The sequence below is a fragment of the Halichoeres trimaculatus genome, unplaced genomic scaffold (assembly GCF_033239565.1).
Source record: "Halichoeres trimaculatus isolate MK-OKI-2021-1 unplaced genomic scaffold, fHalTri1.1 fHalTri1_scaffold_3, whole genome shotgun sequence".
NCBI lineage: Eukaryota > Metazoa > Chordata > Actinopteri > Labriformes > Labridae > Halichoeres > Halichoeres trimaculatus.
In genome coordinates, this window is record NW_027437181.1 from 37,514,032 (window position 1) to 37,575,650 (window position 61,619).

Below are 61,619 nucleotides of genomic sequence, written 5' to 3' on the forward strand. Positions count from 1 at the left end.
AATCATTTAGAAAAGAGAAATACATTTTATTTGCAACACTATAAAAGCTATTTAGTTTCAGCTTTCCCACTTTATAAACATACTTTTTTCCCCGGGTTTTCTTTGTGCAACATTTCAATCTTCTCCACATGATGGACAGAATGTAAGTGTGTGCTTTCCGCAGATGAAGGTCTTGAATTTAAGACGAGGTTAAAACGTTTCAACTTTTCTTGTACTCTTGGGAAAGACAGAACTGGCATCTATTCCATTAATATATATATATATATATATATATATATATATATATATACACATATACACACACACACACACATATATATATATATATATATATATATATATATATATAGTCCTCATATAATCAAATGTGCATTGAATACAGACAATAAGTCATATTGTTAATTTGAATTTTATTTCAGCAAGTAACAATGATAATCGCTATCATCTGCTTTGTCTGTATCTGATTCACAAGTGGTTTTACACAGGGGAAAGAAAGTGCTCCACACTCTGCTCTCAGCAAATCAACAGCTTAGAGAGAGGGCTCAGCAGGAAGTGTCAGGAGGCAGCAAACCATTCACAACCTTTACATCATGGAGACTCAACATGGCAACTCACGAGCAATCCTGAGGGACTGTTCCAACCTGTTTAATAAAGGTGACCTGTGAGGACAGCACCACCAAGCACCTGCTCACTGACTGCACCTGGACAGAGTCAGACACTGGAAATTAGTTATAGAGAGTTAAACCAGGTCACACCTGAGCATACACACACATGCTGCACTTCTGAACATCAATCTGCTGAAGATTAGTCCAAAAATAAACCAACACATGAGATAAGGGCTGACAGACACGCCTGGTGGTAATCAAAAGAAGCATTCCTGAAGAATGACAGGATGGGGAAGTAGGACTTTTGAAAAATAGGAAACCTGTTTTCATTTTTACATTTCTGATACTATGGGGTTTCTTTGATCTCTGCTGGCACAGCAGGAGAATTGAGGATCATGCAAACTGCTGCACAGAGATATGTGCTTCCATTTCTCTGGACTCCTCCCTCCTGCAGAGCAGCTCTGACTCAGGGCTAGAAACACCACCACAACGCTTTGTATACTTTATACATTTGATTAATATGTTCACATCTTCATACAGAGAGATGTGAATAAGCGAGGGGTGAGGACTTGTGAATACAACTAAAAAGAGAACAATTCTATAGACATTAAAATAATACAGGTTAAAGACAGATTGGTCAGATAGGATTCATAAAGGAATGGTGCCTGAAGCTTGCCGCTTTGCAAAGTGCAGTATTGCTGGCACACTTCTCAAATTGTAACATCTCCAAGCTACTTCAAAAACAGCTGTGTTGCATGAGATGGTGACGAGGACATGAGTGAATTCTTTAAGCTCTCTTTGACACTTATTTTTATTTCTGGCCTACAGCGATATACTCATAACACCAGGCGAATAGTTTTAAAGGACCAGGCCCTCGTAGGCAGGGCCCTCAGATTCAGGGGACTCTCTCTGCAGGCGGAGATGCTCCAGTGTGTTGTGGAAGTGTTTGTTGATCTGCTCTGTTTCTTCGCTGGCTTCCAGATTGGGCAGATCTTCCCTGATCTTCTGGATCAGCTGGTTTAATACCTGGACCGTCACCTGGATTGACAAGGAAAGAAGAAAGTATCAGACTATTAATTCAGCAGTTTGGATCAGACAAAAAGTCCAGTGTGGGAACATTTATGAGCTACATGAAATAATCTTTCTGTCACTAACTGCAGTTAAGTGACAAGATTTCTATGTAGTTTCTCATCTTGGTCTCTTACCGCATCGTTTTCTCGCTCGTAGAAGCAGACATATCTGTTGAGGATTTCGATGAACAGCTGGACCTGCAGCGACGGGTCCATGCACTGGTTTGCTATCTTCAGGGCTTTCTTTAGACACTCCATCACCCGCTTCCCATCACGGATCTGTGGATGGAGCCAAACAGGTATTCTGATGAGGTGATTGGGTGTGACCTGGTCAATCATGAGTGTGTTCATCTCACTTTGATGTAAACCGTGTCTTCCGTTGTGACCCTGCATTAACTGAGCCTCACCTCTTCACCATTTTTGTCAGTGCTGCGTCCTGACCAGAAGAGGTGAGCACAGATACTGACAGCTCGGCACTGGTCAGGTTTCTTCAGCAGCTTGGAGGCAGCCAGTGCGCACTGAGTCCTCAGAGGCTCGTGGTTCTCCTCACTGAAACATCGCATCCGCTCAAAGGTTCCGATTATTAGAGTGATGGCTGCCAGCTGGGCTTTGGAGTCACTGATCTCATCCTCATACAGCGAGAAGGCCTGTGAGGGGGACAAAACAGGACTTTTCATTCAAGAGCTGCTGATCTGAGAGAAATGCTTTCCTGAACCAAAGACAGTTCTACCATCAGAACTGTCACAGGCGTGTACGCCACCTGCAGCCTTGATGGCTTTGCTGCTTGTGCTATGTTGCTTTACTGCAATCTGCTGGTCAAACCACTGAACTACAGCCACCCCAAAATGTTTGGTAGCAGACAAGGTTATAATAGTTAACTAACGAAAACTAAAAAGGAAAACTAAAATTTTAAATACATTGCAGTTAACTCAAACTAATAAAAACTAGAAAAGAAAACAAAAACGATAAGTAAACTAAAACTGTATCTTGTGTTCACAAAACTAACTGAAACTAACCAAAATGATAGACAAAATTCCCTTAGTTATAGTTTTTGACAATATTAATAGCCTTTAGGATTTAAATTAATCCAACACATTTTCCCAACCAATTTTAGACAGTTTTCGGCAGTTGTCAGAGCCGTACGGCACCATCATAGCAACATACTGGGACGTGCTTGTTTACTGCACTGACTGGCTGTGCTCTGCGCTGCGACGAAACATGGTGGAGCAATGAATCAGAGCATCTGTAATAGTTTAATTTCATGTGAATCTTATTTTATTGTTACAGAGTCCAAGTTTCTAATTATTAAAGCTCATATTATATTGTTTTATATAATTTATGTTTATACTATTTTTATTTAATTCATGTTCACATTTTTTTTATATAATTTATGTTTATATTTTATATCAAGTTTATATTATTTTTATGTGTTTAAGGCAGCAGCCAACATTTCAGTATCAGCATTGACTGAGCAGTGAGCACTATGTTGAACTGGAAAATGAACTGTATGACAAAATATTTACTCTGACTTTTTTGAATCCTGCACCTGGTTAATAAGGTGTGAAAAACTAAAACTAAACTGAAACTAAACTGAAACTAAACTGAAACTAAACTGAAACTAAGCCTTGTTGCAAAAATTAAACTAATAAAACTAGAAAAATAAAAACTAGAATGCCCGCTCCAAAACTAATTAAAACTAAACTGTAATGAAAGAAAAATGTCAAAACTAATTAAAACTAAACTATAATGACAAATCCAAAACTATTTTAACCTTGGTAGCAGACCCATCCATCCAGACCCTGGAACTCTCACACACCTTCAAGTCCTTCAGATGTTGGACAGCGTACCTGTGACATGAACTCATAAGCTACAGTCTCATGATTCTCAAAGCCAATCTCTCCTGCAGCCAGCGCCCCTTGCAGGAAGAGTCGGAGGGGCAGCTCAGCCAGCTCAGCCTTGATAAGTGCACTTATGGTCTGGTGGGCAAAGGAGAAGATCTTCTGGCACTTTTTCTCCCACTTGTCATCCTGAAAAGAGAGACATGTAGACTAGTGTCAGGTGGGATGGACAAAAGTTTCAGAGGCAGCATTCAATTCAAGTAGGAAACAACATGTCCACGCACCAATGAGGAGTTCTCTTTGTATCTGAAGGCCAGCTGGTAGGCTGCAAACACCAGAGGAGGGAGTGTGTAGCGAATTCTTTGGTTTCCACCTGCACCAAAATGTTTCCTGGCTGTGTTCAAAATCTGCAAAGGAACCAAGTTTAAGTTCAACAAACACAATCAGAGACAACCACACACAGTTTGGGAAAAGGGTCTTTTTCTCCAGCCTACAGCTGATCTTTACTGATCTAAAGAAGACCCACTGAAGCCTGAAGGTCCACATGATCACAGGTACATAAAGCTAAGCAGGAACAGTGTAAGAGCAGTGTATTTCAGCAACAAAAGACTCATGTGTTTGCTTTCTTGAAGGATGAAGAGAGGGGACCCACAAGGTACTGTTGATCGGGATCCTCAGAGTGGAGCAGGTGGATGAACCGGCCCACGAGGCTCTGCTCCTCAGCAAAATCCTCAGGGTCAGGATCATCAGCTGGTTGGTCCGGCTGGTCTTGAATCAGTGTGGAAACCAGGTTCAGGATGGCGTCCACCTAGAGCAAGCAGGAGGGAGTGTAGTTCAAAGTGGATTCACTAACTTTGGAAGTTAAACCTCATCTTTAGTGATATCCTCAGAGAGTCACACTCAGCACCAAAAGAGTGACACAGTCCACTTTCACATCATGGGAATATGGTTTCCTGTTTACTCTGAGGACCGACGAACACCACAGGTCATCAGAACTTAAGTATTTGGAATTTATTGCACCGTAGAGGACTAAATTTAAAGCTGTACTACAGTACCCCTGTAAAGAGGGCAGGCTTGGGAGAAGACGCACTCTGTGTACGACTCCTATGAGACAAATCTTTGCCTGGATCAGCTGGGAGTGTTCACTCTGATGATAGACACGGTGCCACTGTTTATATAATGGAAGACCTGACTTCACCTACCTGCTCCTGGGCCACAATGGTGGTGTTGTAGTCCAGCGTGTTGCTCAGCACATAGCAGCTCATACTTTTACGTGATTCATAGTCAAAGTACTCAAAGAGTGGTGGGAAGTGTTTGAGCTGCAGCACTGTCAGGATGTTGTTGTAGGTATCTACAGGGATCTTCAGCAGCCGGGTAAGCTCCTTTGACACAGCACTGCTGGTTGCTATGCTGCAGAATGGAACACAAAGAGAAAAGTCAAAAAGTGAGAAAAGTGTCAGAGTTTGAAATCAATTAAGGACTGTTTGTCACCTAAAAGTTGAAAAGTTTTTCCTTCAAGTACGATACGATACGATACGATACGATACGATACGATACGACACGGCACGGTACGGTACGGTACGGTACGGTACGGTACGGTACAGTACGGTACGATACGGTACGATACGATACGATACGATACGATACGATATGATATGATATGATGCGATACGATGCGATACGATACGATACGATACGATACGATACGATACGATACGATACTACAATACGATACGGTAAGATACGTTACGATAATACAATACGATACGGTAAGATACAATATGATGCGATGATATGATACAATACGATACGATAATACAATACGGTACGGTACGATACGATACGATAATACGATACGATATGATACGATAATACGGTACGGTACAGTACGATACGATATGATACACTTTATTGTCCCTCTTGGGAACTTTGTTTTGGACTCGCCTGCTGCTTACAAGTCTCCACAAGTACAAATGTGACATGAAGATGGTGGTGTGGTTATTTATCTCACTCCTCACTCTCTTTGAAATCTAACACTTGCTGTTACCCCAATTAGCTGTCCCTCTTCTGTGAATCATTGAGACTAAATGCTGACTTTAACCTGAATGAGTGACACTTCTTAAAGGGGAATTACTGGCTCTCACACACTGCCCTCTTAGTTGGCATATTAACGCATCGTCTTTGAGGAGGGTGAGGGCTAATAGTGGAGCAAAGTCATTCTGCCTCTGATCCCCCCTCAAAGGTACTAATGGAGTTGGAAAAGGGAAAGAGAGTGATGATATAAGGGGTCAGAGTCTATGCATGTGATGTTACCAGTGAAACAGCAATATACAGTTTTTACAGTTCCACAGTTTCATTTAGTAGATGCTTTGATGTCAAAAGCAACGAACAACACAAGCAAGAATTTAGACAGAAGGGAAAACCCTAGTTAGCGTGACAAAGTGCTGCAAGTTATTAGGCTACAGGTGCTGCCATTAAGTGCAAGAAGACTTTTTTTTCCTATCGAGAATAATGTGTCCATAACTAGCCACAATTACTCGCTGCAACAATATGGTTCAACCTTTAATAACATTTAATGATCAATGCTGAATATTCCCTAAGAGCTGGGTCTGAGACCTTCTGACTCATTCTACCCCCAACAACAAAGAAGAGAAGGGTCAGATTGAGTGCTTAAGTGTTCCCACGAACATATGAGTTTTCAGACATCTCTTAAAAGTAGAAAGGGACTCTGCGAATTCCTTTCTACATCTACCTGAAAGGCAGGCAGGGAAGAAGTAATTGATTTTAAGAAGAAGACAGAGGTTGTTGTTGTTGATGAAGAAGAGTATATTTTGTTGTTCTACACAAAAGAATAAGAGTATTTTCTGATGGAGAATCACAAACATACATCACATGAGTGTAAATCATTAGATTTTGGTCCAAAAACATTAGAGAGAAATGAAGGAAACCGGAGGAGACAGAGACTGAAAAGAGAGTGAACATGGGTGTACAATTTCCAAGCTGGGAGTCATCAATGAAAAAGTTGGGTCTGAAGGACGACGCTGAAGTTGGCTACTTTCTGCTCCACAAGTGCTTGTAACGTACTGTTGAAAAACATTTCCGTAAACCTATGGGTTGTAAAGGCCATTGTTTAAGGTTTATGGTATGGTCTAATAAATGTAAGTGTTTCTATGTTTGAGAGTTTTCTTTTCTCTCTGACAGTCAGAGATGGATTTGGTTCGGTTCAGTATGGTTTGGCACGGTTCGGTAAAGTTAAGCCTGATCCCATTTGTGTTTCCACAGCAAACTGTGCCCTCTTGTGGTAGGCGGTGTGTAAGCCAGATGCCAAAAGCCACAGCTGCTAAATAATAGCGTGACGCCGTAGCAGTGCAACACAGTTTACCCTGCTAATAAATCCAACTCGTCTGGGTTAGTTGGGGATCTGTCCCGGGATAAGTCAAAAGATGCCAAAGAAATACCTCAAAAAGTGTGCCGTACCGGGACAAACAGAACTGGACTGCTTGGTGGAAACGCGGCTTAACATTACTTGTGAATTATAGAGGACTGGGAAGTTTTTTCATAAACCATTCCATCCCTATTGTTTGTGCAGCTGAGTTTATGGATGTCTCTTTCAGAACCAAACGTTTCTGAGTGTTTATTTCCTGTGTTACCTGCAACCCTCTTTGTCTGCACTCAGCCAAAGAACAGCTTCATGCTCAGGCCCTTGTCAGGGGAAAAATACCCCAAAATGTGAGAGCAGAAGTGCCCACCTCCCCTCCAGCGTGAGTGTGTCAGGACTTACTGTTCCAAGTTGAGCTTGTTGAATATCTCCACAGTGCCCTCCAGAACTTTATCCACGTAGTCCACACGGTCCGGGTAGCATTTCATGGCCAGATTGATGAGCGAGACCTGCAGAGAGACCACGTCCTCCGAGGGCATGTCCTGACGAGACTGAGACAGGAAGTAGAGTGAGACAACATCTCGCAGCCAGCACAACAAACCATAACTTAATGTCTGCACAGGGAGGAGACACGACCCCCAGCCCCAGTAAAACCATACACAGCCAGTGGAGCGAAACTTTTGGATTTCACTCCTACACTCTGTCCTATCAGCACTTCTCATGGTTCCTCCAACAATCCACAACTTAACAAAGACCCCATCACACCAGACCGCAGCACAGGGTGGGCCATATGTTTCCATACATTCATTTTATGATGGAAAAATGCTTTTATTCATGTGCTCTACATGATAACCATTGTTCCACATATGAATGTGTTTCCTCTCATTCACTAGGACAACACAGAGAGAGGAGGATCCTCCAGCTGCTCTGTTAGCCTGAAGGTGTGCAGTTTCTGTTTTCTCTTGGCTGCTTTGAAGATCGGTACATGGGACAAGTGGTGTGTCAGTGCCAGTATAAAAAAAATCAGACTTCCAGAAAGACAGTTACCGCGCTCCCAATAAAGACAGGCCTCTATTTTTCAAAAGGCCTAGACAAGCATTTACAAAAGTAACTGGAAAAAGGTCAACACAGGATCTCAAAAGAAGCTGAAATCACATGATCTGGTGCACATCTAATGCTGCTTACCTGGATGACAGTGGCCACTTGCTGAGAGAAGATGTCAAACAGTTTGATTTCAGCTGGGATTCCTGGGCCGTCCTCTCGGTGAGCAAAGAGAGCCAGTCTGAAAACAAATCAGCTGTTAGCCCTCTGTACCTGACGCAGAAAGACTCCAGCAGGCTCTGCAGGCCTGAGGGGCCTCATTTCCTCCTGCTTTTTCAGCGTGACTGAAAAACACACACTTACGCACCTGGTCACCTAATTTTACAGCTCTCAGAGGTAGGAAAAGACAGAAGCTCTCTGCAGTGTTTCTAATGAGATCTACATCAGCACACACTGAGAAGAAGCCTCCCTTCACTGAGTCCCCTGGTTTTGTCACCTGACTCTTACATGTACTAAGATCCAGATCATTCAGTGATGGTAATGTACATTAAACATTAGTTTTACCGCTGACCCTGTTTGTTCACAGCGTGCCCAATCATACCTGTCAATGAGGGCGATGATGATGTTCTTCACGTTGACATGTTGGTGGAGCTCAGCACAGGATCGCAGGAAAGGGTTCAGGGTCTGAAGGTGGAACTCATCTGGGAAAACCTGAAAAAACACATCCAGGTAGGTGAGGAGTGTGACACTGGTCTCATACCTGAAGAGAATTCACAGTCTCTCACACCTGGACATTTATCCTCCACCATGGCACATACAGACATAGAGACAAAAAGAGCTACAGCTGCATCGATCTCAGCCATCGTCATTAGAATGTTGTCGTCTGATGTCATCTTCAGGTAAGCTGACACTAGTTTGATACACAGGAAGCTTCACTTATCAAAAATGACACGGTACCACCTACTGAAGCAGAGTGAGAAGTTCTCGGCCTGAAGCCCCGTTCTCTTTTCTGCATATATACACAGACAGGACCAGATGCCCCTCTGTGGCTTTACGATCCAGCTATGACCTTAGACTGCTGTGCACAAGTAAATGTACTGATCCATTCCACCTGAGTGAACGTCCCCTCACATGAGTGAAGTAAAGGTTAAAGATTAGAGTTAAGTAGGAGAGAGTTAGGATACATGAGGCTGTCCTGTGAGGCAGACTCAGACTTTTGCCTACCTGAATGATGCACTCCATCAAATACTCCTGAGCAAGAGAGTCTCTGCAGTTCACCACCTGCTCCAACACTCCAGGAAGAACGATCTGTGGAAAAGAGAGAAATAAAACGTGTTAATTTCAACGAATTCATCAGACTGATACATTGGGCGTAGAGGTGGGCAGTATACCGGTTTCATCACTGTCACTGGTATCATATGTTGCCAATTTTGCTATACCGTAATTACCGCAGTAAAGCACTGTTACACCAACAATTAAGTACAAGTAGTGGTTAATTTAATTTCATTTTATTTCACACAGTTTGAACCCTGCAGCTTAAACAACGGCACGGCTAAATTACAGATATTTACAGTCTACCGAGCTTCATACCCTAGTAGCATTAAAACTAGGGCTGCAACTAATGATTATTTTTAAAGTCGACTAATCTTTCGATTATTTTTTCAATTAGTCAATTAATCATGGTTATTTTGTGTTCAACCTAATTGAGCCTTTAAAATGTGCAGACCTTTATAATTCAACCTGTGTGTTGCATTTTCACTGCTTTTACCCAGAGTTAGGTTTTCGCCTCTGATTGGTCAGCCCTGTGTCATGTTTGTTTGTTTGTCTTTATTTCATTCATGATGACATAAACAAATGAAAGAAGAAAAAAAAACAAAAATCTCAAAATGAATGAAGCAGGTAACAGAGAAATGAAGTTGTTGTACGCAGTGTTGGACAGACCGCTAATTAGTGACTTTGGGCTTGTTTTCTAATGTTTATTTGCCTATAGGGGCTTGCTTTTCTCTCTGTACGATCCCGCCTGACTCTCTCCCAGCTCTCCATGACAACGCGTTTAGTTTCGTTTCTATACATGCGCTATTTCGCTCATGCGCACTCTGCCCCTCCTCCTCCCCGCTGAGTGTTACCAGTGCAGTGTGAGCTTCAGACTGAGAGCCCTTCAGATAAATGTCCTCTCTTTTCAAAAGTTAGGGGAGTTTGACTCAGATCCTGAAAAACTGTCTGTAACATAGAGTGAAGGAGACTCTCTGAATCACTTTATCAGACGCTAAACTCTGGGAGCTGTCAGTCTGTCCAAGCCAGAGATGCAGAGCCTCCGTCAGCGCACAGTGCTCTCTGGGAGTGGAGATTTTTCCTCATCAATATTCCTCACGTATGAACTTAGTGATCTTTTCCCATAAAAGTATCCAATAACACAGCACCTCATGCTGTGAACTGAAGTTACAAATTAATATTACCCCCTGGTATTTGATTTCACCAAGTGACAATGACAATGAAAACAATATTACGACGCAATGACTATTAAAATTTGCGTTGAGGAATTTCTATTGTTGACTTAGTCGAAAATGTCAACTAATCGTTGCAGCCCTAATCAAAATCAATAAATTTCTTGATTGTTTTCGTTATCAATAAAATGCGTGCCAACAAAAATACGAGTTTTGCCGAGCCATGACGAAGTTTAGGCATAAATAGCCGGCCTGCTCCGGTGCGTCCGGAGGGAGTGGTCGCTGTTATGTCAGCAGATGTTTCTGCTGATGGGAAAGGCACATCAAGTGTTGTGCTAGTTTTTTATGAGTTTGTTTTCACTTTTTTGACCAATAAACATGTAGCTGAAAATTGCCTTTGATAGACTCTTGTTCTGAGGATGAAGCCTGAGTGCTGTCTGTTGGGACAGGTTATTGCTTTTACTCCTTGTGGGTGATGATGATAAATATCTTGAAACAGCATTAATTGATTTAGGAATCCTACCTTGGATTGATAACACTGTAGACCGAGCAGCTGCCTCTAAAGTTTTTTTTTTTTTTGGTGGTTCAGGCCCCAAGTCTCAACTCTCTGTTCTTCTTCTCCAGTCAAAGTCACTGATCTGTCTGTATCTCTGTGTATGTCTGTTGTCAGTCTGTTGGGGTGGCTCAGTGGTAGAGTAGTCGCCACTCGATCAGAAGCTCAGGGGTTCGATTGCAGCTCCTGCAGGCATATGCCGAAGTGTCCTTGAGCAAGACACTGAACCCCTTATTGCTCCCACTGTTGGTCAGTGGTGTGTGAATGGGTGTGATTGTATTAGATAAAAACTGATGGTTTCCATGGGAAATACACCATCAGTGATTGAATGTGGTGTGTACGGGTAAATGGGACTAAGAGTTTATGCTTTGAGTGGTCTGAGAGACTAGAACAGCGCTGTATAGTAAGTACCAGTCCATTTACCATTTGTCCAAAAAAACACATCAGTGAAATGTTCTGTCTCATGCTACAGATGTCTGTTTTATAGCAGCAGTAAAGGAATAAAAGCTCAGAAATTTGAAGTGCTTAGACAACCTTGCAGGCTTTAGAAAACACACTGAACATAAATTCAGGAAAACTCACAGAACAAAAAACTAGTAATGTGAGTTTTTACAAATTTATCGGCTTCCAAAATGTTATTAGTTAATTGCGCACCCTTTTTAAATAACATGCAAAAAGTCTTTTTTTTTCTGTAAATATTCTGCCTTCCTCAGATCCAGTTTGCTCACCAGTATAGTTCACTCTAAGCTTGAAATGGGATAAGTTTCTCTTCTCCAAAAGCACATTGTGTGCAAAGGACTTTTTCTAACCCAGTATTAGACATTTTTCAACTGCTAGGTTCACTTACAACACAGAACAGAGTCAGAATCATGTTTTGAAAAGACTTCACTTTTTCACAAATTGGCAAACTGCAATTTAACACCGTTCAAGGAAAAATACCGTTACATAAATTTTGGGTCATATCACCCACCCCTAATTCGACAGTGTGTATGTTTACATCTCACAGACCTCATCACTTTCTCCATTCTTCTCACCTGTTGTGGACCACACAGCAATGACCGGAGCATGTGGGCAGAGCGCAAGCAAATTTTGAAAAGAGCACAGAGCGGGATTTTCTTTTCTTTTTTTTTTTACCAAGGGTGGGAAGGCGGAGCAGGGTGCTGTCCTACTCCAGTTTCTCAAAACTAGACCCAGAGAAGTGGCCACTTAATGAATCTCAATGAAGAAATCAGATCGTTTACCTGTATCACCGTGACTGACGTATCTAAACAGACATAGCGCGCACACACACACACACCTGTTTATACTTCTCCACATTGACGCCCTCCAGCTGACTGAGGCGAACCAGGTTGGTGCCCACCAGAATCCTCAGCTCCTGACGCTCCTTCTCTCTCTTCTCTCGGTCCCGGCTGTGACCCTGATGCTGCATTCGGACCCATAACTTGTTCATCTCTGCAAAGTTGAGGAGGACGAAGTCGATGGAGTCGTTGATATCACCGGTCATCTCCTCTGTTCCCCTTTGAGTGGAGGAAAAAGAGAAGACCAGGGTTCACATCAGAACATCAAACATGTAGTGGAGTTAAGAGACACCGAGGCAGACATTGTGTTAGTGTGTGAGAGAGATTAAGACAACTTAAAACTTTCCTCAGGCAAACAGCCATGCGTGTCGAGAGTTTGGGAGACAGAAAAAGTAAAATGTTTTTTTTTTAATGCGAGCCTGGCCTTCGCTCCAGAAATCTACCTGGAAGTCAGGTAGAGAACAGGAGAGGGGGCAGTTGTTGTTTTTACAGTAGGAGAAGAAGACAGCTATGTTATTGCTTGTTACTGTTGTTGAAGAATAAGACGAAGAAGAAGACAATGGTCTAATAAATGAAAGTGTTTCTATGTTTGAATGTTTTCTTTACTCTCTGACAGTCAGAGGTGGATTGGTGCTTTATTGTTGAATGCTAGCTCTGTCAAACAGAACATGAGCTATCAGAGGTTTATGTGGCTGTCATGGAGCTTTCTGCCTGTTGTTTCTCCAGCTATGAGACATGTCTCACGGCATCAACGGCCATCAACATGACGTTCAAAGTAAATTATGCCATCTTCAGGATCCCATTTGATCTGCAAAGGCTGAAAGTCACTGAGTGATGGAATGTCACAGATGGGCTCATTCTAAAATCTAAACACTTGAAGTCGCGAGAATTCCAATTTTTGCACACTGCACCTTTAATGTTCACGTCAGAGCTGTGTGTTCAGCGAAAGGAGGGAATATATGTGTTGTTAGCTTAAACACATAAAGCATTAAGAGAGCTTGAGATCTTAATGCCCTCTGAACTGCTGAGTAAGACACCCCCCCCCCCAAAATAAATAAATAAATAAATAAATAAATAAATAAATAAAATAAATAAATAAATAAATACATTTTTTTTAAAAGTGAAATTTGTGATTCAGTCAAGAGACTTTTTGAACCAGGTTGTAAATATGTTAATTTCTGCAGTGAAAACAGCTTTAATTTTTTGGCTTGGTATGTATGTGACTCTCGGGACTTCTGGAGCCAGCCTCAGGCAGAAACAGCAGATTATAGCACTTCCACATTGTCCCATTTTCTTAGACCGGAAGTTGCTGCTAGGCTACCACTGAGTATCAGTAAGAGCTCTCACTCTGGCTGCTCTCCATCATCTGGCAGGATGTTGCGGGTGCACTGCAGCAGGTAGTTTCTGAGGAACAGGCCCCTGAGAGGATGCTGTACACCACGACACATCTCAACAAGGTCCTTCAGGATGTCTTTACGAGACTGAGGAAAGGAGCGAACGTACACCACGCCCACTGTGATCAGCAGATAGCTGCAGAGAAAAGAGACATGAAAGAGTTTATATTATTACATCTGTCCTAAACAACCAAGAGGAGGATTATCTCTGTACTGTTGAGTTCAAATGTTGTAGCTATCCAAAGATCCATTATGAAAAGTGAGAGGCTTCACTGAAGCCCAGGATGATGTGGGTATAACCTAACATAGAGGGGGTCGAGTGCCAGCAGGAAGAAAGGATGATGGTGACTGGTTGATGTAAACCAGAGCCAGGACTCAATATTGATATTTCAGTGAACCATGGCCCTGACATGTTAAATTACAGACCTTTCTCTGCTTGACTGGCAGGACATAGCTAACCAGGATTTACTAACATTACACATTACAGACATGTCTTAGAGCACCGGGCTGTCAGCTGCGCTAAATATAGACAGCTAGTTGAACTACCTACAAACTGACAGTGTTTACTTGTTGTCACATTAGCCTACAGATACACTGCAGCACCGGGCTGACATATAGCCAGCTGCTACAACGTTTGCTTGATGTCACGTTTCAAACAGTAAAGCTACGTAACTGTACTGATAAATATCTCGACGCGTTGTATCCAGTAAAAAATTTGCTTGAACAAAGAAAATTTGTTTTGATCTGATCTCCATTTAATTCCAAAACAAACACAAGCCCGCGTTGCGGTCTGCCAGCGCCGCAATCACTAATGGCTGAGCGCAGCTGTTTCGCTACAAGTCTATTTCTCCCGGAGTGCACCGCAGAAACACGTCTCGATCTGCAGGGCAGATCATACGAAACAGGACATCAGGCACAAGAGCGATCAGAATATCCAGTCATTTTAATATAAAACACCATGTTCTGACTCCCGATCTAAAATCTCATCCTTGTTTATCAAAACTAATGTCTCTGGCACATGGCCAGAAGTCATTAGCAGGTAAGATCCCAATGAAATCTGAGCTTTTGGACAAGGAAGGGTTTATCGTTTTCTTTTATTGACAAAGTGCATGTGTGTGTGTGTGTGTTGTAAGTGGTTGAAACTCACAGTCTGGGAATAATGTTTCCTGCATACTGGACCAGCTCGTACAGATCTGCCACCTTGCGCCCTTTAGCAAACTCATCAGTCAGGTAAACTTCCAGGTAGTGGAGTTCATCAGAGATAGCCATGTCTGACCCACTGTTAGGGACTGAAAACACACCTGAACTTAACCACTCACACACATTCATTTCTCTACTGCATGTTGATGGACAGCAGCTCCTGTCCTCAGCTCTGTTCAGGCTCAGTGCTGCAAACATTCCTTCAAAGCTCAAATACTCGGAACCTTAAACCATGTCATGAATGTGCATGAAAACCCTGAGTGAGACTCTGGAGAGAAAGTCTTGATAATTAACCTGATATTCTTTTCTGTGTGTCTGGGTTTATTGTTCATTTCCAAACTGAACACAGTTTTCAAAGAGTGAGATCAGCACAGTTTTATCTGTAAGTGAGCTTCAAAGCAGGTCTGATGCCAGTGTTTCTCAGAGGTAACTCCTTACGTTTCACTTCAGCTTCTCAGGAGGTAGTTGGGGACAGTGGGGCAGCTGTGGCTCTTATTCTGAAATGTAGGGGCTCAGTTCCTTCCCCTGGTTGTCCGATTATCAAGAGCACATGTCCTCAGGAAAGACACTGAACCCTAGATTTCTACAGAGTTAGCAGTGCCTAAATGTGTATGGAAGGTCTCATCGGTGGTGGATGCAGAGCCAGCTTTGAGACATGCTTTGGTTAATACTGTCTGGAAATGTTCAGGTTACCTAAGGCAGCAGCTGAACTGGCTGAAGCCTGATCCTGAGTAAAAAAATGTGCAGGTCGAAGTGCACAACTGTTTGCTTTTAGCATTCACAGGCTCAAATTGTTTCTTCAACAATAGTCTGACACAGCAGCAGTTTTCCTTTGGCTGGATGGATAAGCTCGTGTGTTATTGAGTTCTGATCACAGTGTTTCTAACTCCACTGTTCTGCAAGGTGTTGGTGAAGTCTGGTGAGTTCAGAGGGGAGCTCCAAAAATAGTTAAATCATAATGATACAAATATACCACACTTACCGCATCAGTGCTGTCTCATATGTGAGAAAATAAAAAGGATACAGAGCTCATAGTAGCTCTTTGGAGACAGCATGGAGGTCCTCAGCTCACCCAGCATATTGGAGGCATGCTTCAGAGCATCCATCAGCTTGTTCTTGTCCTACAGGCGAAAGAGGATTCCCATTTTAAACACTGAACTTTAAACACTGAAAGAAATGTCATCAGCAAAGCTTCACCTGAAATATCAACACAGTGAACAGGTGAGAACAGGCTGATGGAGCAAAGACACCTGATAAACACACAGAGCTGCAGAGGAGGATCATCTTCTGGTGCTGCTACAAGTTCTTCCACACAGAGAGCAGCTGTGACTCTTTGCAGTAACAAAGCAAGCTGGAAGGTTTTTCTCACAATAAAACACAAACAGCTTTAAGTCAAGCTGGATGTGACCTGCAGCTTAGTGGATCTGTTATTGTGAGTAAGCTTTTCATGAGCAGGAGTTCCATCACAGCATCCAATTATTTCAACAGAGCAGGACAGAGACACGCAGAGACAAGCCTTTTTGTAAGGATAAATACTAGGGATAGAGCGGTTCATGACAAAATCCTGAACCGTTTGAGTTTGCTCACTGGGTTCAGGTGCGTGTGCTCTGTTCTAGGAATGCACGATTATATTGGCACAATATTGGTATCGGCAGATAAAAGCTTAGATATGAACATTTCTGCTGATAGTCACAGCCGATAAAGTGCTATTCAGATAGGATTATTATTATTTTCCATCTGAAAAATAAGATCCTTAAATAAAATGTAGCACTTCATTTATTTGCACTGCAGAGCTCTGTGTCTGTCACCAGGTTGTTACAGTAGCTCTAAAATAATCAAATGCAACTTGGTCATGTTTAAAAATGCATTGTACATTTCAAGTTCATGTGTTCTAAAGAAAATATTTCTCTGTATTTCAATACTGAATGTCTCGAGTTTGAAAAAGTAATACATTTCTTATTTATGGTAAAATCAAATATTTTTTGTCTTGTTTTATGTGTGTTTCTTGAACAAATAGGACAGTTACAATTAAGAATGCATGATATTGGATTTTCGCCAATATCCGATATGCCGATATATCGAAACCCCTTTTGGCCGATACCGATAATCATAAGTTTGTTTGTTTTTTTCACTGTAAAGAAAGCTAAGTCTATCCTGTACTGGAATTTATATGTTACTCTTATTGTGACTGTTTTTCCGACCCCTCTGGTGAGTTTTTTTTAAAGAGGACAATTCTTGTGACTTTTCCGGAGTTTGAAGTATGTTTTGATCGCCTGAATGGTCAGCCTGTGCCATCGTGAGCCCGTCCCCTTCCCAAAACAAAGAGACAGTCCTCCTCACTTGCAGCAGATAAAATCACATTAGTATGTGTCTCATTATGGTGACTTCTCTTTCTCTTCTATTTCTCTCTCCTACAGAGTCCATGACAATTGCTTGCGAATGGATTATTATGCAAAGTAGATAGCAGCATTATTTAGTGGCTTTTAGTGACTTCTGGGACAGCCAATAGTGACTTTCCTTACTGAGGAGCTGGCATGTTGAAACTAGCAATGCTCCACTCAGCTTTACTGATGTTTTAAATGTGAAACAGCCTCATTCTTTCAGGTTTTTCATGACTAAACATGACATAATTGATAAAAAATATCTGTTGATAGTGGATTATTAGGGTATATGGTACAAATAAAGGTGCTAAAAACAACAGCAATACACACCGAACTGAACCAAACAAAACTGTGATAAGAACCGAACCGTGGATTTTGTGAACCGTTCCAACCCTAATATATACTAAGAAACATTCAAATCTATTCAGGAACTCACAGTCAACTCTGCTTTAGAGGACAAAGGAAACCCTAAACAGCTATCATAAAGAATCAACCTTTTAATGATCTTTGCCTAATTGTTCCTCTGCTTCGCCTGTACTCCAGAAACAGTCACTGTTTTTCCTCAGGGTTAAATGACTTGAAAACAGATTGGTGATATTCCCAACCTTTATCGCGTATGAAGTACATGTGCTGGAAATATTTTCTCCATCAGCTTCAGGTTTAATCCACAAACACAGAATTAAACCCAGAATAATGACAGATTACCGTACCAGGCACCGTTTCATCTGAAAAGACTGGACCTTGACAGCCTGCACAGCTTCATCCAGAAGCTTCTCCTGCTCGTCGTGTGGAGACTGCTGGGTGGTCGGCTGCAACGCAGGGTGAGAGAAATTAACAACCTGTACACACGTTAATCAAAAATGTTAAAAACAAGTCAGCAGAGTTCATCCAGGAAGTCATCCAACTTTACAGGTTTCATTTTTATGAGTTAGCAACTACAATAATCCAAATGCATAAATAAAATAACATATATGCTGGGTTTGCACGGGGGAACAGATCAGACTTTAAAAAGATGTTAAGGTCCATTCATTTACACTAATGTTAAACATTTCAGACAAATGGAAGTTTGTGAAAGCAGCCCCTTTCCTTCCTCATATTAACTAACTTATTGGTACAAGACCTCTCCTCTGCATAGCAGTGGACCTAACATGCCTGCTTTATTTCATGATCCATGTGGTGTCTACACAGACATTTTAAGTCAGCTACTTACTAAATAATAATAATGATAATAATAATAATAATAATAATAATAATAATAATAATAATAATAATACAATATTTTATGGAATATAGCATGTTTTCTTCCCATGTGAAATAAAGAGAATGACCGAAGACCAAGAACATTAAAGGACACTGTGCAGAAACGGTTTTAATTGCCCACAGCCCAGACTAATGTCAGGTGCAACAACACGACAGTACAACAACTCTGAGCCAAAAACTCTGACAGCAGGGGCAGAATCATGTGTGTCATTCAAACGCCCCAAAACATAACATTAGACATGATTATTAACATCCATGGTGTCTGAAACTTCATGAGGAAACAGAGATCATACGGATTTCCAACCCGGGGCTGTACCCAATCATCCGAACTGCACGTGAACGCATCATAAGTGCCCTAACTTCGCTGTTCGGGCGCAGTTAGCATAAGACAGCGATCACACCACAAGCATTTATGCACAAAGGGTCAAAATAACATGCAAATAGCTGTGTCTTATCGTCACAACAAAGATGATCTCTACTAATTTATGATATGAGTTCACGCAGGAACATTAACATTTAGAGAAAATGACACAGCAAAGCGGAAGAGCATGCTAACAACAGCTAGCGTCAGTGAACAGCCTCTCCTACCCAATTCACCAAGATGTTAACATATTTTGGTTGACGAATACCGCATGCTGTGACCGCAAATTTCTCATAAAGAATGTGAACAAACAATAGGTCAAAGCTTATGACCTCTCTACCAGCCTGTTACCTTGTACATCGAGCTAGCTTCTGTCAAACGACAGGCCACTCATAGCAATCTGATTCTGGGCCATTCTAACGTCACATCACACACTTACGATAAGTTATCTTACCGTTGAGGAGTCAACACACTCGACTATGGTAAGAAAACGAGCAAATACATGAAATCTTGCCCTGTATGTAAAAAGCTTACCATGGTTATTTGATGTGTACCAGATCCGTCGGAGAGGCTGGTCTGTCATGTGACTCAAATTAGTGCTGCCTTCACGGTCTGAACTCTGCTGCTGCTACCTCATCAGAATAGGGGCGTGGCCTCTGCTCCACTACCGGTGTTGTGCCAAGGTTCTTACCCCCGACCATAGATATACATAGAACGGCCACAAATGACCACAGAATAAATTTCATGATGGAAGTTTTTGATTTGACCATTTTAAGGGGGGGATACAGATTTTTTCAGGCGAAATATGGCCTGAATTTTTTTTATTTCCCCCCCCCCGTATCTTAGGGAAGAAGTGAGCCTGTCCTTTAAAGCTCTCTATAATTGTCAGTCATAATAAGAAATGGCCACAAAATACATTTTTCATGATGGTAGTTTATGATTTGACCATTTTAAGGGAGGGGTACAGATTTTTGCAGGCGAAATATGGCCTGAAATAATTTGTATCCCCCCTGTATCTTAGGGAAGAAGAAGTGAGCAGTCCTTTTAAACTCACAAAACTTAAACTTCACAAAAACACAACAGCGTTTAATGAGAGAATAGACAAGCTGAGGACAGGCACAGAAAAGAGGATCGTTCAGAAACTGATCATAAATCTGTGAATAACGTGTTGGCTGTGAGTTTAAAGTACAAAACACTGAACACAACCATCATCAAATCAATATAACAGAGGATTAATAGGCCTACAGAAAACTGACTGATAAATATCTTCCTGAGAGACACAAAAAGGTGGGTTATATTAAAAAGCTTCAGAGTTCACGATCAGATGGGCTCTAGATAAAGGCTAAATCATAATAATCTCACAATTACGCATTTTACCGGAAAAGTGATCCATGAGCTTCTAAACAGCACAAAGAAAAAACAGAGAGCAGTTTTTCTTCATGGTGTGTGTGTTTAATTGGTTAAAAGAACAGACAAATCTCTGTTTCTGTTTCTGTTTGATCAGAATACAGCGCACATGCCCAGGCGCGCAAACAGCTGACTGACAGATGATCCAGAGGTGATCAGATGATGCCGTCATCACTGAAACTCGTCGCTTCATGTGACGTTCTGAAGGGATGTCCCATTGCTCTAAAAACGAATCTCCTCCATCCTCTCTCCTCTCTTCATTTCCTCACGTCTCTACCATGCATCCCTGGTGGAAGGGACGCAAGTGAACGACGCATGTGGAGGAAGGATGGATGGAACTTTAGAGCTTTGAGACGCACCCATAGTCACTGTTGTGCAGTGATGCAAGTTGGTAATTTCTCTCCGGGTCCGTCCTGCCTGTTAGAAAGCGGCGCCTCTGAACAGGAAATATGCTTGTCTACAGGAAAAAGTGAACCAAGGGTAGAGATATAGCTTAATTTTAAGCTGGTGTTCCTGAGTACTAATATTAGTACTGCTTATGTTAGTGACTGCTTATGCACGGTGAGTGTTGTGAACGTCCAGCATAAATACAGAACCTTATCGGCAAGCAACAGAGAACGGAAACGAAAATGTATTGGTCTTACTATAACTTTTTGAGGTCTTCTTCCGCGTGTGTGGAAATGACAGTTGGAAGCCTTGAATATAGCGTACAACCTAGCTAACATGAAGCTAACGTTCGTGAGGAGTTACAGTTAATGTTACATTATGTAGTCTGCCTCCTACAGTATTTGAGAACTAGGCTGAATTTTGTGCGTGTGAGTAAGAAAGCGGGAGAGAAATGTCATTTTAGCCGAAGAATGTTGGTGTCACAGGAGACAGAAATGTTTCAGGTTTAAAGAAGTAACGTCAAAAATAAACTTAAGCGTGGTTGTAGCTATCGATAACATTTTTCATTAGAGCCTTACATATTGTCGTTATTAAAAATATACAACCAACTGCTGGTTCTCTGATAAAATTGCTACCCTAGACTTGGGGTTCAGTGTTCATATGTTTTTTTTTAGTAATGGTATTGACTTTTGCCTGCCAAATGAACTAATAAATTAATCACAAAAAACTGCTAGCCTTCAGTAAAAATTGAAGAGAGTAGTTTCAATTAATAAGAGAAGTCTGTAAATCTGAGTCAGTTCTGATACAAAGGCAGAAACTGTTTAGGCCGAAGACTGACTGAAATATTGATCCAAAGCTTAACCTAACCCTAAACTGACATGATATGAATTTTCTTCAATACCTACAAGACCTTTTTGGATGATAAGTAGTTTTTTTTTAAAAAAAAAAAAAAAAAAAAGCTAAACGGGTGATTCTCACAAAACTGTCCTGACATTTCAAAAATAACTTTTGGTCAATTTTGCTAGTTTTTACTCTCATTAGTAGCAAGCAGGGTCTCAATTAACTGACTCAATTAAAGTGAGCAATCAATATTTTATTAAACACATTTTCATGTTTTATTGAGTCATCGACCAAATAAGTTCATTACCGTAACACATTTTCAAATGATGAAAACTGAGTATGTATGAAAGGTAGACTTTTTTTTCATGTATGTTCTACTAAAAGTTCAGAATAGCCACAAAGTGTAAACATTCAGATAAATGTTTATTGATATAATAATTTTAGTTATTATGTTCATTACCGTAACAGAATTGCATGTTTTATACTATTTTTTTCCTATGGTGTAAATTTTACAAATAAATAAAAAATGTCAATTTTCTAATCTGAAAAGACTTGACAAATAGTTCCTGTGCAAACATAAAATTTGAAGTTACTACTCATTCTCATCCAAGTATTTACATATACAACAAGAGTTACGGTAATGAAAAGTTGTTACGGTAATGAAAAGCTTTGTTACGGTAATGACCTCACATAGAGACCTTGTTTTTGGAATTTACAAATTAGGTTATATTGACCATATCATTTTCACTGTTTATCATGTAAAGCTACATTAGAATTACTGAATGAATAGATTGTTTTGGGCAATAAAAACTGAGCATAACTTAACAAAAATAACCAATGAATCGAGCAATTCATAACAGAATAACGGACGGTTTAATGCAACTGCAATCAATACATTGTACAATAACGATAACACAATAACATTTTTAATTAATCGAGAGAAATTCATAACACAGTAACAGACCGTTAAATGCAAACTCAATCAATACAATGCATACAATAATATTTTCAATTATCTAAGAGCAATTCATAACACAATGTATTGATAACAGAATGTTTAAGACGACCACCATCAATACTGTAACAACAATCAATACAATACCAATAACAGTCAGTAACTTTCCAACCCTCTCCCCCTTTCAAACCTTTCTCACATATGTTTTGCCCAGATCTCTGCGGCAACATTGAAGTGCCTGGCTGACGATGTAGATGGCATAGGCTCAGGGATAGGGTCCAGGATATTTTTTGTGCTTCTGCACCCTTGCTTTCGTAGCTTCTCTGGCTGTTGAAAATTAATGTGGTGTTCAGCATAGTTTACGGAGCATGTTGAAAAAAAAGTAAGTCTATAATCCATTCCCGTAACTTTTTAATGATTGTTTTTAATGAAAAAAAACCCCTAAATTACTAGCTAAAATACAAAATTAAAAATTTATGGAAAATCCATGGTTTGGTATTATATATCAAACCATAGTTTGATATATAACGCAAAAGTAAGATTGATTTAGTAGCCTATCAAATCCTTACAGACATGACAAATTGTAATTTCGTGACAATCACCCAAACATGGGTAATGTTTTGATCCTATATAAGTACAGATTGAATGGAAAAAACTAATTGGGATATTCTGGCAACCAGCCATGAATGAGTGTGATAAAAATGAATCTGAGTAGATCTATAATCTGAAAGACTTTGATTAATTTCCTGTTTCATTGTTTGAAGTTTAAAAAGTTTTTCAGTCAGTGAACATTTATGAGCTATTGTTATGTGAATTAGTGAATCACCCCAGCTGTTATTACCTTTATTAATAATAGGTAGGGTTAAGTTAAACATAAAGAGATGTCAGAAATGTAGCACACGCCTGAACCTGCTTATTGTCTGATATTTCTCATGTTCTAGGTTGAAAAGATGACGACTAAGAGGGAGCTGTGTGAAATATTGAAAGATTTGAGCTCTGAGGAGCTGGAAGACTTTAACCGAAATGTTGAATTGGAGAAAGGTGTTCAGCTCCTTTCAAAACACCATCCAGAAGGGACAAATGCAGAGGACGTAGTGGAGCTGATGGTGGAGAAGTACAGTGAAGATTGTATGGAGTTGACCAAAAATGTTTTTAAAAAGATGAACAGGACTGATCTGGTGCAGAGACTGTCAGACAGCAGCACAGGAAGTAAAGGTAAGACAAGGAAGATAAAACAGTTATGTAAAAGAAATTCCTCAGAGGTCTTCAATCATTGCATCTTTTCTTCCAGAGAAACACTCAGTGCAAAGACACCCTGAGGCCAAACAGTGGCCTTCACTGATCCAGAGAGTGAGTATGACTTTTCACACCAACTCTACACAACCCAACTTTGACCAAGTGGATCTTAAACATTTTCATTAAAGATACCAAAAACTAACGTTTCTCACAAAGCTTTGTTATGACTTAAAATTCTGTCAGTTCTTCCTTCGTTGGCACATAGTAAGGAATTTTTTTCTACTCAAATTAATAAAGGTAGGGACTCGACAGTTTTCGTTTATTTTTATTTTTTCTTTTGATTTATAAGATAATATGCAACTGGTTAAACCGACACTTGAAATGAATACTTCATGCAAAAAAGTAGTCCCCCTGATAAAACCAGTGAAATCTCTGCAGAAATTCATGGTGTTTGTTCAAAGCACAAAAATGTGACTTTTGTACATGAATCATGTCCCTTTAATTTACCAGGTTGAAATGATAACGTCTGATATCGAAGTGCTCATGGACGTACTGGCTGATTTGACTGAAGAGGAGATTGGGTACTTCAGGAACTTCCTGAAACAGACACCCATCGAGATACACAAGTCTTATGTCCCTTGGTGGCAGCTCTTAAGGACAGACCCATGCACAGTATTTGTAGGTGGTCATCAGGAAACTGTGTTTTTAATGATCATGACCTGCGGCCAACACTCTGTTGAGACAACCAGAGGGATTTTAAAGAAAATGGAGAGGACGGATCTGTTGCAGAGGCTGACAGACACCAGCTCAAGGTTGAAAAGTAAGACCTGAAAAACCAGAACAACTTTAAATCACAGAAATGGCTCTTCTCTTCTCTCATAAGTTTACACGCTTATTTTCTGTCTCTTTGTTTTTCTTTTTGCAAATGTATTATTTAAATTTATGAAACTAAATACACAGCCTGTACCTGAATATACCTGTATATATTTGGTGTTTTTTTTCAGCCAGAAGAAAACTATTTTTGAGTCATTGATAAGAGGGTGTGGATATTATTCTGTCTTGTTTTTGAATACAAGGTTATTTAAAAGTTTGGATCATTTTTTTTTCTCCACAGAGAAAGAATCAGATGAACAATGCTCTGCACTGATCCAGAAAGTGAGTAATATAGCATCTGTCCTGACTGTGAGCTTTAAAGATTGGACTGTGTTGGTTTGTAACCAGGAACTCAGGCTTTATACAGATCACACTCTAAATGTGTATAAGTGTGGATGTGATGACATGACAGTGTACTTTTTTAGTAATTTATTTTTGTCATCAGTTGAGAAAAATCTGAAGTGGTTTTCTATCCACCCCACCCAGCTCTGCTCTTTTATTGATGAAATGCTAAGAGAAATCCTTTTACCTGGATAAAGTCACATGTTTGTTCTGATTCTTTCAGGTAGCAACAATGTCAGCTGTTCAGCAGCTGCTTTCGGAAACTCTGCATTGTTTGAGTCAGAGGGAGCTCAGTGAATTCAAGAAGTTCCTGAAAGAAATTGTCTTCAAGAAAGGTCTCAAAACCAACCCATTAATGTGGAGACATGGAGTAGAGAGACAAGGTTTAGTGGATCAGATGATGATGACATGTGGACAACAGTCTGTGGAGCTGACCAGAGGGGTTTTAGAGGAGATAACCAGGTCGGATCTGATACAGATGCTGTCAGAGAGCAGCTCAGCACTCCAAGGTAAGAGAGATTTTTTTTCTTTTGTTCCATTTTTGGCTGAGGATGAATCAAAATAGATAAACTAATCTACCTCTGTGTTGCCATGTCATCACTTACATCTTTATTATTAAAATTATCCATCTATCAACTTGTATTGCACTTTTTTATACCTGAAGATGTTGAGGAAATGTTCTTATGTTTGTTACAACAACTTTTGGAACAATCAGATGTATCAGAAAAAAAAATACCAGTTGAGGTAGAAGATTTTCCTCTGAGTCTTTAATTTTCATACATTTTTTTCCAGAAAAAAACTTTGTGGACAGATATCAACCTGCTCTTTTAGAGGAGGTAAGTTTTGCTTTTTATAAAAAAGATTATTTGTCCTTGATGCTAACTGAAAACTCTGCTTTTTACATTGATACCTGATGAAGTAAAACAAATGGTAACAGTTTTTTTTAGGAGAATTTCTTTGAGCCATTGCAATACAAGCAGGAGTTCTTTGTCATGTCAGGTTGCAGTTTATCTGTGAACAGGTTTGTTGGGGTGAAGATTCAGAGTATGTTTTTTTTTGTTTATATATATATATATATATATATATATATATATATATATATATATATATATACATACATAATTTTTTTTCAGAGTTTCTTTTAATTTTTTATATTTGCCACATCAAGGCCATAGATCCACACATTTTTTATCTTTACAAACATCTTCAAAAGCGTCTATGGGTGTTTTACAACAAATGTTATATAATTAATGTAGCTGTCGCCGTCAGAATGGCATTGGTTGCCGTGGCAATAATCAAGCTAAAAAAATAAACTATTTTATTAAATAAGATTTCTTTTTGTATAAACCCTTATGCAAGCTTCAAAGGAAAGTTATCTTGTTAATATAGAAAATTTTCATTCAAGTTTTGTTTGTTTGTTACTGTGTCAATAAAGTTGTGCTGAAAGACGTCACATCTTTGACCGGGAAGCTGAGCTAATGGCAGCAGCTCAGGCCATAGACATTATATACTTAGACGCCTCATTGACTGGCGCTGCCTATTGAAGCTGACATAGCTGCTGACGCCATCTTGGATGGGTCTCACACGCCACCCCAGTGCGTTTATTATACTGAGAAAGGGGTAGAATGCACAACTATTATGAGAATAACTCAGCGAATTTTTACCCGATTGTCACACTCAAGCCAGTATCACTTGGAAATCTTAAAAATGTGAAGAAGAAGAAAAACGCTTGTGATAAAGTGAGAGAGTACCAGCTCCTACTGTTAGCATTTTGTCGATAGTCCAATACCGTTAGTTACAATGACATAAAATGTTAAATGGTTAATAACACAAAATCATTGTGAAGTCTTACTTGTGAAAGGTAATCCCACGTGATCTGCTCTCAATATTGCGCCGGTTACAGCAACCGTAGGCGGCACAAAATACTGGCATAATTAATCACTTTGCGCTCAATCCGTTTGTGTCTGCTGGAATGCAGTGAGGAGACCCATCCAATATGGCGGCGACGCCCTACGCGGTTCAGTACGTAATGAGGGGTCTATGTATATATGTCTATGGCTCAGTCTATGAAGAGAGAAATGGCAAGTTGTGGAAGAAGCTTTTATCTCGTCCTTTTTGTTTGTAACTGTTGGTCAGCAGGCGAACACGGTAAATATTGTCTTATATTGTGTTTATGTACTTTGAATATAAGAGTAAGTCATGAAATATGTTATAAATCTCTGTGAATGTGATGATTTGAGCCAAAGGCTAAACTACTGTTTTCCATTGTTCCGGTTTCCACAGTGTCTTCATGTCGCTACTTCTGTGAAGACCAAAGATTTGTGGACATCAGTATGAATCCTGAAGTTTTACTGACTGGCAGTTATAATTAATATAATATTAACAATAATATAATGATATTTATTCTCCATTGCTCAGAAGTTGTATTTTTTTCTATTTAGAGACAGTTGCTCACAGCAAAAATTTTACAGTGGTCTTCACTATAAGGTTTATGAGCATGTCATCACTAAATTGATGCACATCAATGGACACATATTGGCCACTGTGGTTGGTGAATATCAAACTCTTTACCAAAAGGTTGATATTCATCAACAGAGCTGATATCAGCAGATCATGATGAATTAACAGAGATGTTCTTTTAAATCACCTTAGTTAAGAAATCTGATGTTTAATTTCTGTATTCTTTGTGTTTTTAGGCAGTGAAGGAAGATGCTGAATGGATTCTTTTCCAAACACTGAGGGGTTTGAGTTTTAAGGAGCTTGAGAAATTCATGTTCTTGCTAAAGTTTGCATACTTCCAGAGGAGTCTTCCACAGATCCAAACAGAGTCAGGACATCAGCTGGAGGAACTGGTGTATCTGATGGTGGAGAACCAGCATCCTGTGGAGGTGACCATAGAGGTTTTAATGGACATGAACAGATCTGACCTGGTTGAGAGGCTGTCAGGGATCAGCTCAGGACTTAAAGGTCAGAGAAAGAAAACAAACACTGCTTCATAACAAAACCACATGCGTGTCTCATTAGCGACACATTTCTAAATTTATATTTCATCTTGAGAGTGACAGTATTATTGGACCTCATAGTACCTAATTTGTTAACAGGGGTATCAAGTGTGTCCTCTCATTGAGCTGAGTTATTTTTACTTAATTTTATGAGTCACCAACCCACAGGTTTTGTGAAGATTTTTGAACCATTAATTTCTGTTATTTCTCCTCAGGGCCAAGTCCGTCTGAGCATCTCCAGAAAGTGAGTAATGTGACATCAGATAATATACACATCACACTTTTCATGACCTTGTTGTTACCTGAATAAAATTATTCTGATGACACAGTTGGCCTGCGGCCAAGGGCACTATTGTTCTTTGACCGTTCTTTCTTATTATTCCACACGTGCTTTGAACACTAATTATCCCCCCTGAACATGCTCAAAAACTCACCAAAATTGGCACGCACCTCAGAATTGTGAAAAATGTTTGTATGAAACCCAAACATGACCCCCAACATCCCATTATAAGCTCTCCAGAGCCAAAAAACCTCTAAAACACACACTTAAACAGCCCTAGCTGGGGCAAGGAAAAGAGATGTACAGGGATGAAACCAACGCCAAAATGTTTGTCTCATTGAGACGAAAAAAATTATATGCTGACACCCTGACTTTTCCAGACAAGAAGTTGGCTATTTTTCTTTAAAAATAACATTTCCACATACCCTTTCTACACTATTTGAATGCTTATTACACCCCCAAGCATGCTCAGAAACTCACCAAAATTGGCACACACATTATAAGGGAACACAGCCTGAGCAAAGGGCTAATTAGCCTTTCGCTCAGGCTGTATCACTCGATAACACAGGGGCTAAGCTGTTTGTGATAATGTTCATTCCAACCCACAGTCAGCAATTATTCTGCAGTGGTCTGTTCAAACTTGAGAGTCTATCAATAACAGTGGCGAACCATGGCCCCAGCCACTGGGCCTTCAGTAGGACCATGGGACCACGCCTGGCAATAAACAATCAAACAAAGAAATAAGAACAATAGCCAGAATCATGTGACATGGAAGTTTAGTATATTGAAAGTTTTGTGGGATTACAAATTTATTATGTGCCTGAACACTGCAATACCTAACAACTTCAAACAATTGACAAAATTAAGATATAGAATTGAAAAAAAAAACAAAAAAAACTGAGTTGTAAGGCATCCAGCAACCACACAGGGCTCTAATTTCGTAGACCAGGCGCAAGTGCAGGCGCACCTGCCCTGCGCCGGCCTTCGCCGTGCGGACAGGGCGTAACCAGCACACTTTGCAAATTTCCTGCAGTGCCAAGAGAGGCGTAGTCAAGGCACAAAGGAGTGCAAAGGTGCGCATCCACACCTCCCTTCGCGCAAATGGCAGAGAGGGAGGAGAAAAGCCGTGAGTGGGTTTAACACAGCCGAGCGCTGTTTTCACCAATCAAATGAGCGCCTCTCCTCGCCTTTAAATGCGTTGCGGCCGAGGTGCAGCGTCTGATTGGTCTGAGTGATCCTCAGCACTGCGGAGAGAGTGCTGGTAGCAGAGACGGTCAGAGCCGCTGTCCCTGCTGCAGGAGAATAGACAGCGGGGCACATCGGAGGACACGAAGCGCGTCCCTGTGTGGACCAGCTCCCAGGACAGATTTAATCTGTTCCTTTGTCATTAATAGGAGTACAAAATGAAGAGACAGTTACACAGCTGGCTTATCCATTCAGAATACTTTTGATCCACCTGCACTCCTGGTTTGTCATCGCCAAATAGCAGAACCTTTGGTGATATACTGTATACTCTCCCAGTGTCTCCACCTCATCCTCCTTACAATAATGTACTCCATCTTTTTAGATCACGTTAAAAATAAAGACCAAAACAGAGAAATATGGGAAATCACGGGTAAATCCTGAGTGACACACATTTATTTTGTCTTTTTTTTCTTCGTCTTTTCTCTCCCTCTTTTCTTTGAATTAAATGAAATGAGAGAACCAGATATATACTCAGTATCAGATGTTAAGGCTGTTTATTGTTTCATTGTAAGATGTGCATCAAACTTCCAGCTGCCGTCAGGTTAACTTTCCATTATGACAAAAGGCTTTAATCTGACATCAGATGTGACGGGACAGTTAATATAGATATAAATGTATATGCTGGTTCAGACGGTTATATAAAATAGTGATTGCTGTGATTGTTTACTGCATTAAAATGTGCCTGACACTCTGGAAACCTGCCTCTGAGGCTTTGTTGACGTGAGCGCACATGTGCGCCTGTCACCAAATTACAGCTGTGGAGGGTGCGCTCGGCCTTGCGCCGAAGATAGACTAAGTTGGAGCTGGCAAGTTTTCAGCGCACTTTTTTGGCACAAAATTGTCACTGCGCCAATATGAATCTGCTGACACCTCCCACTGGTGCGCCGTCAACTCCCCCTGGCGCGCAGTCACACCCATCTCTGCGCAGATGGTCTACCAAATTGTCAAATTGGCAGCGCAAGGCGGTGTGCCGCATGAAATTAGCACTGCGCAGGCTGCTCCAGGCTTGCGCCCCCTGCGCTGCGCCACGAAATTAGAGCCCACAGTCTTCTCCATTACTTTCCGCCATTTCTTTCCACGTTCTGCCAACTAGATCTTCTCTTTTCTCCTCACTCACTCACAGCTACAGTTAGGGGCTTATCCATTCGAGTGATACTCCAGGATGGAACAAGTTGGGTCCTATCACAAGGTTTAGGGCAGAAATTACCCCTACAGCAGTGTTTTTGTGCAGCAGAAGCCCAGAGCGCTCACACCAAACACCCCCTCCCTGCTAGTCAGCCTCTTTCCTCTGCACTCAGACAGGGCCATATTTTACTTGACCAAAAACACAAATAAACGGACTCCCACCAAAAAAAATCTGATATCCGTCTGCATTCACGCTTTTTTTAGAGAATTTTCAGCGCGTTGCTTTCACACAAAAACACCGCTAAATAAGGCTCTAGTTCTCATCCTGTCTCTTCGTCCTGGCAGACTAACTGCGTTTGTTTATATCTGGGACGCCCCGCGCGCTGACTGATACACTAAGTGGCGAGCGCCTCGTAGCCAGCCGTGGCTCTGCAGCGGAGGTAGCGCCGTTTTACGACAGGATGAGAACTAGAGCCTTATTTAACAGTGTTTTTGTGTGAAAGTAATGCGCTGAAAATTCTCTAAATAAAGCGTGAATGCAGACCGATATCAGATTTTTTTGGTGGGAGTCCGTTCATTTGTATTTTTGGTCAAGTAAAATATGGCCCCGTCTGAGTGTAGAGGAAACCGACAGACGAGCAGGGGGGTGTTTGGTAGGTATTCGCGAATCCCCGGAAGATAACAGGAAATGATCCCGCCCACAGCTTAACAAAATATGATTGGCTTAGACAGCTGTCATTGTCAAATTGTGTCCACATTCGCTTGAGTTACACAGGCATTCGTTGCAGTTACTGAAGGCCCTGCCTGCCAGAATGTGTCGCTGATTTACCCAAATACCATCAAAAGGAAAATTGTGATTGGTCCATTTTCCATTTAAGTATACTAACCCACTGTTTGCCAGGACAAGTTTATAAAAATAATATAAAACTCATTGCTATGATTTCATTGAGTAAAATAAATAAATAAAAACAAAATAAAAAAATAAAGAAATAAAATCATTATTTAGGAGTACAAAAATTCCTTCAAATTTTTAATTAGACCTTCACTGAATACCTTGAAGGCCCAGATGGTCACCCTTTGATCCATAAAATGAAGAGTGAGGTTTTGTTAACTCTGCTTGGTAGATGACTGGCAGGACATAGCTAACCAGTATTTACTAACATTACACATTACGGATATGTCTTAGGGCACCGGACTGCCAGCTGAGCTAGATATAAACGGCTACTTAACTACTTACAAACTGACGTTGTTTACTTGTGTTCACATTAGCCTACAGATACGTCAGAGCGCCGGGCTGCGGATGTTGCTAACACATAGCCGGCTGCCACAACATTTGCTTGATGTCATGTAGCGCTACGTAACTGTACTGATAAATACCTTACCTCAGCGAGTTGTATCCAGTAAAACGTCTTGAACAAAGAAAACTTGTTTTGATCTGATCTCCATTTAATTTCAAAACAAACACACGGCTTGCTAAAAGTAATTTACGACAGTGTGTGGAAACTCCAGGCCACAAGGTGGCGAGGAAGTGCAATTAAAATGGATCCTCCTCATACAACTGCAAACACTGTTCTCTTTCATAATATTTCGCTCGATGTCTCACTATGGGATGCACGCCCCTGCTGCAGCCCTCAGAAGCATTAATCTCATTACGCCAATCCTGATTGGCTGGTGAAACGTGTCCGTCCGCCATAGGTAGAGTCCCCCTACCTTAAATACTTCATGCGGACGGCACCACGTCATTCAAACACCTCTTCTCACTCGGAGCATATCTCGCATCCTGGGCTAGCTAGCTTAACAGACGGATCTTATTTAGCTTCCGTCGCCGGACGCTAACTAGCTCTAGTTGTCGGTCACACCAGATCGATTTTTGTGCTATTCTTGCCTCTCCACGGCTTGGCTAGCACTTTTTTCCTCGACGCCCCACCACGGCTTTCGAGTTTCGAGCTTTAGCACACCAGCTAATCTCTTTTGTACGGTTAGCACACCAGCTAATCTCCCGTTAAAACGTTAGCACACCAGCTAACTGCCTCGACTCCCTGCCTGCACACCAGCTTGCGAGGAATGGAGGCTAAAAACCCTCACACTAGAGGACAAGGAGACTCTGGGGCTCGTCCCTGTCGCTGTGGGAACAAGATTTCGAGCAGGGATCCACACCAGGTCTGCTCGAGCTGCCTAGGGCTGGAACACGCCCGGCTGGCTATCGATGTCCCTGGCTCGTGTCAACACTGTGCGGTGTTCACAATTAAGAGTCTCCGTAGACGGCTAGCCCGCCAGGCTAGCCTGTCTGGAAATGACCCCTATCTCCCTTCCGACGGCGCCGCCGACAGAGACGAAGAGGAGAAAGGGGCCGTTGCGGTGTCGGCACCAGAGGCTAGCGCCAGCTGGGGCTCCCAGCTCGACCTAGCCGCGGTCCCTCCGCAGGAGGGAGACGTCCTGTTACTGGACTATGGGGACGATGAAGATGACGCCTCGGAATACCTCATCTCAGAGGATGAAGAGGACGACATCTTCGCCACTCCGGCACAGGCTGCACAGCCCGCGCCCTTTGTCACCTCTGAGGATGGAGATGAGAGAAGCACACCAGCTTCTTCTCCTAGCTTGGACATGCTCGACGTGTGTAAACGCGCTGCAGCCCGGCTGGCCATCCCCTGGCCCTCTGTCGTAGCTGAGACCTCCAAATCCCGCTACGAAGGGAAGAAATTGCCCTCGGCCAAGGGCGTGACGAAGCAGCTTGTCCCTGTCTTCCCGGAGCTGCTGGATGAGATAGCGCGCTCGTGGAGAGACCGCCCTTACAGCAGCAGGAGCCCGATTCCCGGGGCCTCTTCCCTCGACTGTGAAGCGATGGAGAGCCGGGGTCTGCTCCGTATGCCTCCGATGGAGCCACTCGTTGCAGCGCATCTTCACCCGCGCCTGTCAGCGTTGTCCTCCAGGAGTCCCAGCCTGCCGTCCAAATCTGACCGTTTCCAGTCAGCCCTGACTGAGAAGGCGTACAGAGCGACGGCGCTCTCGGCCAGAGCGCTCAATGTCCTCTCCCTACTCACGGCTTATCAGGCAGAGTTAGGTGAGGATTTTGTGCAAACACAGGATCCCTCTGTCTGGGAGGAAATATCGGTCATCACCGACCTGTGTCTCCGTGTCCAACGCTGCGCGGTCCAGGCCACGGGAAAAGCGCTGGGTTCTATGGTGCTGCAGGAACGAGCACGGTGGCTCAACCTCGCACACCTATCAGACAGGGAAAAAGAGGAAATCCTGGACATGCCCATTGTCCCGGAGGGGATTTTTGGCTCCGCTCTGGACTCCATGCACCGGCGGTGTGAAGCCAAAAAGAAGGAGGATGAAGCTCTCCGGCTGTGCCTCCCTAGAAAGCCCCCAGCTCCCTCTCCACCTGCGCAGCGTAAAAGCTTTGCGCAGGCTGCTTCCCAGGGTTCGCAGTTTAAAATTCCTAAACTGCCGAAGTCTCAGCTCGCCCCGGGCCCCCCACCCGGCCGGACCAGCTGGCCTAAGAAACCCGAAGCCTCGGTAACGGCTCCGCCGGCACAGCCCGCGCAGCCCGTCTACAACCAGGCGAGGAAGAAGAAGAGAGGGGTCTGACCGCCCCTCTCTTCACCGGTGATGCAGCTGGATGTTCCCCGTTCTCCAGCTCCACCTGTTCGGCTTTTCAGCGTGCACTTAGGAGCCCACCACGCCCCTATCTCCCGGTTGCCACGGACCGTGCCGGTGCAACCCAGGAGAAGTGGACTGTTGACGACGGAGGGTTTTGCTGTTGCCCCTCTCTCATGTCCACAAGCACGCACAAACACACATATTTTCAGTTCGAAAATAAAAAGTGTCCCACTGTCGTATCCAGGCCGAGGGCCGAGGACGCAGTTCATAAACAAAGCCAAACAAAATGTGAAAATCCAAATAAACTGCGTGGTGGCGACACCCGCTGTCCCCCCTCGGTGGGAAGCCACGGCTTCCTCCGACGCCGGGGTAGTAAGTGCTCCGCCGCCACGCTGTCCTCTCGGGCAGCAAAGTTCAGCGGCACTCGCAGGCTATGGCACTGTTCCACCAAGAGAGGGCGCCTCCGCACCGCGGTGGGAGCCTCTCATGGTGGAGAGGCTGCAAGTGGCATCCACTCTCTCCCTCAGATGGGAGAAATGGGCCGCGCTTGCAGCCTCACCTTGGGTGTTAAAGACGATCACGAGGGGATACAGGCTGCAGTTTGCAGCAGTTCCCCCGCGATTCACCGTTGTAATACACTCACAGGCTCAGGGAGAATCAGCTCGTGTTTTACAGGAGGAAATCCTCTCTCTGTTAAACAAAGGAGCAATTTCTGTTGTACCTCCCGCAGAGAGTCAGAGCGGTTTTTACTCCAGGTATTTTCTGGTCCCCAAACGGGGGGGGGGGGGGGGGGGGGGGGGGGGGGGGTATTCGCCCGATCCTGGATTTACGTGCTCTGAACAAATACCTCAGGAAATACACATTCAGGATGCTGACACATGCATCGCTGCTGCGCCTCGTGCGACAGAGCGACTGGTTCACTTCTGTCGACCTGAAGGACGCGTATTTCCACATCCCAATTTATCCTCCTCACAGAAAGTATCTGAGATTCGCTTTCAGGGGGATCTGTTACGAGTACCGAGTACTCCCCTTCGGCCTGTCTTTGAGCCCGAGGGTGTTTGTGCGGTGCACGGAAGCAGCAATAGCCCCGCTGAGACAGCAGGGCATCCGCTTGGCCACATATCTGGACGATTGGCTGCTGTTGGCACAATCGGAGCAGGAGGCCAGAGCGCACACGCGTATTGTCATACGACACCTAACCGATTTGGGTTTCGTGATAAACGCGGAAAAGAGCATGCTGTTCCCAGCACAGGATATAATCTTCCTGGGATTATTCCTGGACTCGGTGACGTTCACAGCGCGCCTCTCGGCGGACCGAGTGAACGGTTTCAGGGCGTGTCTCGCGCTTTTTCAGCCAGGCAAATCTGTTCAGTTCAGATTATGTCTTCGGTTACTAGGACTGATGGCTTCTGCCATTCTCGTAGTCCGTCTGGGACGGCTCCACATGAGGGAGTTCCAACTTTGGGTGGCCTCATGTGGACTGGATCCCGTGCGTCATGGCGCGCGGAAAGTGTTGGTCACACTGGAATGCGTCAGGGCGCTGCGCCCCTGGAGAATCCCGTCCTTTCTGACCCAAGGGGTGCCCATGGGTTCCGTCCTGTCCAGGAAGGTGGTCACTACGGACGCCAGCCTGACAGGTTGGGGCGGGATTCACGAGGGCCGGTCTGTGAGGGGTCGCTGGTGTGTGAATCTTCAGCGTTCTCACATAAATTTTCTGGAGCTTTCGGCGGTGTTCCTCTCCCTGAAACACTTCCTTCCGTCTCTCATGGGTCATCACATTCTAGTGAGGACGGACAATACAACGACCGTGGCGTATATCAACCGTCAGGGGGGATTACGTTCCCGTCAGTTGCATATGCTAGCACGCAGACTGATCCTGTGGAGCTGCGGTCGCTTCCTCTCCCTGAGAGCGACGCACGTCCCGGGAGTCCTGAACACAGGCGCGGACCTGTTGTCCAGGGGCGCGCCAGTATACGGGGAGTGGACTCTGCACCCGGAAGTTGTGGAACAGATATGGACCCGGTTCGGTCGGGCCGTGGTGGATCTGTTCGCGTCAAGAGAAAACACGCATTGCCCTCTGTTTTACTCTCTGCGCAGCATGGATGCTCCTCTAGGGGTAGACGCTCTAGCGCACGCTTGGCCGCACGAGCCTCTATACGCATTCCCGCCCCTGGCCTTGATACCCCCCACTCTGTCCAGAGTGAGGGAGCACGGCCATGCACTGATTTTGATAGCTCCACACTGGCCTGCGATGCATTGGCTGGCGGAGATTTATCAGCTGATGTGCGCTCAACCCTGGCAGCTCCCGCTGCGCAGGGACCTGCTATCGCAGGGGGGAGGGGCGATATTCCACCCGCACCCGGAGCGTCTGGCACTGTGGGCCTGGCCCCTGAGTGGTTAAATCTGTCAGCTGTGGGTCTTTCACAGCGGGTTATTTCCACTATACAAAGTGCTCGGGCCCCCTCCACTAGGTCTCTGTATGACTGTAAGTGGAGAGTGTTTGAGGGATGGTGTCACAGAAACGGCCACATCCCTTTTCAGTGTCCTGTGGGGGTGATATTATCATTCCTGCAGGACCTGATTGACAAACATAGGGCTTTCTCCACGGTTAAAGTGTACTTGGCAGCAATCGCTGCCTGTCACGTGGGGTTTGGAAAGCAAACAGCGAGCCAGCACCCGCTGGTTTGCCGCTTTATGAAGGGAGCGCGCAGGCTTCTCCCCGTGTCCAGACCGCTGGTGCCACCGTGGGATCTGGCTGTGGTTCTGGAGGGGCTCAAGGGCCCTCCTTTTGAGCCATTGGAGGGAGCTAGCCTGAAACATGTGTCTCTCAAGACAGTGTTGTTGCTGGCTCTGGCTTCAGCTAAACGAGTCAGCGACATTCATGCGCTTTCGGTTCATCCCTCATGCGCTCAGCTCTTCCCGGGGGATGTGAGGATGATTTTGAAGCCCAACCCGGCTTTTGTGCCTAAGGTGGTGGGCTCATGTTCCCCTATTGACCTTGTGGCTTTTACTGCCTCACCAGGTGGGCAGCGGTCACATGCGTTATGTCCGGTCCGTGCGGTGCGCACTTATATGGATATGACGAGGAGTGTCAGGAGGAGCGATCAGCTGTTCGTCTCCTGGGCTAATCCTCACAAGGGAAAACCTGTCACAAAGCAGCGTCTATCCCACTGGATGGTGGAGGCGATTGCTTTGGCTTATACGAGTCAGGGTTTGCAGCCTCCTGGGGGCCTGCGAGCGCACTCGACTCGGGGCATGGCTACATCCTGGGCCTTATTCAGGGGAGTCTCTGTTCAGGACATTTGTGCTGCGGCGAGTTGGTCCTCGCCTCTCACTTTTGTTCGTTTCTATATGCTGGACGTCTCTGCTCCCTGCGTGGCACGAGCAGTTTTGCTGTCCTGATTTGAACGGAGTAATTTCCCCTGTAGGTTGGTGGACGCTTGATAAGCTTGTCTGGCAATACGGGAGCAACCATATCCCATAGTGAGACATCGAGCGAAATATTATGAAAGAGAACTTAAGGTTATTTACATAACCCCGGTTCTCTGAGTAATATGAGTGAGATGTCTCACCAGACAACCCTTCTTGCTTGGGCGAGTGAGAAGAGGTGCTTATCTTGAATGACGTGGTGCCGTCCGCATGAAGTATTTAAGGTAGGGGGACTCTACCTATGGCGGACGGACACGTTTCACCAGCCAATCAGGATTGGCGTAATGAGATTAATGCTTCTGAGGGCTGCAGCAGGGGTGTGCATCCCATAGTGAGACATCTCACTCATATTACTCAGAGAACCGGGGTTATGTAAATAACCTTAAGATATCACTGATACTGACATGATTTCCCAGTTTTGGATTGATGCTCTGTTATTTCTGTCTGTCAGGAACCATCATCACTTCATTGGACAGTTTTCAAAACACTGAGGGGCTTAAGTTATGAAGAGTTTGAGGAATTTAAGCACCTAATGCTGCGCACTGCTCTGGACAAAGACTTTCCAGGAGTCAGAGGAACTCAAGGAGCAGACAGGGTTGAAATGGCAAAGCTGATAGTGAAGACCCATGGCCAACAGTGTGTGGAGGTGACTGCAGATGTTTTACAGAAGGTGAAGAGGACTAATCGGGTGGTGAGGCTGTCAGTGTTCAGCTCAAGGCGCAAAAGTCAGAGTAAGAGACCTCTCTTATGTTAATAATGTCAAAACTGAATAAACTGAAGTGTCACATTCTTTGTTCTTTCTTTATTTAAAAGTGGCTGAAGTTCATGTAGGGATTTTTTATAGTTGTGAAGTGCAGGAACAGGACATCAAAGCCAAATACTCTCTTCTTCAAAATACAGATTTCAAACACACTGAATACGGTCATCTTGAGTGTTACTGATTTTTCTTATCATGTTATGTTTTGTTTAAATATGGGAACACTGATGAAAGTTGCAGTTTGTCTGTATTCACATTATTTTCTTTTTCTTTCCTTCTTATTCTACTCAGGAACGCACCAGTCCAGAGAACTTCAGAAAGTAAGAATTGTAACATCATGCAGTTTGCACAACACAGATTGGAAAAAAAATTATCAACATTTCTACAAAACAAAAAAACGTTTTTTCATGTTTGCTCACCAAGATGATACTGTATTTTAAAATGTGGAAGTTGAAATGTTTTTCACTGTGTTATCACTGGGCTTTTGCTGTTTTACGGAAAAGAAAATTAAACTTGGTAAATTTTAGAGATTTTTTTGATTATGTAATAATAAAACTACACAATGAACAAATCTTCAGTATGCTTTAAGTTTAAGTTAACTTTAAATAAAGAACTATGGCCAGCAGAGTGTGTGCAAAGCGCCGAAGGATCTTTTAGAAATGATAACAAGGATGGATCTGGAGGAGAAGCTGTCAGAAAGCAGCTCAGGATCTCAAGGTGAGTTGTGAACACAGCATTATTCCTCTTTCAAAGATCTGGTGTGCAGATTCTGTCTTTTATTTGTTTAACATCTTCAAGCGAGTTTTTTATACATTTGTTTGTTTACCATCCCAGTTTTGGTGGAAATTATTGCTTGAGAGCAAATGAAGTAGAAGTCCACAAAATCAGAATAAACATTCATCAGCAATCATCATTATGACATTTATACCCCAAATAGTGTAAACAATAAATCTCCTTCCTCTTTTCAAGTAACAATAAGTGTAGAGAGTTACCAGTACATCGGTAATGGTTAATGGGAGTTCAGATAATGAGTAAATAAATACTAAATTAAAACAGTTACACTTTCATGCTTTGGGAAACGTATGTTAAATGTAAAATAAACCCCTAAGAAAAATTCTGTCTTTCCAACAAGGGCCTTCAGGAAGCTTGGAGCCAGAGGCCTGTGGGGGCAGCACGGTAATCCCTGACATCATTTTTATTCAGTTTCTTTGTAATTCTTTTTTGTTTTGTTTATGTATGAGCTGTTGCTTATAGGAAAGTCTCCTTAAACATAGAATCCCTGTCAGACCGACTCCAGTCCCTGGACCAAACTGGAACCTGGGGTGAACAGCTCTGGAGGACATGAGTCTCCATCTTACAGGTAAAAATAACTTTTTGTTTTAGATAAACTTGAGACTGACACAGTCAATATGAGGATTTATTCAGCTGTGCCTGTAATACAGCATCATGCAGTTGTTGTACCTGTATACACACTGCTGTTCTTTTCCATGTCTTAGCCTACAGAGTGAAACAGGAAACTATGAATGTAGTGTCTCTGGCTTGCGCTGGGTCTGTGAGGAGGAGGTCAGCTTTCAGTACCACTTCTGCTCTTGGGGTGGACACATGGAGAGGATGGAAAGCATCAAATACATGCCTGCAGGTCCTCTAATAGACATCAAAGTCATCACAGGAAGGTTAAATGAAGTGTACCTGCCTCACTGGATCTGCACAGGTAAGTAGAAATACAGAAAAGAACATGAAATAAACCAACATACTGACAGTATTTGGGAAAACTGATGAAATTATTTTCCCCTCATGATGTTTGTATGCTCTTGTTTTGTGTAGAAGATGATTCTAAAATATCTGACAACTATAAAGTCCTTCACATAGATGAGTGTGGAGATGTTGTGGAAAACGTGTCTGAGGTCACACCGTCCCATGTCAAGTTATCTGAACCAGTTTTCTCACCAAGAGGGGTTCTGATGAAAGTTGGCTTCCCAGTGAAAATAAGATGTAGCGTGTTGATCTACTACAAACCCAACACATCATTTCTCAAACTGCGTGTGTATCTGATCCCGTGTGATCCTGCTCTACAACAGGTGAGTAAATGTCTTCCTCTCAGAAATGCAGAACACCAGATTCAATATGGCACCGAAGCCTGTGATGGCATGTTGGGGTCAGTAACGAGAAATGTTTAACTTTGTAGAGTTTCATAATGTGTCAGGATTTTGTCCCTTCGCAATTCTAAGAGCTCAGTATAACTTTGATGGTTCGTACTACAAAACCCCTGACATAAGTCAAAAAGGAAAAATGGTCATGAGACGACTGAAGCAAAAAGCTGAGATTTAATACAGCACCGGAGTTTACAACATGTCAACAAGATGCTGGATGCTGAAATTGAAGAAGTGTTATGTGCTCTTGGTATTTGTGAGAGAGTCAAGAAGTGTATGTGTGCGTGTTATCCTTCGTACCTCACTGTCTTGGAATTAGCCAGTCTGAGCTGGCGTGGAAGGTGTCCCTCAACAGATAAGAGGTCAAAAGACAGTGTCCACACTGAGGTCAGATACAGAGGTCAGTTGAATCAGTATAGGTGGTACGTGCTTAAGAAATGTCTAAGGCATGTGGGTGTGTGCTGTGTAAGTATCAGGAGAAGCAGGAGCTAGTAGATAATAATTACAAGCATGATTACATGACAGGATTAGAACAGGGTTTACATGAAGTCAAATACATGAAAAGGTTAGGAGGTTAAGTGATCATACTGAATACATAAACTGTACAAAGATCAAATTATTCTTCACATAATTGAAAAAAAAATCTGCAATTACAGGGTCAGCTTGAGTGGTGATTTGGATTTTTAACTATTGGTTATCAAGATATGGCCTCCCAGTAAACCAGCTGTTAATTTACTCTGCTGTTGTTTTTTCACAGACTGTGGACAAGAAGGAACTCTCAAAAGGATTTCAGACAATTGAGAAGCCACGGCCGGACAAGTACCTAAAAATGCAGAAAGGTTTCAGCCTTATGGCAAAAACAGCAAATGTTAACCCAAAGGTACAGTTTGTCTGTCATCAGGTGTGTCTTTGTACCTGATGAAGGCAATCTCACACAGGTCCAGAGCGGTTAATGATGAGTGTTCAAATGTCATGGTGTCTCAAAAACAGATAAGGATCTGGTGAAAACAGAAAAAAATACGAGACAGGAAGTATTTCTTATTTTCAAAGCTGGATTCAATGGGAGAAGCACAGCTCCACACTGTCTCCTGTCCAAAGCCTGATAGTCTAAAAATAATCTTTCCCTAACTACTTCTTACATCACGTTGATCTTTTTTCAGGATTATCATTCCCAAATCAAAACTTTATAAATTACACAGAATATGAAATCATATATTGTGCATAACACTGTCTATGAGAAAGCCTTCCCTTGTGTTTGTGTGCCAGAAGATTAAACTCTTCGTGTTTGAACACAGAAAATTACCCTGAGGTATGACAACCAAGATCCAAATTTCTATGAAGTGTTCATAGAGAAACCAAACGGAATCTTCCAACTTGAACTCTTTTACATAAGTAAGAAGGAGGTTGAGTCTGAGCCAGTGTGGACCTGTGAAATCAGAGAAGGTTGGTGGTTACTAAACATTACAAAATATAGTAGGCAACAGATAAACTAAAATACCAGCTTTTCATTTCTGATTTGTTGTCCTTTTTATTTCAGATGACTACCAAAGCTCTGCCTCAGAAGGTAAGATGCTGCACAAGCTGAGATTTTACAAGGAATACATTCTTAAATTTACGTCCCAGATCAGTTCATTCAAATTTAAAAGTGTTAGTTATGATGTAATGACAACATTTCCAGTGATTTGTATATTATAGAGTTTACAACATTAAAAATAAAATCAAAGGAGGTAAGTACGTTTTAATGTCACAGGATAAACTCATGTTGTAGATGAAGTCCTTCAGCTGGCTCCAGTGATTGTCATTTCATATAATCACTCTTCATCACTGATATCTCACCTCTTCCATTTAATCCTCTAGAAAAAGTCTCAATTTTTCAAAAACATCAGTCACGTGAATGTTACATAAAAGTTTTGACTTCACAGTGAAAGAAAATTTTAGGCTTATTGTTAATTTGAGCTGCTAAATATGTGGACTCCAAAGGTGTTAGCAGGAGAACAAACAATAAGGTCAGGTCCTCTTCAGATTTTGCATAGCCTCCCACTCACTTAACATTATTTATTACAGAATGTATTCATAGAGCCTGCTGTAAAGTTATTCGATTATCAGTTACTAATGCACTATGTTTTATTTCCTTTGTCTTCAGACAAACACTCTGTGGATGATCAACTGTCTGCACAGATGCAAAGTTTAACCAACAGGATGCAGGTCTAATGTCTAATTATTCTAATTGTGAAACATCACTCCAAATGGCACATTTGAGAATACCTTTACTTTAAGGCATTTTAAGCAAAAGCAGAAACATTCAAGTTAAATCTTTTCTTTTTGGTATTTTGAATTTATTAGGCAGTAACAATCAGCACCACAGACCGAGAGAGGCTGCTAAAAACTCTGGAAGACTTGACACAGGAAGAGTTCAAAGAGTTCAAGTGGTATCTGCGGGACAAGGGCGTCCTGACAGGCCTCACAAGCATCTCAAAGCGTAAACTGGAGAGCAAAGATGTGCTGGAGCTGGTGGATCTCATGTTCGGCACCTACAGAAAACACTGTATGGAGTTAACCAGGAGGGTTCTCAGGGCGATGGATAAGAACGATCTGGTGGAGACGCTGTCAGACATCAGCTGATGATCCAGAGGTGAGTTTTGTCTGTGGGTTTTCCTGGACTTTAAATTGAAATACACCCCAGACAAGCAAACCACATTCAGTTTAAAACCCTGTGTATCAGTAGACCTGGGACGATAGTCAGTAAATCAATCAATGGTACGATAAATGAAACAAACCACATTTTGTGGGGTGGTTTTATTGTTTTGTTATTTTGTTGATTCAAATTTTATGGTTTGTGCATCAATAGGGAACCAAAAGTGTGGAAGCCTGCTACAGAAAAAAAAGAAAGAAAACAGTGATATATCAAATTTAACCATAAAATAAAACAGGGTTAAAGGATCTTGTAATATACTTTGTTGAAGTTTAACAGTTTTTGTGAGATTTCTGCTGCTGTTCTGACCTTACCGTGGTGCCATCATCTTCTTTGTGGAAACAGTCTTACCACTTGGTTGGTAGACTTTAAAAAAGTGTTTTATACTTATGAGCAGCTATTTTTATAAATAAATTATCAAAAAGTTTGAGTCTAACTTTGCACAAGGAGAATGGCTTGAAATGCCAACATTTAGATGTTTTAGAACAGTAACAACCCACTGAAGGTCTTTTTGTGCCAGGACCATTTTTGGCCTCTATTGTAAATCCGATTATTTTGTGATTTTTAGAGATAGCAGTGTTGTCTTTTGTGTCCCCTCAGAGGAGCTCTTTGTGGATATTCAGTACTATGATCTGATCAACAGAGTAAGCAATATAGGGCCAGTATTAAAATAGAATGTCAAAAGAAGGTTGTACTATGGTTGTCTAAAAGCAGTAGCAGCAGAAAAAGAATTTGAGAGGAAAACACATTTCCCTTCTTTGAGAATTGTAACTTAATTTTGTAATGATATCTTTTTTTAGGACTAAAACAATCATGTTGCACAAACAATGTTCTTACCATGATCTGGGCCTAAACAATGCTGAATGTATGAAGGAATCATTTGGAATAAAAAAGTATTTTATCTTGGTGTAACTGTAAGTTTTATACTTGATGTATGATGTTAGTTTGCGGTCTGTGTGGCTCATTTAATTGTGTCACATTTATAAGATGCAGTAGTATGTAAAATAAACTTTCCCTGAGCATGCTCACAGGTTTGTGTCCTCTGCTGAAGTTGGTTTCCTAAGAATGATTTAGCTACATTTCTCAAAATGTTTTTTGGACAGTTTTGTGCTATAGCAGTAATGTCTTTTCATTATTCTATGTGGTTCTTGAAAGGCTTATTTTTAGAACAAATTCCTTAAAAGTTACTTTTTAATTTTCTTTTACACTGTTCTTCTTGCTTATACTAAAATATTAAGTCAAATCAGAGGAAATGTGTTTTAACATGGTTCCAATGCAGAAGATTAAACTGTGCTGAAGCCTGCATTATGATATTAGGTTTACATTTACAACATAATACAGGACATTAATACAGTTTGAAGAAGCATAAAGCCTATTTAACACACATGGTGAATAAAGAATAAATGCCACTGGCACAATTCCCATCCATGCACCCTTGTCGTATATTATCTCAATTCATTTCTTATGAAGTCTATAACTTAGCATTCTCAGCTTAACAGTTGAATTTAGCTGAATGTAGTGGTCATTTGATCGCTACAGAAAAGTACTGTCCAGGTTAGCTTGTTTTATTTTCAGCCTGCTAGCTCAGTAACAAATTGATTGCAGGTGTCCTTAACTGAAGGAAATTCCTTAAGTCCTTTTAAACTCTCCAATATCATCAGTCTTGTTCTGAAATGGCCACAAAATAAATTTCATGGTGGTAGTTTATGATTTGACCATTTTAAAGGGGGATACAGATTTTTTCAGGCTAAATATGGCCTGAAATTATTTGTATCCCTCTGTATCTTAGAGAAACAGTGAGCTACTCCTAGTCCTCTGCATTACTCATGAAGGCTGCTGATTCTTTTGCAGATCAGTTTCTTACAGCCCTACACAGTGTAATAAAGGACGATATCGTAAACCAAGCATTTCAAACATTGGACTTGTTTATTTTGATACATTAATTATGTACAATTAAAAAGAACAACACAGAAAAACAGTAACACTCACAACATCCATAAGACAATCTGCATGATAGTATTTGTCACTATTTAGCATGAAGTCTCATCCTTAAAGCGCTTTACATGCAGACGAGACTTGTGCGTTCCCGCGGACAGGGGACTTTCTATCGGGGGTTACCTTAGCATAACACCGGGACCACAACACGGACACTTCGTATTCGTATATTATAATCCGGTAAATACAGTTTTTAATCGGTATTCTTGGTTTAATCATTCATTGTATATGTTGATTCATTTTTATCCTTTATTTATCAGCTTTATCATTTATCATACAGCTATATGGTATTTTTTTTCCTCTATACACTTAGCTTTTCCTCTATGACATAGTTATACAGTTTTAGTCGTTTACTACACTTGTATACTTTTTTCTTCTCTATTCCAAAATTTTATACAGTTTTATCTTTTCTTATAATTTCATACAGTTTTTATCTTTCCCCACAATTTTATATACATTTCCTAAATTTTTGTGCCGTTTTGTCCTTTTGTCACTCATTTATCCTTTACAGTTTTTAATAGTTTTTTTTTTTATGTACCCATAGTCTTTCCGTATTTTTGTTTCCTTTTTTGTACTATCATCAAAATTTATTCTACAGTTTTTAATACTTTAATATTCTATCTCATTTTTTCCTCTTCTTCTACCAGTTTTGTGTGTTTTTATTTATTTTCTATTCATTCTTTGCTTTTTTTCCCCTTTGTTTTACAATGAGGCTGTGGTTTTTTTCTATTATCATACAGTATTTGGTTTTGTACCCTTTATTTTATAGTCTTACCATGATGTACCCTTTGTCACACAGTCTGTAGTGTTTACCTGTTTTTGGTACAAACTCAGGTTGTCAAATTTAGAATAACAAGCAGTGGCTCTGGCAAATGCATGTAAAATAAATAAATAAATAAATAAAAATTGCTGCTACCCATCATGTTACATCAAATATGAATGGTTGGGTTTTGATGACAATACAAACCTGATTAGAATCTTAAGACCAGTTGAAAAATTGCTAGAATATGCATTTTGCACATTTGGACCTTAATGAGGTTTTAAGTAGAGCTACAATATGCGAGAGAAAGAAGGGGGGATGTGGCAAAAAACATTGGGACCTTGCAATTAAAAAAAAACTGAACTAGGTTGCTTATCACCTGATCAAAAGTTTAGGACCACAGGATATTAAACCCAAAATCTGCTCAAAATGTTCATTTTCTGTCAGGCATTCACACAGTCATGCCCTCCTGATGGCTAGAGCTAAGAAGCTCTCTCTTCTTGAATGTGGTCAGATCATCAAGCTGCTTAAGCAAGGCCTCTCTCAGCATGCCATTGCTGATGCAGTAAGACAGTCATTCTAAATTGTTTGACAGATCCTGAGCATTGTGGGAAAAAAAGGCAAGTGGTAGACCCCAAAAAATTACACCCGCACTGAGCCAGAAGATCTGATTGGCTGTCAGTCAAGACACAGGGCAGTCCTTAACTCAAATTAAGGCCCTTACTGGTGCCGACTGCAGCGCTATAACCATCAGACAGCACCTGGGGGTAGAGGGTTTCAAAAACAAAAACAAATGCCCGTGTAGACTTTGCCAGTGAGCATCAAACATGGGACATTGAAAGGTGGAAAAAGTTTTATTCTCTGATGAGAAAAAATGAAACCTTGACAGTCCAGATGGCTTCCCACATTACTGGCATGACAAGGAGATTCCACCTGAGATGTTATTTAATCGGCACAGTTGAGGTGGGGTCCATCATGATCTGGGGCTTTTTCATTCAGTGAACACTGGAGCTTCATGTGGTGCAGGGTCATCAAACAATGGCTGGTTACGTGCAGATATTGCAGCGGTCATCTCTCGGGCTGGGTTTTTCAACAGGACAATGCTGTAGTTCACAATGCTGGGGGAGAATAACATCACCCTTTTGGACCATATATATATATATATATATATATATATATATATATATATAGTTTTAAAAAACATCTACTGATACACCTGAACACATCATCAGTAATGATACCTGGGTTCACAGGGTCTTTCGGGTCTTTCAACATTATACATCCTCGCCCAGGCGACCCAGCCGTGGGCAATCAACCCCGCAACTTGTGTTCAGGTGGCATTTGCCTGTCCCCATGGTTCTCCTCTCCGGATCCAGAGCCATCTCGAGGCTTTTTAAGCTGCTTCAGTGGTGTTCTTGATGGCTCTGCTCCTCGCTGTTCCCATAATGCCTAGGGCACTTAAAGCTTTGTGGAGTGAGTGGCCCACAAATCCTGTCAACTTCGATGGGCATACATTTTGCCTTCCAGCCCTGCTGCCGATAGTTGATGACCAGCTGTTCATACTTGGTCCTCTTTCTTTCATGGGCTTCCCCCAAGCGGTCCTCCCATGGTACCCTCAGCTCCATCAACACAATGTTTTTGGTGCTTTCTGAAACCAGTAGGATGTCCGGCCTCAGGGTGGTGCTGACGATGTGCTGGGGGAACCGCAGCTGCTTCTCCAGGTCTACAGAGAGCTGCCGGTCCTGGGCCGATGCCAAGATCCCTGCTGGTGCCTTTTTGCAAATTGCCCTTGGCTGGGCTCCTGCTCTGACAAAAGCGATTGCATGGTTGGTGTTACCTACTCGGCTGGAGCTGCTGATGCCTTTGCCGATGGCTTCTGCAATCGGCTTCAGCACCTGGTTGTGTCGCCAGGTGTATCTGCCCTGGCTGAGCGCTTTTGGGCAGGAGCTCAGGACGTGTTCCAGAGTCCCTTTCTCCGAACACAGTTGGCAACTTGGGGTCTCTGCTTTTCCCCAGGTGAAGAGGATCGCTGGGCTGGGTAGGACGTTGTATACCGCCCGGATGAGGAAGCTGATGCGGTGTGGTTCAGCCTGCCACAGATCCGTCCAGGTGACTTTGTGGTCCAGGGCATGCTCCCATCTGGTCCAGGCCCCCTGCTGCCTCAAACCAGCCGCTCTGCTAGTTCTTTCTTCCTCCACTGCAGTCCTGACCTCCTCCTGTATTTGCCTTCGCTTCTCCTTCCCCTTGCACTCCCTGTGACGAGGTGGTGTTGGGAACATCCCCAGACCTGCTCTGCCATGGGCCACGACCCCCACCAGTTCTCTGTGGCGTAGTCGGGCCTCTGCATCCAGCACAGCAGACTGGGCACTCCACTTTCTTCCAGTCTTCGCCACCACTCCTGCCACGGCCACCTTTGGATCCCTCGAGTCTCTGTACATCAGCACCTCTCTGGTTCGAGTCACCTTGAACTCCTCTGCCAGGGACTTCAAGGGCAGCCGGGGCTTTGTGGTGTTCCCATAGAGGGCAATGTTACTGAGGCTTCTGGGCAGCCCCAACCATCTCCTGAGACAGGAGCTGACCTTCCTCTCCAGTGTCTCCACAGTGGAGATGGGGACCTCATAGACAAGTAGCAGCTAGAGTATCCTTGGTAAGATCCCATGCTGGTATATCCACGCTTTAAACTTGCCAAGGAGACCAGATCTGTCCACTGCTCTCAGCCAGCTGTCCAGTTCGAGACAGGTTGCCTGGACTGATACAGAGTATTTAAGGCTGCTGTCGAAGACCTTGGCCAAGCTCTTAACAGGCTTCGCTGTGACTGATGGTATCATTGTCCCCTCGATGTTGAACCGGAACCTGTCTGTGACCTTGCCCTTTTTCACCACTTGCGATCTGGACTTTTCTGGTTTGAATCCCATCCGAGCCCACCGGATGAGTCTCTCCACCCCTCGGAGGATCCACCTGCGCCCTGGCACTGTCTCCATGGTGATTGTCAGGTCGTCCATAAAAGCCCTGATCGGGTCCGATCGGGGGCCTCTGCACTCCGGCTCCGCAGACTTCACGATCATGTTCATCGCTAGGGCAAACAAGGTCACAGAGATGGTGCAGCCTGTGATTATCCCCACCTCCAACCTGTGCCACTCTGATGTTACTTCCCGTGCTGAGACCCTCATCCTGAACTGATCGTAATAATCCAGGATGAGATCTGCAATGTGGTGTGGCACATGATGTTTGGTCATGGTGGTCTGGACCAATTGGTGAGGGATGGAGCCATATGCATTGACTAGGTCTAACCACAGCACTGTGAGGTCTCCCATGTTCTCCCGGGCTTCCTGGATGAGCTGCGTCACCACTCCAGTGTGTTCTAGACACCCCGGTACTCCTGAGATCCCTCCTTTTTGCACCACGTGTCTATGCAGTTGTTACTGGAGAGGAAGTACTCCAGCCACCTTGCTACTATGCTGAAGAAGATCTTTCCTTCCACGCTCAACAGGGAGATAATCCTGAATTGGTCGATCTTCTTGGAATCTTTCTCTTTAGGGATCCAGACACCTTCAGCAAATCTCCACTGCTGAGCCACCTTTCCTCTCCTCCAAATGACTCTGAGAATCTGCCAGAGCCGCTTGAGTAGCAACGGACAGTTCTTGTAGACCTTGTACAGGACACCACTAGGTCAAGGGGCTGAGCTGGCTCTTGCCTATATATCTATATATCTATCTATCTATATATGTTGTATATATATATATATATATATATATGTTATATATATATATATATATATATATATATATATATATATATATATATATATAAATATATATGTTGTATATATATATATATATATATATATACATATATATATATATATATATATATATATATATATATATATATGAATTTATCTGAAGTCTGCCTATATTTCCATGTATAAACTATACATGTTACAGTACCGGTTTGACTCACCACACTGAAGTGTCCTGAGATGATCTGTGTCCAGGTGGATTTTCTTCCTCCTGAGCTGCCGGGTCTGACTCGGGGTCCAATACTAAAGGACGTATCCTACACTCTGCCATTTAGTGCTGTCAATGCCTTACGGTGAAGTTTTAGCAAACAGCAAACTTGCTCAGTCTGCCCCATCCAATATGGCAATTTTGTAAATGCTGCCATGCTGCAAAAACCGCCCCCTGGCTCTACCCCCTCCGCCCCTCTGATAGAACTGACCAATCAGAGCACAAAGGGCTGTGACGTTGCGAGGTTACTGGAGGTCATTCTGGAAACGGAGCGTTTCAACAAGATCTTCAGAATGGCCTAAACTGAGGATATTGAGAACGCTATTGTGGGGCAATGAAGGAACTAAATGACTTGTACTGAGGGCAGAAATGCTTTACAGGCATCCTAGTCTGGCATAGTGAAAAGGAGAAACAAGCTTAATATGTCCCCTTTAATGCACTTCAGGTATTTACATACTTCCAAAATCTGGTCTCCGCTTAGTTTACAAAGCCTTGTACTGGTGCGGTTAAGAAGCATCTCTAAATCATCCATTTTCACTTTGATAATTGTTAACTGAGTTTTTATTTGATTGTCCTTTTATTCCGTTCTAGGTTTTTTGTAGGAGAAAAGTTCTTTGCCTCCAGGGAGTCGGGTAATGGCGGCCTCTTTCCTTTTTAGACTTCCGTCCTGGCTGGCTCACCATATATGTTGCAGCCATTGACACAGGCGGGCACTTTTAGATGCTTCACTCGTGCGATTTTATTTCAGCACTTTCACAATAACAGTTTTTCTCTGTTATCCTCCCTGCAGTGTCTTCATTTGGCTGCTAAGTAGAAGCTATGATGCTCCCGCTCACTCTTTATACCGTACAGCTTATAGCTCCATCATAACAACAGTCTTCTTCTGCAGCTGTTCTGTTCTGTTTCTGTTTAACCTGGATGCAGGCATCATCTGCTGGTGTAATCATGCAACCAAGTCCACACTTACAAAATATAACACTGCAGGTATGCATGTATAACCTTGCAGAGCAGACGGACCTGCCTGATTCAGTTTCTGAAATCCTGCAGGTCCATCTTGCCAGGCTCCATTGACCAACAAATTCACTCGGCTAAATTCTGACCGGCCCAATCAGGGAAGAGAGGCGGAGACGGAGAGAGCTGGGGGAGCAGACGTGACGTCAGCAGACTTTCATACTTGTCAGCATTCCTTTGATTCTTAAGTTAAATTTATAAAAACGGAAGCTGTCGTCTAACGCCTTTTTCACAGCTGTTTCTCGTGATTCAGTAGTTGTTCATCTATTGTTTCTTAGAAGCATCGGCTCACATAAGCTACGTCATACCGTGGATTGATGTAGATTGGTCCGTGGTGAGTGTTGACCAGAATGGTCGTCCAATCACCAGCTGCAGATTTTTTTTAAAGTCCTGCCTCTGAAAACAAATTGGAAGAGCTGCTACCCAGATGGACTAGTGAAATAATTCCGTGGCGGATATATGAAACTGTTCGTCTGGCGTGTCAGGTTAATGCATGTAATTAACACTGACAAAATCGAACATAACAAAAAAAATAACAGCTTGGTAGTGGGGTTTTTGATAAACAAATAATCAAAGGTCAAATGTAACAATACAAACTGACTGACCTCTAACACATAAAACTCCAAAAATGAATGAAAAGAAAAATAGCAGTGTCATGTAATGCACATCCATGACTGAACTGTGCAAAAACAACACAGCTGCTTAAAAGAAACAAACAAAAAGCAAAGAAAGACATAAATAGTGAAAACCGTGACTGGCTGTGACTGGCTGCCAGGGCGCTCAGTCACGACAAAAAAAAGGAAAGAAAAAGTTCATTGCTCACACCTGGCTTCACACAGACAGGAAACCTTACCTGGACCTACCTGCAGAGGGGAGTGTTTTATGTCTTTGTTTGAGGCCTTACAATAAGGTAAAATTGGGGCTACCAGAGAGCTCTCTGAGAGCCCACTGATACAGAACTCTCTTACAAGACATTCCTATTACATACATAAAAAGTGCCACACATCTAGATGTAGAGTTTTTATCATTTTTGTAAATTACAGGCTCCTACATATAAAACCTAGCACTACTCTAACACATGAAGAAAAACTGCATTGAAATGCTAGCAGTTAGCATACAATGATGAAACTTCGGTTTTCAAGCAAAATTTCAACTTTCATCACTGAATACACAAACGTGTAATACCTTGCACAAGAGATTCATCTTTAATCCATTCAATATGTTATATAGCTCTTGATGTACTAAAAATGCTATGGAGTATTTGCTGCTAGCTTGATGCTAACGTACATTGGAAATTGTATTGGTATACTAGCTGTTAACATAGATTGATAAAACTTCATTTTCCAAGCAGAATATCAACTTTCATCACTGAATACACAAATAAATGTACAGAACGTCCTCACAAAAGATTCTTTATCAATCCATTCAACATGTTATATCTCTCCTACACCACACAGCAGTGTGGAAATGGCTGAAAGAGCGGTCATTCCGTCCTTGAAAGGACTCTTGTGTGCGATCACAGTCATCGCTGAAAAATCAGGCCACAATTAAAAACATCAAAATAACCATTAACGTTAACCACACTGCAACGAGTACAATGAATGGTTTGAATGTTCTGATGACAAGCATGTCAAGCACCTAGTATTTTGAATTTCTTCAAGTGGTGGACCCAAAAACATTTCACCAGACCTTAGCTGGAGGTGCTGGAGGAAACAGGCTGATAGACAGGCTGTTTCAGTTCAATTGTTGTTTTCAATACCTGCTTTCTATTTTTTTATTATTATTATTTTGTCTAATTTCAGTTTCTTATTTTTTCATTTTGAAACTGTACTAAGAACCTTTTTTAGGCTCCAAATGTGAAAAATGTAACTTATTGAGGCCCAGTGGAGACGACTGAGCAAGATTATTCCTGTAAAAGATGATTTTTTGCTTTTCTTTTTATTATTATTTTTTAGAGAAAAATCCTCCAGACCCTTCTTTTAAATTTGTCTTAAAAAATAAAAACACAGGGTCAAGCTTTTCCAGCATTAACATACCCTATAAATAAATCAGAAATGGTTGGGAAACTATAGCTGGTTCAGGACCTGTCCAGACTGGTCCTCACAACATCACAGAGACAGATGTGGACTCCACTCTCCTAACATGCTGCAGGACTCAGAGGCCCATCAGCACAACACAACCAATGACAAATAAGACCTGAATGTTGCTTTCTCCTTCTCCAGTTTCACATCCAGGGCACACTAAAGATATTACACATCAAGGACAACTGCTGCTGAAGGGCCTAACCAAGTTAGTGCTTTAAATCAGATTACAGGTTACAGGGAGATCTATGAGACCTGTTCTCATCTGTGAACATGTCATCACCACAAATAATACCACTCCTTGTAAAAACAACCATACTGCTGTCTTCTGTTGGCAAACAAGTCCTGAAGGACATGAAACTGATTGATAAAAAAACAAAAAACAGGTATGTTCTGCTAAAACTGTGAAAGTGTGAACAATGTGAAATGAATGGGTGGAAATTATCACCTTTTTCACCTGGCTCACCCTGACCCAGTGTAGCCCAAATCACATTGGATCAAACTCTTCCCTCTGCTAGAGTTTGAGAACAACCTCATGTTCTGTTAATATTGCAAAAGGCAGAGGCAGACAGGTTACTGTTGTAGAAGCACAAGGGAAAGCAACGCCACCCGGGAAATTCTAACTTAAATTGAAAGCTAAACTACACACTCGTCTGGGGTGTGTACAGAGGAGCTGGAGACCAAAGTTAATAAAAAAACAATTATTTTATTGGTAATGCTTAAAACTGTACTTTAAAAATAGGAGTCAAAAGAGAAAAAAACACTCATAAAATGGGGGGAGGGTAAGGGCATGTGGCTGAGGCTCACCAGGTGAGAGGGGTCAGGGAGAGGGGTCCCAGTGAAGAACATCAAATTGAAAACACCCCAGGCACATGTGAGGAACCTACACACACACTCTTGTTGGTGAACTCAATAAAGGACACTCATGACCAAGAAAAGAGGGAACCACCACCAATATCCAGCACCACCACCAGACTCAGCCACAGAAAAAGAAGAAAAAGAAAACAGTATTAATGAAACTCAAAAAATATAACTAGAATAGAATAGAATAGAATAGAATAGAATAGAATAGAATAGAAAATACTTTATAACCCCGAGGGGAAATTCAGGAGTCACCGCAGCATTTAAGAAAACAAAAGTAAGAAAGAGTAAAGAAAGTGCAAAAATGTCCATAAGAAATTAGATGACGACATCCCGTCCACCACTCGTCCACCACTCTCCAGCCCAGCCAGTCTCCACCTCCACAGGGTCCAGGACTGAGCCTCCCCAGCAGTCTGTTCAGTCTCTGTCTCCTGGATCCTGTCTGCTCACAGCAGGTGAAGCTCCTCCGATGTGTCGCGGCGTCCGACGTCAGCTCCGTCAGCCACGTCCGTGAACAGCACGATGCCGCTGGGTTAGCACAGCTAGCTCATCCATCCCCAGGAGATAGATCCCACGTTCCCAACAACGATGGATGGAAGGACAGGTCCACGTCGTCACCTCCCAGCTCACATCCGAGAACCAGCACGTCGTCCTCATCGCCTCCTCCTCAGCTCGAGGGAAATCATCAAGCCCTACACTAGTTAGCATTGACATGCTACAGGCTGCTAACAGCTATTTTTGCATGTAAACAATGCAGCCATGGTTACATGTAGGATCTCCAGACAAACACAGGAGAAAAGTTGTAAAAAATACGGCCGAAGCCACAAAAAGTTTGGTGTCCGTGACCGACAACGAACCACACAAAGTGATGATCCACTCCAAACACAAAGACGACGAAAAAGAGACGAAAAAACCACAAGAAACGGACAAAGACGAGAGAGCTGCTGCAACAGGCAGCTACCCGGGTAGCGCCTAGCAACCGTCGTAAAGTCCTAAAGCACATATAACCCAAAAGATATAAAAATGGAGCCAACAAATAAACACGGTTGAATGAGTTATCAACAAAAAACACTGCAGCTGCCCATAATAACTTTCAATTGTTAATTCAGCATAAATTACTTCAATAACTCATTCCAAGGGTAAATCAGATGACCAACATAAATGCAAACAATACCAATGGCGGAAACATAAGAAACCAAAATAACTACCAACTGTTAATGACTTGAACAAAAGAGAAATTAATTCAAACAAAAACAACAAAAAACATAATCAGGGCAAGGAAATTAACCCCCAAGTCCATTCACTCCCACAATACAGAAAACAGGTAAGATTTTCCTTGCAGCACTGCTGCAAAGAAGGTCCCACTGCCTGTGAGAAGGCCCCCTAGCCCTCAGCTAGCAACAGCTGGGTCACTCTGCAGGCAAGCAGCGTGAGCAGAGATGCAGGCTAGGCTGCATTAGCCACCTAGCAGCTAAGGGCGTATTCAGACCTGGACTGTTTGGTCCACTTTAAACGGACCAGGGTTCGTTTCCCACGCTGGTGTGGACTTTTCATGCAGGTGTGAATAGAAACAAACAAACCCTGGTGCAGACCAAACAACCGGACCGAGACCCACTTTTTGAGGTGGTCTCAGTCCGCTTCCAAACAAACTCTGGTGCGGTTCGTGGTTCTCTGGTGCAGGTCTGAATACAAACCAAGGTCCATCTGAACTAACTACAGGTTACATGCGCCTTTTTGGCCTGTAAAGCCACCGTAACCTGACCGTCTTTGGTTCATACTTGATCCTCCGTCTTCTGTTTAGCCACGCTGTTGCTAGCATGTTGTGGGTCAGGACACACAGAGCATAGCGTCTCTTTGCTGCGCGCATTCGTCTTCGCTGTTCCAAAATTGTAAACGGTGTTGTTAAGCCTTCTTTGAAGGAGCTGCTCTTGAAACTGAAAATGATTTATAAGAGCACAAACACACATTTACCTCCATTTCCAGGTCTGTACTCTGTGTGCCGCCTTTGTCAGTGCTGTCCAATGAGAGCACTGATCGTCACACACATGGATGTGTTTACAGAATATAGTCCACTTGCAAAAAGTACAATCTGAATATGAACCGCACCAAACGAAAAAAAATGAAGTCCGCTTTTAAAGTCCACCAAACAAGTGGACCGAAGGACTTTTCTGGTCTGAATACAGCCTAAGACTCCCACACAGGACAAAGCCGCGCTCACAAACAGGGCTCAGGCTAAACATGTTGAAGGCATGCAGGCAGACAGACAGCTGCAAGCAAAAGGCAGTGTTAGCATGCAGCTGTGTGGCGCTAACAGCTATGTAGCAGGCAGGGAAGAAGCAAGAACTAAAAAGTATGACAGCTGAGCAGAGCTGCTAAGGTCTGATGTTCCATCAACCATAATGGCCGCATATCTGGCCTGGCGGATCTCTTTTTTTTTTAAGGCATCATTTGACACCTCAGCAATGGCATTTATGAGGTCATTTTGAATTCTTCCTGACGCCCCAGTAAAAACGGTAGCTAATGCAAGGTGCTGTTGCAGCTCAGCCCTATAATTTGACAGCAGAGTTAGTAATACCATTTAATTACCTTGATTATGACACTTGCTTCTCTCATCGTGCCCTCTGAAGGACAGTTCCTGCTGTCCCAAGAAGAAAATGCAATCATTCAAGCGTTTCAGTATGTCACGTTTTTTCTTCGCTCCCTCTTTGTGCAGTCTTGTTTCCTGTCTCCGTTGCTCTTCAAGCTGCAAATCTACCCTGGCCTCACCATACATTCAAATATATCACATTCATGATGTAATGCTCCAAGACCTGATGCTTAATCGCTGCCTTGGTGAAGCTGTTAAGGCTACTTAACCCACTGCTATTCCATGTACCTGCGCTTGTACTGAAGAACAGGCATGGCCAGCAAAACAACTTGTTGTGCTCCAAGCTAGCTGTCAACCAGTCGTACCCCTGGTAAATTCCTGCCGTAAAATGCCGCACAAAGCCTTTATTGTTTTTAGTTTGCTCATCCATTTTAAGCATCGGTCTTCCTCTTCTTATGATTTCCATTTTTTTCTGCAAACGGGCGCCTTGAAAAAGGCACCTGAAGCAGGTCCAAAACAGCATCATTCGCTCTTTTTGTCAAATTTGAATGGCAACGCCCAGACCAGCACTCAATGTTACACACCTCAATAGCAGCGTCCAGCTTGGACCAAAGGCTAGCAGTGCAACTACTGCAAACCCAACGAAGGAGCTGCGATGTGTTTATAGGACATATGAAATTTGAGCTCTAGAAAGTGTAACCATTCTTTTTATAAATAAAGTTGCATACTGAATAAGTAATTAAGTCAATGCACATTTCAGAATGACCTTTTAATCATGGAGGAAAAAAACAACATTTTTGACAGGGCAAGCAGTGCTAGCCTTGCTGCCCCTGACTGCACATCACTGAAAATAGTTAATGTAAAAACAGGTGTCTTTTTAGGGTGAGAGCAACCTGGTAATAAAATCAGGCTAAAGCAATGATAGTCTGGTGGTGAACACATATTATTATCATTATTTTTTGCATTGAAACCATCTTTAAATTGCACCAGTATAACCAATAAAAACCCGCACAAAACAAGAAAAACGTCTAAAAATGTCCTTGGTTAAGAGTGAGTTAAAACAGACCAATAAAAGACATATAAGTCTAGTCCCAGGCTCCTTGTGCTGTGTCTTCCTTCGTCTCTGTCTCGGTTGACTTAGGCTGTGTTGGCCACCTCAGTCTCTTGTGCTTGTCCTCCCTGCTGCTGCCCCTGTCTTTTCCTTTTTCTGTCGGTTTGATTTTCGGAGCAGCTTCTTTTTCCCTCCCCACAGCTGCCGATTGGCCAAGTGGGCTCCTGGTTTAGCTCCTCATTGTTCCATCAGGTTATCTATCAAAAGCCCACAAACTCCACCGGTGTGTCCAATTCGTAATTAATGCATCAAGGCACATGGTTGAATCATAATAAAAATATGCATTAATAACACAATAAAAGCATTAAAACACACATCACAAATAAACTCAATTATACAAGTATGCCTAGAAGAATTTTCAATAAATTAATGTTAAAACCACATTTCTGCCTTGTGACACAAACAATAATCATGCTTTAATCAGCCCATCCATCCACAGATTTTTCAAACTGCCTATCCTGTTCAGGGTCGCAGGTGGGTAGAGCCTATCTCAGCTGTCATTGGGCGAGAGACGGGATACACCCTGAACTGGCTGCTAGCCAGACACGGGGCTGACTCATAGACAGACAACCTTTCACGCACACACTCACACATAGGGACAAATAAGGGTGACCAATTAACCTGGTGAGCATGTTTTTGAACTGTGGGATGAAGCTGGAGTACCCGGAGAGAACATATGCATGCACGGGGAGAACATGCTAACCCCACACAGAAAGGCCCACCGGCCAAGCTGAGAATCAAACCTGTGACATTCTTGCTGTGAGGCTGCAGCACTTACCGTGCAGCCCAATCCATCATCATAATAAAAATATTACGTTCTATTTCAAAGCACTTCCTGACACTCAAGGTCACTTCACAAATAGATCAGTGAAATCAGAGAATGCTGCTTGGAACAGATGGGTTTTGAGTTTCGATTTGAAGAGAATTCAATATTTCTGATGTGTGGTGGAAGTGAGTTCCAGAGTTGGGGGGCAGAGCGACTGAAAGCTCTGCTCCTCATGGTGCTGAGACGGGTCACAGAGAGGTGGAGAGAGGTGGAGAGAAGACCTGAGGGAGCAATGCAATGTGGAGGAGATCAGAAAGATAGGGAGGGGGGCAGGTTGTCGATGGCCTTAAATGTATACAGGAGGATTTGGAAGGTGATTCTGAATTTGACTTGGAGCCAGTAAAATTTATTTATGGAGTAAACTGATAAGGAGGGAGTCTCAATAACTAAGCGTGAGGTGACGGGGCTGTGGACCAGGATAACAGTCCAGTGAGGGGTGAGTGAGGGGCAGAGATGATTAATGTTGCATAGATGGAAATATTCAGACTGGGTTATGTTATTGATGTGAGTGAGAAAAGAAAGTGATCTGTGGAGAATGACTCCGAGCCTTAACCTGAGGGGAGGGGGCCCTGTGAAGCCATCTAGGAGAGAGAAACTGTTATCTTTGGATAAGGTGGATTTGGTGCCAACCAGACAGAATTCTGTTTTATCACATAATCCATCCATCAATCCATCCATGCATTAATATTGCTGTATTGATATTTTTCACACCTCTAATAAATGACATATAATGCAGGATTTAGGGAATATGAAAAGAATCACAAAGCTGAGCTTGAATCCTGAGGAGCAGGATGTAACTGACTCAGCCAGCCTTATTTTCTCTGAGCCTCTGTTCTCTCCCCCTGAAGGTGACACCTATTTACAGGCATGATGGAGGTTAATAATAGATCATAAAGCCAGGCTGTTAAGAAGCCTGGTTGAAATCAATGGCCAGATCAATTCTAAAATACTTAGACAATCCTGAATCCAAAGTTAGAAAAAACACAGCACCTCTGTCCTTAGTTGTTCCCAGCGTGATGGAGCCAGATAACCCATCAACCATGGAGGAAGAAGTCAAAGAAGGGCATAAAGGGGGCGGCTGTGGCTCAGTGGTAGAGCCGTCTCAACCGGAGGGTCGAAGGTACGATCCCAGCCCCTGCAGTCACATGCCGAGGTGTCCTTTAGCAAGACACTGAACCCCAAATTGCACCCACTGTTAGTCAGTGGTGTGTGTGGTGCATGACTATGTAAGTTAAACTGATGGTTCATACCATAGAAGTTACTGCTAGCAGTGTGTGAATGTGGTGTGGGTGGGTGAATGAGACTAGCAGTGTAGAGCTAGCAACTTGCTTCGTTGCTGGGCACTGCCCAAGTATCTGCCTGTTGCAGCAGCTCTCTCTTCTTTGTCCGCTTCTTGTAATTTTTTTCGTCTCTTTTTCGTCATCTTTGGAGTGGATCATTACTTTGTATGGTTCATTGTTGGTCATGGACACCAAACTTTTTGTGTCTTCAGTGATATTTTTACTACTTTTCTCCTGTGTTTGTCTGGAGATCCTACATGTAACCATGGCTGCATTGTTTACATGTGAAATTAGCTGTTAGCAGCCTGTAGCATGTCAGTGCTAACTAGTGTAGGGCTTGATGATTTTCCTCGAGGTGAGGAGGAGGAAGTGAGGACGACGTGCTGGTTCTCAAGTGTGAGCTGGCAGGTGACGACGTGGACCTGTCCTTCCATCCATCGTTGTTGGGAACGTGGGATCTATCTCCGGGGGATGGACGAGCTAGCCGTGCTAACCCAGCGGCATCGTGCTGTTCACGGACATGGCTGATGGAGCTGACATCGGATGCCGGCCCCACATTGGAGGAGCTTCACCTGCTGTGAGCAGACAGGATCCAGGAGACAGAGACTGAACAGACTGCTGGGGAGGCTCAGTCCTGGACCCTGTGGAGGTGGAGACTGGCTGGGCTGGAGAGTGGTGGACGGGCTGTCATCATCTATTTTCTTATGGACCTTTTTGCACTTTCTATACTCTTTCTTACTTTTGTTTTCTTAAATGCTGCTGTGACTCCTGAATTTCCCCTCGGGGATGAATAAAGTATTTTCTCTATTTCTATTTCTAAAGGGCTTTGAGTGGTCAGATAGATTAGAAAAGTGCTACAAGTACTGGTCCATTTACTAAACCCGTCCTCCAGTAAGCTTCTGTCTGATCTCTGAACTCATGAATCCTCAGAGCATCCTGCGCACATGAACATGGATTGATTTCATTTGAATGCATGAGCTGTGACTGGACTGTGTTAACAAAGCAATCACAAGCAGTCCTCTGTGTCCAATCAAACAGCAACCAATTAAAAAATAGTCATCTGTGAGGTTTACAGCTGTCTCACAGCGTCCATAACACCAGGTGTCTGAGCCAAGTGAGCATCAGGCCTGAACACAGTCACTGCAGCCAGAGAGGCCTCATACAACTTGACAACGGTTAGATTTTAACAAGCACATCTGTGAGTAAGCATTCACACTGAATTTTAGTAGGAGCGGAGTGTGCACACTCTTATACAAAGACAGCTCAACAGCTCAGACAATAACTGATGTCTGTGCTCCTTTTGGTAGAAGGCAGGTTTCTGCTGCAGTGTAATTGAATATCAGGTGATTGGGGATTTCTGATAAATGAAGCTTAGAGTTCATTTGCTAAGCAAATTCATGAAGAAACTCAGATACACTGCTGGACAGATACAAAAAACCCTCATTGCATTTTTCTAAACTGTTTCTGTGTGAACAAATGAACTTGTGACTCTCAGTATGAGATTTGTCACAAAAAATATTTAAATCTGACAAAATCACACTCACCAACATGTTTGATATGGAATTAAATTTGTTAAATCTAACCTGTTGTGTTTGTAGTGAATGCACTACTAGTTTTCTTCGTTTGTCACCATGTGATTGTATTTGTCCAGTAGCATAGAGGGAGGGACAGCGGGAGGGGAGTTCGCTTTTTTGACTTGCTTCAAAAAAGACCTGAGACACTCATAGGTTCAAGATGGCGACCTTTTTCAAGATGGCAGCCATGTTTGGGGTAAAAACAAAGAAGCAAAAAACGTGTACCATTCCACTCCTGATAAAATGACTCCCACCCCACTCCCATTCAGAATGACTCCTATGTCTGTATCTCTTTTTTTCCCCCCTTCTTTTAGTTTTTATCCAATACATAGAATTTGATGTGATTTTCTCCCCATTCATTTTTAGACTACTGTTG

The 61,619-nt window shown here is 42.5% G+C and overlaps 3 protein-coding genes and 1 pseudogene across 3 annotated transcripts; 2 read left to right on the forward strand and 2 right to left on the reverse strand.

Annotated features, from left to right (window-relative positions):
* Nucleotides 1–393: 393 nt before the first annotated feature.
* vps35 (VPS35 retromer complex component) lies at nucleotides 394–19,500 on the reverse strand. The gene is made up of 17 exons (XM_074666882.1): nucleotides 19,359–19,500; nucleotides 17,914–18,012; nucleotides 15,847–15,943; nucleotides 14,770–14,893; nucleotides 13,576–13,758; nucleotides 12,228–12,447; nucleotides 9,158–9,241; nucleotides 8,535–8,644; nucleotides 8,078–8,174; nucleotides 7,295–7,443; nucleotides 4,716–4,923; nucleotides 4,166–4,321; nucleotides 3,798–3,920; nucleotides 3,523–3,702; nucleotides 2,083–2,322; nucleotides 1,811–1,954; nucleotides 394–1,643 (listed from the first exon to the last, which is right to left on the reverse strand). Exons 1-17 carry the CDS (start codon nucleotides 19,359–19,361, stop codon nucleotides 1,464–1,466), a joined length of 2,397 nt encoding a protein of 798 aa, XP_074522983.1. The 5' UTR covers nucleotides 19,362–19,500; the 3' UTR covers nucleotides 394–1,463.
* A 1,016-nt stretch (nucleotides 19,501–20,516) lies between these two features.
* Nucleotides 20,517–27,580, forward strand: LOC141787871 (uncharacterized). The gene is made up of 7 exons (XM_074666565.1): nucleotides 20,517–20,792; nucleotides 23,355–23,628; nucleotides 23,705–23,763; nucleotides 24,160–24,469; nucleotides 24,764–24,804; nucleotides 25,088–25,373; nucleotides 27,561–27,580. The coding sequence occupies exons 2-7, from the start codon at nucleotides 23,364–23,366 to the stop codon at nucleotides 27,578–27,580; spliced, it is 981 nt and encodes a 326-aa protein (XP_074522666.1). The 5' UTR covers nucleotides 20,517–20,792; nucleotides 23,355–23,363.
* Nucleotides 27,581–38,605: 11,025 nt separating this feature from the next.
* Nucleotides 38,606–44,017, forward strand: LOC141788087 (NACHT, LRR and PYD domains-containing protein 1 homolog). Its single transcript, XM_074666923.1, has 10 exons — nucleotides 38,606–39,025; nucleotides 39,441–39,484; nucleotides 39,583–39,668; nucleotides 39,805–40,019; nucleotides 40,133–40,386; nucleotides 41,216–41,338; nucleotides 41,754–41,901; nucleotides 41,996–42,022; nucleotides 42,602–42,663; nucleotides 42,802–44,017. The coding sequence occupies exons 1-10, from the start codon at nucleotides 38,968–38,970 to the stop codon at nucleotides 43,078–43,080; spliced, it is 1,296 nt and encodes a 431-aa protein (XP_074523024.1). The 5' UTR covers nucleotides 38,606–38,967; the 3' UTR covers nucleotides 43,081–44,017.
* A 3,116-nt stretch (nucleotides 44,018–47,133) lies between these two features.
* On the reverse strand, nucleotides 47,134–49,596 carry LOC141787873 (uncharacterized; annotated as a pseudogene).
* Nucleotides 49,597–61,619: the final 12,023 nt, after the last annotated feature.

Bases quoted from the DNA above. Each gene is read 5' to 3' on its own strand.
- LOC141788087 (XM_074666923.1), top strand. From the start codon at position 38,968: ATGATAACAAGGATGGATCTGGAGGAGAAGCTGTCAGAAAGCAGCTCA. The intron at 40,020-40,132 runs GTAAGTAGAAAT...TGTTTTGTGTAG, and splicing joins GCCTCACTGGATCTGCACAG to AAGATGATTCTAAAATATCT. The intron at 42,664-42,801 runs GTCTAATGTCTA...TGAATTTATTAG, and splicing joins GTTTAACCAACAGGATGCAG to GCAGTAACAATCAGCACCAC.
- vps35 (XM_074666882.1), bottom strand. The intron at 12,448-13,575 runs GTGAGAGCTCTT...CTCCACTCAAAG, and splicing joins GATGATGGAGAGCAGCCAGA to GGGAACAGAGGAGATGACCG. The intron at 3,921-4,165 runs GTGGGTCCCCTC...GTTCCTTTGCAG, and splicing joins ATCCCGATCAACAGTACCTT to ATTTTGAACACAGCCAGGAA.
- LOC141787871 (XM_074666565.1), top strand. From the start codon at position 23,364: ATGACGACTAAGAGGGAGCTGTGTGAAATATTGAAAGATTTGAGCTCT. The intron at 23,629-23,704 runs GTAAGACAAGGA...CTTTTCTTCCAG, and splicing joins CAGCAGCACAGGAAGTAAAG to AGAAACACTCAGTGCAAAGA. The intron at 24,470-24,763 runs GTAAGACCTGAA...TTTTCTCCACAG, and splicing joins CACCAGCTCAAGGTTGAAAA to AGAAAGAATCAGATGAACAA.